The sequence below is a fragment of the Scyliorhinus torazame genome, chromosome 13 (assembly GCF_047496885.1).
Source record: "Scyliorhinus torazame isolate Kashiwa2021f chromosome 13, sScyTor2.1, whole genome shotgun sequence".
Classification (NCBI taxonomy): domain Eukaryota; kingdom Metazoa; phylum Chordata; class Chondrichthyes; order Carcharhiniformes; family Scyliorhinidae; genus Scyliorhinus; species Scyliorhinus torazame.
In genome coordinates, this window is record NC_092719.1 from 136,278,784 (window position 1) to 136,350,004 (window position 71,221).

A 71,221-nucleotide genomic window follows, 5' to 3' on the forward strand; every position below is an offset into this window, starting at 1 on the left:
ATTTTGTCTGGATCTGTTTGACTGTGATAAAGGAATTTTACCAGAGAATGATACAGTAAAGAAGGAGGCCATTGGGCCTAGCCTGCCTATGCAGACTCTATGGTGGAGCTAAGCAATTAAGCACCACTCTCCCATCTTTCCCCCTAGCCTAAATAATTTATTTTCCTTCAAATTATTCTGAAATTCCCTTTTGAATGTTATCACTGAATATACTTTCATCAACATTTCAGGCAGCACTCCCCAGATCAAAACAACTCACTGTGTAAAAAAAAGTCCTCATATTGCATCCAGGTTTTTTGCCAATCGTCTCAATTATGGGCTAGATTCTCCGGCGTCCAGCCACATGCTTCTCAGCGGTGAGAGGCAGCCTGCCAGTCGATGGCGGTGGGATTTTCTGCTCCTGCTGTAATCAATGGGAATACCCATTGAAGCCACCCCATACCGCCAGGAAACCCGTGGGCGTGAGTGCACTGCCAACAGGACCAGAGAATCCTGCTGCGAGCAAACGTCCGGCGAATTCCAGCCTATATCTCTTCTGGTCACTGACTCTTCTGCCATTGGGCAGTTTTTTCTTATTTACTCTTGTTATATTTTAAATAATGACTTATCTAAAATATATATATTACTCTTGAATCCACCAGGATAATAAAATGACCAATAGTCTTCTTGTTGAAAGATGAACTATTTAATGAGTAATAAAATAATAAACTGTGAGTCCTTTTATTCAATACTAAACTAACTACAAAGAAATAAAGTACAATACAGATAACTATATAACTATACACCATTATAACAAACTAGTTCTAACTTCTCTCACTCTAGCTATTCTATGTCTTGCTTGTTCACTGTTCTGGATCACACTCTCTAACTAACTAAAAAGAGCGGGAATCCGCCTCTTTTAGTATCTGACTGTGAAACATCAAGTGTTGAAATTACTGTACTACATTTACAAACATTGATCAAGTATATTGATATCTGAATATCACTACACTCTGGCAAAACTATTTCCGATTTTGAATACCTCTATCAAATCTCCTCTTAGTCCTTTTTCTCATCTCCTGGGTGAACAACCACAACTTCTCTGACATCTGAAGTAACTGAAGGACCTCATCCATGTAATCATCTTCGTAAATCCCTTGTATAAAATTTGTTAAGTGTCCAAAAAGTTTAGGTGGAGTTACTGGGTTACGGGGATAGAGTGGAGGTTTGGGCTTAAGTCGGCAGCTCTTTCCAAGGGCCGGTGCAGACTCGATGGCCTCCTTCTGCACTGTACATTCTATGATTCTATGATAACCTCTCCAAGGCTTTAACATCTTTTGTAAAGTGCAATGTCCATAATTGGAGACAATACACAAGCTCATACTTTGCCATTGTTTTATGATGGTTTAGCATAACATTTGTGCTTTTGTACCCTATGCCTCACAAAACCAAGGATCACATATGCTTTTTTAGAAGTTTCCTCAACATCCTGTAACTTTCAACGATTTATGCATATATACACACCCCATCCCTCTGTCCTGCAACTCATTTAAAATTGAACCATATATTTATACTGCCCCTCCTCATTCTTCCTACCAAAATGTATACATGCAAATTCTTTTTGTGACGGTTGTTGGTGTCAACTAATTAATCAAGGCTAATTCCCATGATCGTCAATGATTCCAATAAAATGGATCATGAGACAACCAGAATGGAAGAAGTTAAATTGATGGATCTCAGTCTTTCTTCCATATCTATTTCTTTAACCATGATTTTTTTTAATGCTTTCATGGGATGTGGGTTTCACTGGCAAGGCTAGCATTTGTTACCCATCTCGAAATACCCTTGGATTGGCAAGGATTATATGTGTGTTGATATGGCAACAATACACATGATGATAACTGACTGTGAGTCAAGACATTACACATATTACCTTTAAGTTAAATTTGCAAATTAATCAGAAGAGATTCTTTTTTTCTGTGCAGCAAGTTGTTATGAGCTGGAATGAGCTTTGCCAACTCTGGTTGGACATACTGCTGGAGTACAGATCACATAACCAGCACCGCCCCTTCCCCCTCCCCTCAACTGCCCAAGCAGACAACCAGATTGTCCCATCATCAATATTCTTAAAATTAAGAAGAGTTCAAATAAAATTAAAACAACAGACTTTTTAAATGCCCATATGATTTGTCTGCTGAGTTCATTATTGCGGTGTCCAATTCTTGACTCTGGGGCACTCCTGGAGGGTTGGTATGGTGGTATGTATTAGGGGTAATATGGTACCTGTGAAGCCGAGAGGCTATTGGCTGACAGGTCCCGGGTCCTGGTTGGATCTGCCGACTTCTGGCTCCGCCCTGAAGGCGGAGTATAAGAGCTCGAGTTCTCCCCGCAGCCTTATTCTGTTACTGAGCTGCTGGGGAACAAGTCTCACTTAATAAAGCTTAGATAGACTTCATCGCTTCTCGTCTCGTGTAAAGCATTGTGCGCTACAATTTATTAAGCAAGCTTAAAAGACTATGGAGCTCCGGATCGCCCCGGAGTGCCTGTGGATCAGCCCCCATGCAGCAAACTTGGCGGTCGTGTTCAAACACTGGCTAGCATGCTTCGCAGGCTACCTTCGAACGGCCCCCGGCCGGAACACGGAAGAGCAGAAAATGCAGGTCCTGCATTCGAGGGTAAGCCCAGAGATTTACTCGCTTATAGAAGACGCGGAGGATTTCCCGACGACGCTCGCGTTTTCATAGAATTTACAGTGCAGAAGGAGGCCATTCGGCCCATCGAGTCTGCACCGGCTCTTGGAAAGAGCACCCTACCCAAGGTCCACACCTCCACCCTATCCCCGCAACCCAGTAACCCCACCCAACACAAAGGCAACTTTGGACACTAAGGGCAATTTATCATGGCCAACCCACCTAACCTGCACATCTTTGGACTGTGGGAGGAAACCGGAGCACCCGGAGGAAACCCACGCACACACGGGGAGGATGTGCAGACTCCACACAGACAGTGAACCAAGCTGGAATCAAACCTGGGACCCTGGAGCTGTGAAGCAATTGTGCTATCCAGAATGCTACCGTGCTGCCCACTCATAGAATTTACAGTGCAGAAGGAGGCCATTTGGCCCATCGAGACTGCACCAGCTCTTGGAAAGAGCACCTACCCAAGGCCAACACCTCCACCCGATCCCCATAACCCAGTAACCCCACCCAACACTAAGGGCAATTTTGGACACTAAGGGCAATTTAGCATGGCCAAGCCACCTAACCTGCACATCTTTGGACTGTGGGAGGAAACCGGAGCACTCGGAGGAAACCCACGCACACACGGGGCAGATGTGTAGACTCCGCACAGACAGTGACCCAAGCCGGAATCGAACCTGGGACCCTGGAGCTGTGAAGCAATTGTGCTATCCACAATGCTACCGTGCTGCCCACTGGGCGTTGCTGAAGGGCATCTACATTCGGCCCGTAAACCAGACGGCAAATTCCCGGAGAATCGCTCGACGAATTCTACGGCGCGCTGCTGATTTTGGGGCGAAACTGCAACTGCCCGCCGGTGAACGCGATCGAGCACACAGACCTGCTAATTCGAGATGCATTCGTGGCAGGTATGAACTCTCCCCAAATTCGTCAGAGACTTTTAGAAAGAGAGTCGCTAGGACTCTCAGAAGCACGGGCCCTTGCGGCCTCCCTTGATGTGGCCTCCCAAAACGCCCGCGCCTACGGCCCGGACCGCGCGGCAGCCCCTTGGGCTCCGTGGACCCCCGTCGCGACCGACTCCCCGGCACCCCCCACCCCCCGCAAGCTTGCGCGGTTAGAGCGCCAGACCCGGGGGGGCCCGCTGCTACTTTTGCGGGCAGGCGAAACACCCCCGGCAGCGCTGCCCGGCCCGCGCAGCTACTTGTAAAAGCTGCGGCAAAAAGGGCCATTACGCGGCAGTGTGCCGGTCCAGGGGGGTCGCCGCAATCCCCGGAGAAGAACGAGGACAACACATCCCGAACCCACCCCAACCCCCCCAGCGTCCCATGTGCGACCCGCGGGCGCCGCCATTTTGGGTCCCGGACGCCACGAGGAGAGGATGGGCGCCGCCATCTTGTGACCCCCCCGGCCACGTGCGATTCATGGGGGCGGCCATTTTGTCCACCCCCGACCGCGTGTGATTCATGGGGGCGGCCATTTTGTCCACCCCCAACCGCGTGCGATTCATGGACGCCGCCATCTTGGTTGACACCAAAGGACCCCAGCATAGACGGCTCCACGAGGTCCGAAGAAAATGCTGCGACACTACTGCCATGACTGGCTTTGGTGACACTGGACCAATCGCGGCCCCGGACGCTCCAAACGACGACAACAACGGTGCTGGTCAACGGATACGAGACGCCATGCTCGAGCGACTCCGGGAGCACAGAAAGTTTCATTCACCCAGATACGGGAAGCCGCTATTTTCTGTCCATCCATCCAAGCACGCAAAAGATTTCCCTAGCTGCAGGATCCCACTCAGTGGAGATCAAAGGGTTCTGCATCGCAAACCTAACGGTGCAAGGGAGGGAGTTTAAGAACTACAGGATCTACGTCCTTCCCCAACTCTGCGCGCCCACATTACTGGGATTAGACTTCCAGTGTAACCTCCAGAGCCTAACATTCCAATTCAGCGGCCCAATACCCCCACTCATTATCTGCGGCCTCGCAACCCTCAAGGTTGAACCGCCGTCCTTGTTTGCAAATCTCACCCCAGATTGCAAACCCGTCGCCACTAGGAGCGGATGGTACAGCGCCCAGGACCAGACGTTTATCCAGTCTGAAGTCCAGTGGTTGCTGAAGGAAGGCATAATCCATGCCAACAATAGTCCCTGGAGAGCCCAGGTGGTAGTCGTGAAGACCGGGGAGAAGCAAAGGATGGTCGTAGACTATAGTCAGACCATCAACAGGTACACGCAGCTAGATGCGTACCCTCTCCCCCGCATATCCGACATGGTCAATCGGATTGCCCAGTACAAGGTCTTTTCCACCGTGGACCTCAAGTCCGCATACCACCAGCTCCCCATCCGCCCAGGTGACCGCAAGTACACCGCCTTCGAGGCAGATGGGCGGCTATACCATTTCCTAAGGGTCCCATTTGGCGTCACGAACGGGGTCTCGGTCTTCCAACGGGAGATGGACCGAATGGTTGACCAGCACGTGTTGCAGGCCACGTTCCCGTACCTCGACAACGTAACCATCTGCGGCCACGATCAGCAGGACCACGACGCCAACCTCCAAAAGTTCCTCCAGACCGCTAATGCCCTGAACCTCACATATAACGAGGAAAAATGCGTTTTTAGCACAAACCGGTTGGCCATCCTGGGATACGTAGTGCGCAATGGAGTGATAGGCCCCGACCCCGAACACACGCGCCCCCTTATGGAATTTCCCCTCCCCCACTGCTCCAAAGCCCTGAAACGTTGCCTGGGCTTCTTTTCATATTACGCCCAGTGGGTCCCCCAGTACGCAGACAAGGCCCGCCCGCTAATACAGTCCACTACCTTCCCCCTGTCGACAGAGGCCTGCCAGGCCTTCAGTCGCATCAAAGCGGATATCGCAAAGGCCACAATGTGTGCCATCGACGAGTCCCTCCCCTTCCAGGTCGAGAGCGACGCATCCGATGTAGCTCTGGCGGCCACCCTTAACCAAGCGGGCAGACCCGTGGCCTTTTTCTCCCGGACCCTCCACGCCTCAGAAATCCGCCACTCCTCGGTGGAAAAGGAAGCCCAAGCCATAGTGGAAGCTGTGCGACATTGGAGGCATTACCTGGCCGGCAGGAGATTCACTCTCCTCACCGACCAACGGTCGGTAGCCTTTATGTTCGATAATGCACAGCGGGGCAAAATTAAGAATGACAAGATCTTAAGGTGGAGAATCGAGCTCTCCACCTATAACTATGAGATCTTGTATCGTCCCGGAAAGCTGAACGAGCCATCCGATGCCCTATCCCGCGGCACATGTGCCAACGCACAAACAGACCGCCTCCAAGCCCTCCACGAGGGCTTCTGCCACCCGGGGGTCACTCGATTCTACCATTTCGTAAAGTCCCGCAACCTCCCCTACTCTGTTGAGGAGGTCCATACAGTCACCAGGAACTGCCACATCTGCGCAGAGTGCAAACCGCACTTTTTCAGGCCGGATAGAACGCACCTGATCAAGGCTTCCCGCCCCTTTGAACGCCTCAGTTTGGATTTCAAAGGGCCCCTCCCTCCACCGACCGCAACGCATACTTCCTAAACGTGGTGGACGAGTACTCCCGTTTCCCCTTCGCCATTCCCTGCCCCGACATGACAGCGGCCACGGTCATTAAAGCCCTGGGCACCATCTTTACACTGTTCGGCTTACCCGCATACATCCATAGCGACAGGGGGTCCTCCTTCATGAGTGACGAGCTGCGTCAGTTCCTGCTCAGCAAGGACACTGCCTCGAGCAGGACGACCAGCTACAACCCCCGGGGGAACGGGCAGGAAGAGAGGGAGAACGGCACGGTCTGGAAGACCCTCCTACTGGCCCTACGGTCCAGAGATCTACCATGTTCCCGGTGGCAGGAAGTCCTCCCGGATGCTCTCCACTCCATCCGGTCACTGCTGTGTACCACCACTAACCAAACGCCCCACGAGTGCCTCCTTGTCTTCCCTAGGAAGTCCTCCTCTGGAACGTCGCTGCAGACCTGGCTGGCAGCCCCAGGACCCATCTTGCTCCGGAAACATGTGCGGGCGCACAAATCGGACCCGTTGGTCGAGAGGGTTCACCTTCTCCACGCGAACCCGCAGTAGGCGTACCCCGACGGCCGACAGGACACAGTCTCCCTGCGGGACCTGCCGCCCGCCGGCAACACACACACACCCCCAACACCGATCACCCCCTCCCTGCCACTGGTGCACCCCACGACCGTCCCCTTCCCGGGGGGGATCGGTCCTCCTCCCGTGCCCGCCCAGGAGTAAAACAGGAACAAACAGCGCAATGCTCCCGGAGACGACAGCGCCCGAGCCAGCACCTGCACCACCACCGGGGCTGAGGCGATCGACGAGGAAGTCCAGACCGCCCGCTCGACTCTTGGAATCCGCGCGACACCAAGAAAGCAAGAATTTTGTTGTAAAATAATTTTTTTTTTCTTATTGTAAGTAGTTCTGACAAACTTGTACATAGCTAAATGTTGGGCTAAATATGTATAGCCACAGTCCGAAATTTGTTCCAGGGCCAGCCTTGTAAACCCCTACCACCATGCGAACCACCACCCCGCCGGGTTCCTTTTTAACAAGGGGTAAATGTGGTGGTATGTATTAGGGGTAATATGGTACCTGTGAAGCCGAGAGGCTATTGGCTGACAGGTCCCGGGTCCTGGTTGGATCTGCCGACTTCTGGCTCCGCCCGAGAGCTCGAGTTCTCCCCGCAGCCTCATTCTGTTACTGAGCTGCTGGGGAACAAGTCTCACTTAATAAAGCCTAGATAGACTTCATCGCTTCTCGTCTCGTGTAAGTCATTGTGCGCTACAGTTGGCAACCCCTTGATTTGCCTGAAAGGGGGCTGCTTCAAGGGAACTGTAAAACTTGAAAAATAAAATAATTTCAGGGTCTTGGGGAACCAGAGTTCTTTCAAAGAGAAGACACAATGTTAAAAGTCTCCCATAGAGCCTGTGACACTCAATGTTGCATCACTGCAGTGGGAGAGTGCACTGTCATACCCAGGTCAGCCTCTTGGGGGCGCAGGGAACTCCGCACCTCTGCTCATGCGCGCCATACTCCAAGTGCGTACACCCCCCACAGTGCACTGCGATAAACAACAAACATGGCGGAGGAAGAAGACGGAGTAGGTGATGAGCGAGACAACCGGCTGCTGCCGGTGCCGGGTAATGACAATCGCCCCTGGAGAAGCAGGAGCAGTAGGGGGAAAGCACTGGGGTTCGGCGAGGTTGCAGAAGGTGTAAGGCTGCAGATCCCACCGACAGAAAGCGAAAGTGCCTGAGGGAATGGGATGTGGAGGAAGAGGGGAGGGAGGAAAGGGACGGGCGAAGAAGGGGGGGGGGGGGGAGAGAGAGAGGCGAAGAAGGGGGGGGGGGGGAGAGAGAGAGGCGAAGAGGGGGGGGGGGAGAGAGAGAGAGGCGAAGAGGGGGGGGAGAGAGAGAGAGGCGAAGAGGGGGGGGGGGAGAGAGAGAGGCGAAGAGGGGGGGGGAGAGAGAGAGAGGCGAAGAGGGGGGGGGGGAGAGAGAGGCGAAGAGGAGGGGGGGGAGAGAGAGGCGAAGAGGAGGGGGGGGGAGAGAGAGGCGAAGAGGAGGGGGGGGGAGAGAGAGGCGAAGAGGGGGGGGGAGAGAGAGGCGAAGAGGAGGGGGGGGAGAGAGGCGAAGAGGAGGGGGGGGAGAGAGAGGCGAAGAGGAGGGGGGGAGAGAGGCGAAGAGGAGGGGGGGGAGAGAGAGGTGAAGAGGAGGGGGGGAGAGAGAGGCAAAGGGAGGGGAAGGAGAGAGGCAAAGGGAGGGGAAGGAGAGAGGCAAGGGGGGGGGGAAGGGGAGAGGCAAAGGGGGGAGGGAGGAATATAGAGAGGTGAAGAGGGATGGAAAGAGCTGAAGAGGGGTGGGAGAGAGGCAATGAGGGAGGGTGGAAGAGGTGACAGGGGCAGGAGGGATAGGTGCCATGAGGGGATTGAGGGAGAGAGGCTAAGAAGGGAGGGTAGGACCTAGGGAGGTGAGGGAGAGGGGTGGGGAGGGGCGAGGAGGGAGGGGTGGGTGGGGAGGGAGGGTGAGGGGTGGGGAGGGAGGGCGAGGGGTGGGGAGGGAGGAGGGGGAGGGGCTAGGAGGGAGGTAGAGGGGAGGGAGGGAGAGAGGCAAGGAGGGAGGGAGAGAGGCAGGGAGGGAGAGAGGCAGGGAGAGAGAGAGGCAAGGAGGGAGGGAGAGAGTGAGTGAGGTGGGGAGAGGGGGAGGGAGCGAGGCGAGGAGGGAGGGGGAGGGAGCGAGGTGAGGAGGGAGGGGGAGAGGGGCGAGGAGGGAGGGAGAGGGGCGAGGAGGGAGGGAGAGGGGCGAGGAGGGAGGGAGAGGGGCGAGGAGGGAGGGAGAGGGGCGAGGAGGGAGGGAGAGGGGCGAGGAGGGAGGGAGAGGGGCGAGGAGGGAGGGAGAGGGGCGAGGAGGGAGGGGGAGGGAGGGAGGGAGAGGGGCGGGGAGGGAGGGAGAGGGGCGGGGAGGGAGGGAGAGGGGCGGGGAGGGAGGGAGAGGGGCGGGGCGGGGAGGGGCGGGGAGGGAGGGAGAGGGGCGAGGAGGGAGGCGAGGGCGTGGAGGGAGGGGGAGGCGAGGGCGAGGAGGGAGGGGGATGCTAGGAGGGAGGGAGAGGGGCTAGGAGGGAGGTAGAGAGGTGAGGAGGGAGGCGAGGAGGGAGAGGGGCAAGGGAGGGAGGGTGAGAGGCGAGGAGGGAGAGAGGCAAGGAGGGAGGGAAGGGGCGAGGGAGCGAGGCGAAGATGGAGGTGGGGCGGGGAGGGAGGGAGGGGGCGGGGAGGGAGGGCGAGGGGGCGGGGAGGGGCGAAGAGGGAGGGAGAGGGGCGAGGACGGAGGGGGAGTCGAGGGCGAGAGAGGCGAGGAGGGGGAGGGAAGCACCTAGAGAGGTGAAGTGGAGGGAGGGGAGAGAGAGAGGCGAGGAGGGAGGGAGAGAGGGGCTAGGAGGGAGGTAGAGAGGGGGGAGGGAGAGAGGCAAGGAGGGAGGGAAGGGGCGAGGGAGGGAGAGAGGCAGGGAGGGAGAGAGAGGCGGGGAGGGGAGGAGGGAGGGAGAGAGGCGAGGAGGGAGAGAGTGAGGTGGGGAGAGGGGGAGGGAGCGAGGCGAGGATGGAGGAGGGAGGGAGAGGGGCGGGGAGGGAGGGAGAGGGGCGGGGGGGAGGGAGGGAGAGGGGCGGGGAGGGAGGGAGAGGGGGGTGAGGGAGGGGGAGGCGAGGAGGGAGGGGGAGGCGAGGAGGGAGGGGGAGGCGAGGAGGGAGGGGGAGGGAGGGGGAGGCGAGGAGGGAGGGGGAGGCGAGGAGGGAGAGAGGGGCGAGGAGGGAGGTAGAGAGGTGAGGAGGGAGGTAGAGAGGTGAGGAGGGAGGGAGGGAGAGGGGCGAGGGAGGGAGGGAGAGAGGCGAGGAGGGAGAGAGGCAAGGAGGGAGCGAGGCGAGGATGGAGGGGGAGAGGTGGGGCGAGGAGGGAGGGAGAGGGGCGAGGAGGGGGGCAGGGAGGGAGGGGGGTGAGGATGGAGGGAGGGGGGCGAGGGAGGGGGGGAGGGAGAGGGGCGAGGAGGGAGGGAGAGAGGCGAGGGGGGGGAGGGAGGGAGGGGGTGGCGGGGAGGGGAGGCGAGGAGGGAGGGAGGGGGATGCTCGAGGGAGGGGAGGCGAGGGAGGCGAGGAGGGAGGGAGGGGGAGGCGAGGAGGGAGGGAGGGGGAGGCGAGGAGGGAGGGAGGGGGAGGGAGGGAGGGGGAGGCGAGGAGGGAGGGAGGGGGGAGGGAGGGGGAGGCGAGGAGGGAGGGAGGGGGAGGCGAGGAGGGAGGGAGGGGGAGGCGAGGAGGGAGGGAGGGGGAGGCGAGGAGGGAGGGAGGGGGAGGCGAGGAGGGAGGGAGGGGGAGGCGAGGAGGGGGGGGGAGGCGAGGAGGGAGGGAGGGAGGGGGAGGCGAGGAGGGAGGGAGGGGGAGGCGAGGAGGGAGGGAGGGGGAGGCGAGGAGGGAGGGAGGGGGAGGGTGGGGGAGGCGAGGAGAGGGGAGGCGAGGAGGGGGGAGGGAGGGGGAGGCGAGGATGGAGGTGGGGGAGGGAGGGAGGGGGTGGCGGGGAGGCGAGGAGGGAGGGAGGGGGATGCTAGGAGGAAGGGGAGTCGAGGAGGGAGGGAGGGGGAGGCGAGGAGGGAGGGAGGGTGGGGGAGGCGAGGAGGGAGGGGGAGGCGAGGAGGGAGGGTGGGGGAGTCGAGGAGAGGGGGAGGCGAGGAGGGAGAGTGAGGCGAGGAGGGAGGGGGAGGCGAGGAGGGAGGGGGAGGCGAGGAGGGAGGGGGAGGCGAGGAGGGAGGGGGAGGCGAGGAGGGAGGGGGAGGCGAGGAGGGAGGGGGAGGCGAGGAGGGAGGGGGAGGCGAGGAGGGAGGGGGAGGCGAGGAGGGAGGGGGAGGCGAGGAGGGAGGGGGAGGCGAGGAGGGAGGGGGAGGCGAGGAGGGAGGGGGAGGCGAGGAGGGAGGGGGAGGCGAGGAGGGAGGGGGAGGCGAGGAGGGAGGGGGAGGCGAGGAGGGAGGGGGAGGCGAGGAGGGAGGGGGAGGCGAGGAGGGAGGGGGAGGCGAGGAGGGAGGGGGAGGCGAGGAGGGAGGGGGAGGCGAGGAGGGAGGGGGAGGCGAGGAGGGAGGGGGAGGCGAGGAGGGAGGGGGAGGCGAGGGGGGAGGCGAGGAGGGAGGGAGGGGGAAGGAGGCGAAGAGGGAGGGAGGGGAGGCGAGGAGGGGGGGTGGGGGAGGCGAGGAGGGGGGGTGGGGGAGGCGAGCAGGGAGGGTGGGGGAGGCGGGGAGGGGGAGGCGGGGAGGCAGCGAGGGGGAGGAGGGGCGGGGATGAGGGGAGGGAGGGAGGGAGCGAGAAAAGGATGGAGCGAGAGAGCCTGAGAGGGAGGGAGAGAGGCGAAGAGGGAGGGAGAGAGGCGAAGAGGGAGGGAGAGAGGCGAAGAGGGAGGGAGAGAGGCGAAGAGGGAGGGAGAGAGGCGAAGAGGGAGGGAGAGAGGCGGAGAGGGAGGGAGAGAGGCGAAGAGGGAGGGAGAGAGGCGGAGAGGGAGGGAGAGAGGCGGAGAGGGAGGGAGAGAGGCGGAGAGGGAGGGAGAGAGGCGGAGAGGGAGGGAGAGAGGCGGAGAGGGAGGGAGAGAGGCGGAGAGGGAGGGAGAGAGGCGGAGAGGGAGGGAGAGAGGCGGAGAGGGAGGGAGAGAGGCGGAGAGGGAGGGAGAGAGGCGGAGAGGGAGGGAGAGAGGCGGAGAGGGAGGGAGAGAGGCGGAGAGGGAGGGAGAGAGGCGGAGAGGGAGGGAGAGAGGCGGAGAGGGAGGGAGAGAGGCGGAGAGGGAGGGAGAGAGGCGGAGAGGGAGGGAGAGAGGCGGAGAGGGAGGGAGAGAGGCGGAGAGGGAGGGAGAGAGGCGGAGAGGGAGGGAGAGAGGCGGAGAGGGAGGGAGAGAGGCGGAGAGGGAGGGAGAGAGGCGGAGAGGGAGGGAGAGAGGCGGAGAGGGAGGGAGAGAGGCGGAGAGGGAGGGAGAGAGGCGGAGAGGGAGGGAGAGAGGCGGAGAGGGAGGGAGAGAGGCGGAGAGGGAGGGAGAGAGGCGGAGAGGGAGGGAGAGAGGCGGAGAGGGAGGGAGAGAGGCGGAGAGGGAGGGAGAGAGGCGGAGAGGGAGGGAGAGAGGCGGAGAGGGAGGGAGAGAGGCGGAGAGGGAGGGAGAGAGGCGGAGAGGGAGGGAGAGAGGCGGAGAGGGAGGGAGAGAGGCGGAGAGGGAGGGAGAGAGGCGGAGAGGGAGGGAGAGAGGCGGAGAGGGAGGGAGAGAGGCGGAGAGGCGGAGAGGGGGGGAGAGGGGGGGAGGGGGGGAGAGAGGCGGAGAGGGGGGGAGGGGGGGAGAGAGGCGGAGAGGGGGGGAGAGGGAGGGCGAGGAGGGAGGGAGAAGGGCGAGGAGGGAGGGAGAAGAGCGAGGAGGGAGGGAGGGGCGAGGAGGGAGAGAGGTGGGAGGGAGAGGGGCGATGTGGGAGGGAGAGAGAGGCGAAGAGAGGAGGGAAAGGGAGGGAGGGAGTGATGTGAAGAGTGGAGGGAGGGTGGCAAAGAGGGGAAGGAGATAGATGAAGAGGGGATTGAGGGAGAAAGAAAGGAAAAAAGGGAGGGAGATTGGCACAGAGGGACTGAAATGGAAGAGGGGGAAAGTCGGGGGGAGGGAGAGAAAAGAGGGAGGGAGGGAGCGAGGAGGGAGGGGGAGGCGAGGAGGGAGGGGGAGGCGAGGAGGGAGGGAGGGTGAGGCGAGGAGGGAGGTGAGGAGGGAGGGGGAGGCGAGGTGGGAGGGAGGGTGAGGCGAGGAGGGAGGGGAGGCGAGGAGGGAGGGGAGTCGAGGAGGGAGGGAGGGGGGGGCGAGGAGGGCGGGAGGGGGGGGCGAGGAGGGAGGGAGGGGGGAGGCGAGGAGGGAGGGAGGGGGAGGCGAGGAGGGAGGGAGGGGGAGGCGAGGAGGGAGGGAGGGGGAGGCGAGGAGGGAGGGAGGGGGAGGCGAGGAGGGAGGGGGAGGAGGCGGGCAGGGAGGGGGAGGCGAGGAGGGAGGGAGGGGGAGGCGAGGAGGGAGGGAGGGGGAGGCGAGGAGGGAGGGTGGGGGAGGCGGGGGGGGAGGGTGGGGGAGGCGGGGAGGGAGGGTGGGGGAGGCGGGGAGGGAGGGTGGGGGAGGCGGGGAGGGAGGGTGGGGGAGGCGAGGAGGGAGGGAGAGAGGCGAGGGGGAGGAGGGACAGGGAGGCGGGGATGAGGGTAGGGAGGGAGGGAGCGAGTCAAAGAGGGAGGGAGCGAGAAAAGGATGGAGGGAGAGAGCGTGGGAGTGAGGGAGGGGCGAGGAGAGGGGGGAGGGAGAGAGGCGAAGAGGGAGGGAGAGAGGCGAAGAGGGAGGGAGAGAGGCGAAGAGGGAGGGAGAGAGGCGAAGAGGGAGGGAGAGAGGCGAAGAGGGAGGGAGAGAGGCGAAGAGGGAGGGAGAGAGGCGAAGAGGGAGGGAGAGAGGCGAAGAGGGAGGGAGAGAGGCGAAGAGGGAGGGAGAGAGGCGAAGAGGGAGGGAGAGAGGCGAAGAGGGAGGGAGAGAGGCGAAGAGGGAGGGAGAGAGGCGAAGAGGGAGGGAGAGAGGCGAAGAGGGAGGGAGAGAGGCGAAGAGGGAGGGAGAGAGGCGAAGAGGGAGGGAGAGAGGCGAAGAGGGAGGGAGAGAGGCGAAGAGGGAGGGAGAGAGGCGAAGAGGGAGGGAGAGAGGCGAAGAGGGAGGGAGAGAGGCGAAGAGGGAGGGAGAGAGGCGAAGAGGGAGGGAGAGAGGCGAAGAGGGAGGGAGAGAGGCGAAGAGGGAGGGAGAAGCGGGGAGGGAGAAGGGCGAGGAGGGAGAGAGGTGGGAGGGAGAGGGGCGACGTGGGAGGGAGAGAGGCGAAGAGAGGAGGGAAAGGGAGGGAGGGAGTGATGTGAAGAGTGGAGGGAGGGTGGCAAAGAGGGGAAGGAGATAGATGAAGAAGGGATTGAGGGAGAAAGAAAGGCAAAAAGGGAGGGAGATTGGCACAGAGGGACTGAGATGGAAGAGGGGGAAAGTCGGAGGGAGGGAGGGGCGAGGAGGGAGAGAGGGAGGGGGAGGGGAGGCTTGGAGGGAGGGGGATGCTAGGAGGGAGGGGGATGCTAGGAGGGAGGGGGAGGCGAGGTGGGAGGGAGGGGGAGGCGAGGAGGAAGGGGAGTCGAGGAGGGAGGGAGGGGAAGAGGGAGGGAGAGGAGGGAGGGAGGGGGAGGCGAGGAGGGAGGGAGGGGGAGGCGAGGAGGGAGGGAGGGGGAGGCGAGGAGGGAGGGAGGGGGAGGCGAGGAGGGAGGGAGGGGGGGGCGAGGAGGGAGGCGAGGAGGGAGGGGGAGGCGAGGAGGGAGGGGGAGGCGAGGAGGGAGGGAGGGGGAGGCGAGGAGGGAGGGAGGGGGAGGCGAGGAGGGAGGGAGGGGGAGGCGAGGAGGGAGGGAGGGGGAGGCGAGGAGGGAGGGAGGGGGAGGCGAGGAGGGAGGGAGGGGGAGGCGAGGAGGGAGGGAGGGGGAGGCGAGGAGGGAGGGAGGGGGAGGCGAGGAGGGAGGGAGGGGGAGGCGAGGAGGGAGGGAGGGGGAGGCGAGGAGGGAGGGAGGGGGAGGCGAGGAGGGAGGGAGGGGGAGGCGAGGAGGGAGGGAGGGGGAGGCGAGGAGGGAGGGAGGGGGAGGCGAGGAGGGAGGGAGGGGGAGGCGAGGAGGGAGGGAGGGGGAGGCGAGGAGGGAGGGAGGGGGAGGCGAGGAGGGAGGGAGGGGGAGGCGAGGAGGGAGGGAGGGGGAGGCGAGGAGGGAGGGAGGGGGAGGCGAGGAGGGAGGGAGGGGGAGGCGAGGAGGGAGGGAGGGGGAGGCGAGGAGGGAGGGAGGGGGAGGCGAGGAGGGAGGGAGGGGGAGGCGAGGAGGGAGGGAGGGGGAGGCGAGGAGGGAGGGAGGGGGAGGCGAGGAGGGAGGGAGGGGGAGGCGAGGAGGGAGGGAGGGGGAGGCGAGGAGGGAGGGAGGGGGAGGCGAGGAGGGAGGGAGGGGGAGGCGAGGAGGGAGGGAGGGGGAGGCGAGGAGGGAGGGAGGGGGAGGCGAGGAGGGAGGGAGGGGGAGGCGAGGAGGGAGGGAGGGGGAGGCGAGGAGGGAGGGAGGGGGAGGCGAGGAGGGAGGGAGGGGGAGGCGAGGAGGGAGGGAGGGGGAGGCGAGGAGGGAGGGAGGGGGAGGCGAGGAGGGAGGGAGGGGGAGGCGAGGAGGGAGGGAGGGGGAGGCGAGGAGGGAGGGAGGGGGAGGCGAGGAGGGAGGGAGGGGGAGGCGAGGAGGGAGGGAGGGGGAGGCGAGGAGGGAGGGAGGGGGAGGCGAGGAGGGAGGGAGGGGGAGGCGAGGAGGGAGGGAGGGGGAGGCGAGGAGGGAGGGAGGGGGAGGCGAGGAGGGAGGGAGGGGGAGGCGAGGAGGGAGGGAGGGGGAGGCGAGGAGGGAGGGAGGGGGAGGCGAGGAGGGAGGGAGGGGGAGGCGAGGAGGGAGGGAGGGGGAGGCGAGGAGGGAGGGAGGGGGAGGCGAGGAGGGAGGGAGGGGGAGGCGAGGAGGGAGGGAGGGGGAGGCGGGAGGCAGGGAGGGAGGGGCGAGGAGGGAGAGGGGCGAGGCGAGGAGGGAGGGAGGCGAGGAGGGAGGGGAGGCGAGGAGGGAGGGGGAGGCGGGAGGGAGGGAGGGGCGAAGAGGGAGAGGGGCGAGGAGGGAGGGGAGGCGAGGAGGGAGGGGAGGCGAGGAGGGAGGGTGGGGGAGGCGAGGAGGGCGGGTGGGGGAGGCGAGGAGGGCGGGTGGGGGAGGCGAGGAGGGCGGGTGTGGGAGGCGAGGAGGGCGGGTGGGGGAGGCGAGGAGGGCGGGTGTGGGAGGCGAGGAGGGCGGGTGGGGGAGGCGAGGAGGGCGGGTGGGGGAGGCGAGGAGGGAGGATGGGGGAGGGAGGCGAGGAGGGAGGGAGTGAGAGGCGAGGAGGGAGGGAGTGAGATGAAGCATACAGGGTGTAGTGTTAATGAGGTCAGTCATAAGAGGGTCATCTAGGAGTCTGGTGACATTGGGGAAGAAGCTGTTTTTGAGTCTGTTCGTGCGTGTTCTCAGACTTCTGTATCTCCTGCCCGATGGAAGAAGTTGGAAGAGTGAGTTAAGCCGGGTGGGAGGGATCTTTGATTATGCTGCCCGCTTTCCCCAAACAGTGGGATGTGTAGATTGAGTCAATGGATGGGAGGCAGGTTCGTGTGATGGACTGGGCGGTGTTCACGACTCTGAAGTTTCTTGCGGCCTGGGCCGAGAAGTTGCCATACCAGGCTGTGATGCAGCCCGATAGGATGCTTTCTATGGTGCGTCTGTAAAATTTGGTAAGGGTTAATGTGGACATGCCAAATTTCCTTAGTGTCCTGAGGAAGTAAAGGCGCTGTTGTGCTTTCTTGGTGGCAGCGTCGACGTGGGTGGACCAGCACAGATTTTTGGAGATTTGCACCCCTAGGAATTTGAAACTGCTAACCATCTCCACCTCTGCCCCGTTGATGCTGACAGGGGTGTGTACAGTACTTTGCTTCCTGAAGTCAATTACCAGCTCTTTAGTTTTGCTGGTATTGAGGGAGAGATTGTTGTTGCTACACCACTCCACTAGGTTCTCTATCTCCCTCCTGTATTCGGACTCGTCGTTATTCGAGATCCAGCCCACTATGGTTTGTATTGTCAGCAAACTTGTAGATGGAGTCGGAACCAAGTTTTGCCACGCAGTCGTGTATGTGCAGGGAGTAGAGTAGGGGGCTAAGTACGCAGCCTTGCTGGGCGCAGGTGTTGAGGACTATTGTGGAGGAGGTGTTGTTGTTCATTCTTACTGATTGTGGTCTGTTGGTCAGAAAATCGAGGATCCAGTTGCAGAGTGGGGAGCCAAGTCCTAGGTTTTGGAGCTTTGATATGAGCTTGGCTGGGATTATAGTGTTGAAGGTGGAGCTGTAGTCAACAAAGAGGGGTCTAATGTAGGAGTCCTTGTTTTCGAGATGCTCTAGGGATGAGTGTAGGGCCAGGGAAATGGTGTCCGGTGTGGACCGGTTGCAGCGGTATGCGAATTGCAGTGGATCAAGGCGTTCTGGGAGTATGGAGGTGATGCGCTTCATGATCAACCTCTTGAAGCACTTCATTACGACTGAAGTCAGGGCCACTGGTCGGTAGTCATTGAGGCACGTTGCCTGGAGATGGGCGGAGGGATGGAGAGAGACGAAGAGGGGAGGGATGGAGAGAGGCGAAGGGGGACGGAGGCAGGGAGAGAGGCGCAAAGGCAGGGAGAGAGGCGCAGAGGCAGGGAGAGAGGCGCAGAGGCAGGGAGAGAGGCGCAGAGGCAGGGAGAGAGGCGCAGAGGCAGGGAGAGAGGCGCAGAGGCAGGGAGAGAGGCGCAGAGGCAGGGAGAGAGGCGCAGAGGCAGGGAGAGAGGCGCAGAGGCAGGGAGAGAGGCGCAGAGGCAGGGAGAGAGGCGCAGAGGCAGGGAGAGAGGCGCAGAGGCAGGGAGAGAGGCGCAGAGGCAGGGAGAGAGGCGCAGAGGCAGGGAGAGAGGCGCAGAGGCAGGGAGAGAGGCGCAGAGGCAGGGAGAGAGGCGCAGAGGCAGGGAGAGAGGCGCAGAGGCAGGGAGAGAGGCGCAGAGGCAGGGAGAGAGGCGCAGAGGCAGGGAGAGAGGCGCAGAGGCAGGGAGAGAGGCGCAGAGGCAGGGAGAGAGGCGCAGAGGCAGGGAGAGAGGCGCAGAGGCAGGGAGAGAGGCGCAGAGGCAGGGAGAGAGGCGCAGAGGCAGGGAGAGAGGCGCAGAGGCAGGGAGAGAGGCGCAGAGGCAGGGAGAGAGGCGCAGAGGCAGGGAGAGAGGCGCAGAGGCAGGGAGAGAGGCGCAGAGGCAGGGAGAGAGGCGCAGAGGCAGGGAGAGAGGCGCAGAGGCAGGGAGAGAGGCGCAGAGGCAGGGAGAGAGGCGCAGAGGCAGGGAGAGAGGCGCAGAGGCAGGGAGAGAGGCGCAGAGGCAGGGAGAGAGGCGCAGAGGCAGGGAGAGAGGCGCAGAGGCAGGGAGAGAGGCGCAGAGGCAGGGAGAGAGGCGCAGAGGCAGGGAGAGAGGCGCAGAGGCAGGGAGAGAGGCGCAGAGGCAGGGAGAGAGGCGCAGAGGCAGGGAGAGAGGCGCAGAGGCAGGGAGAGAGGCGCAGAGGCAGGGAGAGAGGCGCAGAGGCAGGGAGAGAGGCGCAGAGGCAGGGAGAGAGGCGCAGAGGCAGGGAGAGAGGCGCAGAGGCAGGGAGAGAGGCGCAGAGGCAGGGAGAGAGGCGCAGAGGCAGGGAGAGAGGCGCAGAGGCAGGGAGAGAGGCGCAGAGGCAGGGAGAGAGGCGCAGAGGCAGGGAGAGAGGCGCAGAGGCAGGGAGAGAGGCGCAGAGGCAGGGAGAGAGGCGCAGAGGCAGGGAGAGAGGCGCAGAGGCAGGGAGAGAGGCGCAGAGGCAGGGAGAGAGGCGCAGAGGCAGGGAGAGAGGCGCAGAGGCAGGGAGAGAGGCGCAGAGGCAGGGAGAGAGGCGCAGAGGCAGGGAGAGAGGCGCAGAGGCAGGGAGAGAGGCGCAGAGGCAGGGAGAGAGGCGCAGAGGCAGGGAGAGAGGCGCAGAGGCAGGGAGAGAGGCGCAGAGGCAGGGAGAGAGGCGCAGAGGCAGGGAGAGAGGCGCAGAGGCAGGGAGAGAGGCGCAGAGGCAGGGAGAGAGGCGCAGAGGCAGGGAGAGAGGCGCAGAGGCAGGGAGAGAGGCGCAGAGGCAGGGAGAGAGGCGCAGAGGCAGGGAGAGAGGCGCAGAGGCAGGGAGAGAGGCGCAGAGGCAGGGAGAGAGGCGCAGAGGCAGGGAGAGAGGCGCAGAGGCAGGGAGAGAGGCGCAGAGGCAGGGAGAGAGGCGCAGAGGCAGGGAGAGAGGCGCAGAGGCAGGGAGAGAGGCGCAGAGGCAGGGAGAGAGGCGCAGAGGCAGGGAGAGAGGCGCAGAGGCAGGGAGAGAGGCGCAGAGGCAGGGAGAGAGGCGCAGAGGCAGGGAGAGAGGCGCAGAGGCAGGGAGAGAGGCGCAGAGGCAGGGAGAGAGGCGCAGAGGCAGGGAGAGAGGCGCAGAGGCAGGGAGAGAGGCGCAGAGGCAGGGAGAGAGGCGCAGAGGCAGGGAGAGAGGCGCAGAGGCAGGGAGAGAGGCGCAGAGGCAGGGAGAGAGGCGGGTAAAGAAGGGAGGGAAGTGCTTAGTCGGAGGGAGGGAGAGAAATGAAGGGGGGAGTGAGGGAGAGAAATGAAGGGGGGAGTGAGGGAGGCGGAGAGAGGAAGGAGGACGAAAGGTCAAGAGGGAGTGAAATAGGCACAGAGGGAAGGAGGGGGACAGGCGAAGAGGGAGGGAGTGAGAGGTGAAGAGGGGAGGAGCGGCGAAGAGAGGAGGAGGGAAGGGGAGGGAGGGAAAGAGGCGAGGGGGGGGGAGTGGGTGGGTGGGAGGGGAAGAGGCGAAGAGGGGAGGGAGGGAAAGAGGTTGAGGGGAGGTAGGGAAAGAGGCAAATAGGGGAGGGAGGGACGAAAAGAAGCAACAAGGGGAGGAAGGGAGAGAGGCGAAATATTGCAATAGCGAGAACACTGCACATAGGGTCGGTTAATGCAAAAAAAGACTGTCAAATTCACTTTTGGTTTGTAATTTTCACGAATTTTATAATAAGCGATGATTAATTTTGTCTTCAAATTCATTGAGGTTTGCAAGGAATCATGTCTAATATTTCTGAATATGCTAATCAGAGGATATCATGCCAAGAAAGCAGTCCATTGATAACTGGTGCCATCACATTGCTAATTAAGATCAGCCATAGCTCAGATGGTAGTACACGTGCTGTGGCTAGAATCAGTGGAGGTTCTAAGAGCCCTGGGGATCTAGATAAACATAATTAAAAAGTCATAAACGAGCACAGCAAATAATCAGAAACAATGCTGTCCTTTATATCACTAGGGAGAAAGCACAATAAGGTAGAAGTCATGTTTCATCTGTGCAAAGCCCTGATTAGACCATATCTGTAGAATTGTGAGTAGTTCTGGGCAATATAGCTTATGAAGCATATATTGGCCTTTATGTCTGAGCAGTGTAGGTTTGTCAGAATGATACCTGGAATCCAAATATTAAATTGAGAGTTTACAAAACAAGGCTGGTACTCTGTGGAAGAAAGTTGAGCGGGGGGGGGGGGGGAATTTCAAGATAAGAAGGGGAACAGAAAGGCTTGTTTGGGTGAATTGGGGAGTCTAGCCAGCCAGCCAGATTAGGATGAAAGTAGGGAACGCTTCTTGAAGACAGAGGCAATTGTTTGGAACTCTCTTCTGCACATAGCAATTGATGATACATCAATGGTTAACTTTAAAACTAAGATTGATAAAAACATTTCAGCCAAAGTCATTAAGGAATATGGGGCAAAGATGGGTATTTGAATGACAGAACAGACTCAAGGGGCTAAATGGCTTACTTTTCTTATGTTCCCACTTCAGAAACTTGAGCACTACCGTGCTGTGTGTGTTGCACTTTCAAAGGTGTCATCTTTCAGATTGGAGGTTAACAGTAAGGCCCTTCTCTTGCTCAGGTCAACAGAGGAGATCCTGTGATCAAGAACCCCTCAAGCTTTTATTTGTTTTCTGTGACCTATTTATGCAATGCACTGATCCTTCACGTTTTTCTGTGCGGCCGTGCATGCGTGCTAATTTAAAGCGGACGTTTTCTGTTTGGTTTGCACAGAAACATTTGGGTTGCTGCATCGTCGCACAGCTTAGAGAGAAATTTGCCCATAATACTGAAGTTATTCTCTATCTTGGCCACCTTTTCTCCCTCAATCAATGTTGCTCAAGCAAAGATCATTCCTTTGTTATCCCATTACCGTTTGTTAGTACTTGTGTGAAAATTATGTTTCCACTCTTGTACTTTATTTGTGACCGTAAGGCATGTTGAAACATCCTAAAGCTGTGAAAGGCTCTTTCTTTATCATTTGATGTTCTAGTTGTTTCAGAACAAATATTGGAGCACCAGAATTGATTAAATTGCCTTGGCTAAAATGGAGGAAAATCAACTTGTTCCCAAATCTATTTGCTATAACATTGACTGAAAGCAGAATTTGGATAGATATGTAAAGTACATTCTGTCAAAAAGATAGCTAATTCTCTGTGTCTTGATTCGCACATGAAAGATGACCATTTGGTTGAGTTACTAGAGGCCTACCTGTGAATTTAGACTACAAAGTTCAGAGAGGTAAAGTCAACCCCAAATTGTTGCACATATGCCTGAGTTCTTGTTTTTGCTAGATCTGTCTATATTTGAAGAGCTAGCAAAAAATGTTTTAACAGATTAAAAATATGTACTACTTTTAACATTCTGAATGTGCCTCTACCCTCGCCCCCTCCCCTCCCTCCCAGAACAAGGATAGAATCCCCCTCGTTCTCTCATTTCATCCCACCAACCTCCATATGCAAAGCATAATCCTCCGCCATTTTCGGCAACTCCAGCATGATGCCACCACCAAACACATCTTCCCTTCACTCCCTCTGTCAGCATCCGCAGAGACCGTTCCCTCCGAGAAAATCTAGTTCACTCCTCCACCATCACCCATGCGACCTTCCCATGCAATCGCAGAAGGTGTAACACCTGCCCCTTTACTTCTTCCATGCTTAACATCCCAAGCCCAAAACACTCATTCCAGGTTTAGCAGCGTTTCACTTGCACCTCTTTCAATCTGGTCTATTGCATTGGATAAAAGCAAATTACTGCAGATGCTGGAATCTGAAACCAAAGAGAAAATGCTGGATAGTCTCAGCAGGTCTGGCAGCATCTGTAGGGGGAGAAAAGAGCTAACATTTCGAGTCCACATCGACATCTGTCACAGTTTACCCTCTGATGTTAGCTTCTTTGCTTTTTGGCCTTTCACACCTTTTGTTCTCTCTGGGCACTGCCATTAGCATTCTTTCCCCTTGGTTTCTGTGGCTATTAAGACCCCGTTTCCCTGGGTTTCTGTGGCTATGATTCACCTTTTATTCTCTCATTCCACAGTATAAATATTTCCCACTTTCTCTGTCTTTTAGCTTTGACAAAGGGTCATCTGGACTTGAAACGTTAGCTCTTTTCTCTCCCTACATATGCTGCCAGACCCGCTGAGATTTTCCAGCATTTTTTCTTTGTTTCATTTCCTATGTTCTTGTTTTACAGTCTAGATTTATCTCCTCTTCTCCTGTACAGTTGACATAGTGTGTGTGCCTGCATGTGGGTGGTTGTGAACAGCTGAAGATTTGAAAAATCTATACTCAATTCTTATTCTGTGCTGCAGATATAAGTACAGCTTCATGTCATTGCGTTTACAAGAAAGGGAGAGAAAATTGGAACTATAGCCGAGAAGTGCAGCAACAATATTTGACGTAGGAGAAAAGACTGATGTGCAATGCAGCACTTTAGAGAACTTTGAATGTTTTGATCACAACATGAAAAGCATTGGAAATGAAAGTTCAATTATGTTGGGGGGAGGGGTGATGACAGGAAATAGGATCTTGTGTATTGAACCCTTGAACCTTTCCCCGGAAATGAACTTGAAGGAACAATTCCTGAAGTGTAGTTTGCTACAATATGAAATAATATTGCCGTTTGCCAATGACTTCCTGGCAGACTGAAGATGGCTTTCAACGGATCCTCGGCTGTTTTTCAAAAGCTGCTGATAACCTGCCCGCAATCCTGACTACGCCACCTACTATAGCTACCAATGACACAACACTGAAGGCTGTAGATAACATCACCTCCATTGGAAGCATAGGGTCCAAAAATGTCTACATTTGCCATGAGATGGCTTATAGAATTGTCAGAACGAACTCAGCATTTACCTATTTCTGCAAGAGACACTGAAGGAAATGAGGTATGAAATTTACAACACAAAGTAGTGTGTATAAATCTGGTAATACTTGCCCTCGTGTGAGACATGGACTACTCACTCCAGGCATATTAAGTAATTAGACAGGTTTCACAGGTGATGCATTGGAACATCATGGGCATCAAATGCGAGGACTAAATGCCCAACACTGAGATACTTGCACTGATCAAAAATGTCTGGAATTGAAGTACTCCGCATCAGAGTGCAAATTGAGTGGCCGTGGGACGAAAGACTGCCGATTAAAATCCCTAAGGCGGTCATGAATTGACAGCTTAAACCTGGGCCTCCTATGAGGTAGGCATAATTTAGGTTCTTTTAAGGTGATCCTTAGGAAATGTGGCATGTTCACCACAGACTGAGAAAAATGCAGAAGAAAGAATAACCTGGGGAGTGACCTGAAGTCGTGACACTTTTTTCCTTAAAACAAAGAATGCAGGAAGCTAAGAATAAAAGGCAAGTTAGAAAGATCAGTTAGCCCCAACAAAATCAGCGAGTTCATCCTCACCCACACTGGAAAGCCAGCCATGCAGGTCTGCAGTCAGGTTCCACAGCCACACTAGAACATACAAAAGATGACTACACATGCAAGAAACAGCCACCTTCGACAGCGAGGGGAAACTGATAATGATGGGACGACCATGTGGTGGAGATGTACAGAGTAGGAAGATTGTTATTTTCAGCCACTTGTATTGCTGAATTGACTAGCAGATTTTTTGGCTTGCATTGTGTTTGCTTGAGTTCAAGTAATTTGTTTCTGCTCCTGGGTTATGTAGGAATACACCGCTCCAATCTGCATGCAGCAAGATTCAAGAGACAAAGAAGATAAATGGCCAGTTAACCACTGTCCTTTACATCCATCTAAACAGCTAGAAGGGATCTTGGATTAATGTTTCATTCAAAAGATGATATTTCAGACAATGCAACATTTGAATTTCTGCATTGAGATGTCAACCTGGATTTTGTGCACAAGTTGTGGAGTTTGAAGCTCAATCCTTTTAACTCCAGAACCCATGTTACTACTAAATAGAAAATTTGATCAGATTAAAGCATTGTAAGGCACCTACTGTTGTGAATTCCACTGAAGCATTATTTTGTGCACCACTTGTCGATGAAAGACAATTGCAATGAAACATAAATGGAAGTATATTTTCTGTATTTCAATATAAATTTGCGAGTTCCGTACTGAATAGTTGTGAATGTATTTGGGCCAATGCTTCTAATTAAATAAAGTTTTTATGCTTACTGTCATCTTAAAAGTGTATTCCAAAATTCAAATTGCCGGTAACTTCCTCAATTCCTACAGCTCAATCTAGGTGAGGAAATCTGGAATAAAAATAGGCCGTTCATTTTTGCAAATCATATGTGAATTGTCTCATTACTGTAGTCTCTTTAAGGTGAGCTTTGTAAAGTTCCTTCATGAAGTTTCCACCAAAGCTCCCTGGAATCTGAAACCCCGGCCAGAAATGCAGAACTCTGCCATGACACAGAAAATTAGGAGTGGTGTGGCAATCCAATGGTGATTGCCATTCCTCTGTGGTTCCAGGCCCACATTCCAATTGGTTCACAAAAATTCTTCAGGGGAAGAGACCTGCCACTCTGACCTGGCCAACATATTCATAGAATTTACAGTGCAGAAGGAGGCCATTTGGCCCATCGAGTCTGCCCCGGCTCTTGGAAAGAGCACCCTACCCAATGTCAACACCTCCACCCTATCCCCATAACCCAGTAACCCCACCCAACACTAAGGGCTTCATTCACCCTTATTGATGACTTTAATAGCCTTGACAGACAACGAGAGATCAGCAATAAATAGAGTACTTGCCTGTGTCACAAAATTATGGCCTGGATTTTGCAGTCAAGAATAATCATGAGTCTACTAGAAACCACACATGCATAACTGAATGTGGCGATCAACAAGTTGCTATCTGAATGAACCAGCTTTAGAACCTGGGCTATTCTGACATGGCACAGAGATTTGGCATTCAAATAGATCAAGGAGTCACGAAAAACTGGACTCCTTGGGAATCTGGAGGAGACTCTCCACTGGCTGGAGTCATACCTAGTACAAAGGAAGATGGTTATGATTGTTGAATGTCAATCAACTCAGTTCTAGGACATCACTGCAAGAGTTTCTCTGGGTTTATCATATGCCCAACCATCTTTGGTTGCTTTCCCAATGACCTTCCCCCAATCATCAGGTCGGAAGTAAGGAATGTTGGCTGATGACTGCACTATTCATGACTCCTACTAAAGCAGTCCATATCCAAATGCAGTAAGACCTGAACAATATCCAGGCGTGGGCTGACAAATGGCAAGTAACATCTGCACCAATCAAGTGCAAGGCAATGAGCATCTTCAACAAGAGCGTATTGAACAGTAACCCATGACATCCAATGGCATTACCACCACAGAATCCTCCACTGTCAACTTCTTGGAGGTTACCATTAACCAGAAACTGAACCAGACCATCCATATAAATACTGTGGCTATAAGAGCAGGTCAGAGGCTAGGAACCCTGTGGCAAGCAACTCCCTTCCTGACTGCCCTAAACCTGTCAACCATCTACAAGGCACAAGTTAGGAGTGTGATGGAATACTTTCAACTTGCCAAGGTGAGTGCAGTTCCAACAACACTCCAGATGCTTAATGCCATCTAGGACCAAGCCCATTTGATTGGCACCCCATCTACAAACACACCATCTGCTACAGACAGACAACAGCAGTGTGGACCATCTACAAGATGCACTGTAGGAACTCAAACCAAGGCTTTGTTGACAGCACCTTCCAAAACCATTATTACCTTGAAGGACAAAGACAGCAGACGGATGGGAACACCACCTGGAGGTTCGCCTCCAAGTCATTCACCATCATAACTTTGCTGCTCCTTCACTGTTGCTGGGTCAAAGTCCTGGCACTCCTTTCCTAATGGCACTGTGGGTGTACCTACACCACATGGACTGCAGTGGTTCAATAAGGCAGATCACCACCACCTTAAGTGTAATCAGGGATGAGCAATGAATGCTGACCTAACCAGCATCTCATGAATGATTTTTTTTATGTGAAGTTGCTGTACGTGTACAGATACCCTCTATACATGCAAGAAAAAAATGTAAGCTTTCTTTGTTCCAAACATTTTAACAGTGTGAATCAGTCTATCACATCTGACACCCACTATGCCACTGATGATAAACCTTTGCAACTGTGGAGCCACTTGCCCTTAGAGTTTAGTTATTGTTGGAGATTTTATAAAGGTACTTTAACTTGTCTTTTGTCTCTTACCTGTATCTCTTATTCCCTCTTTCACTTCATTTTATGTAATTTGAGATTGAATTCAGGCGCTTCCTGCTTCAGTCTCTGTATATGTCCCTAAAAGTTCTGATTGATTAAGGCTATAGTGGCACAGTGGTTAGCACTGCTGCCTCAACACTAGAGACCCGGGTTCAATTCGAGTCTTGGGTGTCTGTGTGGAGTTTGCATGTTCTCCCCGTGTGTGCGTAGGTTTCCTCCCCATTACTCTGTTCAGACCTTTCATGATTTTGAATAACACCATCATATTTCCTTTCCGCCTTCTCGAAGGATTAAAGCTCCAGCTTCTCATCAATTTACCCTTTCAGCTGAATTTTCTCATACCTGGATCCATTTTCTTCCTTGAGCCTCTCTAAAGCCATCACATCCTTAAAGCGTTGGGCATGCTGCTCCAGTTGTTGCTGGGCCAGTGTTTTATAAAGATTATTTTGTACCTGTTCGACAGTATTGTGAAGTTCTTTTTCTTTCTATTATTAGATGATGAAGATGACTTTGCTGAGATGGAGGTGGAAGACCATGACAGTGAAGAGACTGAAAAACCAAGCACCATCAATTTTGATCCTAGTTTGCCAACCGCGCACTCTGTATGTACAAAAATGTAAAATGTTTATATTGTCAGTGACCAGATTTGTTTCAAAAACATGTCTGCTTTCAAGCTAACATCCTGCATTATAATATTGTGCGCGGAAAACAAAATGGCCCGAAAAATCAGTCCAGACATTGAGGAATCTATGTAAATCCCTTGCATTACTGAATAAAGTGGACAAAGAAAGAATGGTTTAACATTCTCCGCGTGACCCCAAATTGCTATGACTGGCTTCATGACTGGAGATGTTTGTCATAATTCATTGCTGGCAGGAATCTAATTATGAACTTTGTCAGATTTCAAATGAGGAAAAAAAACATTGACGCTTTTCTTTGTGGTGTAATTTCTGTAGAAATACAATTCTTTCCACTTTCTCTCCGCATGGTCTGCTATAAATTGGATCAAAAAATTAGGAAGCAAACTGCAATGAGAATGACAAACCATTGCCAGCATATTAACAGTCATTGGAAACATCAGCTCTGAATTACTCCATATTTTTACAATTATAGAATGGAAATTCTATACATAGAACGTATAACAGCATAGAAGGTGACTATTCGGTCCATCACACCAGTGCGAGCTCTTGTAAAAGCTATCCAATTAATCCTATTCCATTGTGCTCTCCCAATAGTCCTGCAGATTAATTTCCTTTGAAATATTTATCCATTTCCCTTTTAAAGTTATTGAGTCTGCTTCTACCACCCTTTTCAGGCAGTGCACTAGATGATCAGAGCTCACTGGATTTGTTTTCTCCTATACCTTTTTGCCACCACTTCCTTTGCCAATTCACTAGTATCTGTGTCTTATGGTTACCTGAGGGCTGCCAGATTGCAATCGCTAAGTGTCTTACAGTCGCATTTTGTTTATGTCACAATAGACGAGCTGTTCAGAGTTAAATGTTCAAGTTCCACAGTTGCTGCTGGCAAAATAAGGTGAAATCAGAGTAAAAGAAAGTTGTGACTTCAAATGAATACAGAGATTTCTTGAACTTTGTTCTTATTGATAATTTGCTCTTTAGTAAGGAATGGCGATTGAATATGCTCAAGAGCCTTGTCATATTTTAATGCCGTTCTGTGGAAAAAACGCTGGGTAAGTATTTGAACGTTTTAACAGTGAGCTATTTCCGATATTCATATTCTGAACAGGATTCAAAAAATATGACAAATTAAATTTTGCAACATTGGACTCTTGAAATTCAGGCGAAGACTGTCCTTTTAGCCCACCGCAATATTCCCTTCTTGCATTTCTAATGATCTTAGGTTCTTGGCATGAGTGGAATCCATCTGGCTCCTTGAAACCCATTCAGTTTTCTTGTTTCATCATCCATGCAAGTAATTTGTTCCACATACTTACCATTCAGTAAAAAAGGTAGTCATGTGCTCCTATTTCCTCTTGTCCTTCAAGAACCTAGTGCTTAAATTCTGTATGACCGAAAGTTTGCTGAGATGCAATTTGTTCAAACCCAATCTAATTTTAAACACTATCATATTTTTCTGTTTCATTTTGAAAAAGAACAGACTCTGGATATTTGATCCCACCTCCAATATCTTTGTTGAAATAAAGAGAATAGAACTACTTGCAGTGGTCCCACCAGAGCCAAATGGCCTGTCTGGATTTTTATATCATATTCCTAAATATGCATCCTAACAAGTTCTTTGCATTGGAAACATAAACCTTAGGAGTTAGTAATTTTGCAAATGACTAGCACTTAAATCATAGAAAACTGGTCCAGTGCATAGTTGAAATTGCAATTAATGTGCAATTAAGTAGCCTGACTCAGTTAATAAAGGAACATTAGTGTCAAAGCAAAATATAGAGGCCCTATATTAAATCCCCAGCCTATATATAATTTATGGTCCCAGCTCAACTTGTGGTAGGGGCATTATTTATGTTTTGCCTCCATAACCTTTTCAAGTGTCATGTGAGAGTGCCTTTAAGAACTGGATGTTTAAGCAATGTACCTTTAAGAAAACAGTGATGTCATAGTGGGTGGAGCTCAGCTCAGTTCAGCCATTTTGAAGTTTCAGCTTGAAAAGTGCATGGCTAGTTTTGCTGAGAGCAGTTTTAAAAAGTGCCTGGTTGGTTTTGCTGAGAGTAGTTTAAAAGTGCCTGGCTGTTTTGCTGTGAGCTGATTTAAAAAGTAGAAAGGCAGGTTTTAGTAAGGAGTTTGGGTGTGTCTGGGTTTCCAGAGAGTTGCATGAAGAAAAGCAAGGTGCTGAAGCTGAAATCAACCAAGCTAATATATCTCTGCCATTCTACAGAAACTATATATATCCTTTAACCTGATGTGATACTGTTTAAAGGTGTTAAGTCTCTTGGAAGTTTGAAGGAACATTTTAAGGAAGTATTTGCTGTTGCAATATTTTCTTATCTTTCAAGTAAGGGGTGTTAAGAGATCCAATGTTTATTTAAGATGTTAAGTTGAGTTCATGGAATAAACAGTGTTTTGTGTTTAAAAACCCACATGTCCATAATTGTAATCCCACACCTAGGGAAAAAGCCGTGTGCTCGGAAAAGCAACAAATCCATTAAAGGGTGAGGTTGGTTGAACTCCATGATACATTTTGGGGTTCTGAAAATGCCTCGCCCATAACACATGGAACGGGTGTCATTGGCAAGGCCAGTATTTATTTTCCATCTCTAATTACCCTTGCAAAGGTTGTAATGCACCACACCTTTTCGAACCACTGTAATCCATGTGTAAGGTACACATAGTGCTGCTGGGAACTGAGTTGCAGGACTTTGACCCAGAAACAGTGAAGGATCAACAATATATTTCCAAGTCAGGATGAAGAGTGGCTTGGAGGGGAGCTTTGAGATGATGGTGTTCCCATGTGTCTGCTACCCTTGTCTTTCCAGATGGTAGAGGTCATAGATTTGTAAAGTGCAGTCTAGGAGGCTCGGTGAGTTCCTGCAGTGCATCTTGTACATGGTATACACTGCTGCCATTGTGGGTCAGTAACCGAGGACGGAAATATTTGTGGATGGGGTGCCAATCAAGCAGGCTGCTTTGTCCTGGATGCTGTCAAGCTTGAGTGTTGTTGAAGCTGCACTCCAGGAAAGTATAGAGTATTCCTTCACACTCTAACTTGTGTTTTGTAGATGATGGACAGGCTTTGGGAAGTCAGGAGGCTGAGTTAATTGTCAGTGTTCGTAGCTCTGACCTTTTATAGCCACAGTGTTTACATGGCATGAATGTTATTTGCCAGTTGTCAGCCCAAACCTGGCAATTGTCCACATCTTGCATTTGGCCGTGGACAGTTTCCGTAATTGAGGTGTCGCAAATGGTGCTGAATGTTGTGCAATCATCATTGCCACTTCAGACCTTATGATGGAAGGAAGATCACTGATGAAGCAGCTGAAGATGGATGGGCCTAGGACACTAACCTGAGGAACACCTGCATTGATGTCCTAGGACTCCGATGACTGACCTCCAACAACTGCAAATATCTTCCTTTGTGCTAGTTATGACTCCAACCAGCAGAGGATTTTCTCCCTGATTCCATTTCTGCCTGGGCTGCTTGATGCCACGCTCAGTCAAATGCTACCTTGATGTCAAGGGCAGTCGCTCTCACCTCACCTCTGGAGTTCAGCTCTTCTGTCCATGTTTGAATTAAGGCTGTAGTGAAACAGGAGCTCAGTGGCCAGGAGGAACCCAGACTGAGCGTCCGTGAGTGCGATATTGCTATTGCTGACCCCTACAATCACTTTACTGATGATGTGGCAATAATTGGCCACGTTAAATTTGCCCTGCTTTTTGTGTACAGGGCATAACTGAGCAATTTTCCACATTGCTGGGTGGATGCCATATTGTAGCTGTACTGGAATGGCTTGGCTAGGGGTGCAGCAAGTTATGGAGTGCAAGTCTTCAGTACTTCGCCAGAATCTTGTCAGGGCCCATTGCCTTTGTTGTATCCAGTGTCTTCAGCCATTTCTTGATATCACATGGAGCGAATTAGGTTGGTTGAAGATTGGCATCTGTGACACTGGTGACCTCTGGAGGAAGTAGAGAAGGATCATCCTCTCAGCACCTCTGGCTAAAGATTGCTGCAAGTTATGATTTGGTGAGTCTGACTGTGATGGGCTTTTGCCTGACTGGTCAGGTGGTCAACTCCCAATTTTGGTTCAAACCCCCCCCCCCATGTGTTAATAAGGAGGACTTTGCAGGGTTGGCTGTGCTGCTTTTGTTTCTGGTGCCAAAGGTGATGCCAGGTAGTCTGCCTGGTTTTATTCCTTTTTGATTTTTCTGCAGCTGTTTAGTACAATTGAGTGGCTTGCTAGGCCATTTTAGAGGGCATTTAAAAGTCAACCATATTGCTGTAGGTCTGGACTCGTATGTAGGATAAACCAGGTAAAGATGGCAGATTTCCTTCCCAAAAGGTACTGGTGAACTAGATGGGTTTTTACAACAATCAGTGATAGTTTGAAACTATTTTGAATCCCAGATTCATTCTTTAAAATTAACAAATTGAATTAATTGAACTTGGATTCCACCAGCTGTGGTGGGATTTGAAACATTGTCCCCAGGGCTTTTGCCTGGACACTGGTTACTGATCCAGTGACATTACCATTGCACCACCACCTACTTGATGTCATATAGATATTTACAGCTTGGAAACAGGCCTTCGGCCCAGCTTGTCCATGCTGCCCAGTTTCTATCACTAAGCCTGTCCCACTTGCCCACATTTGGCCCATATCCCTTTATACCCATCCTGCCTACGTATCTGTCGAACTGCTTTTCAAAAGACAAAATCGTACCCACCTCTGCCACTAAACTAGGCAGGGAACAAGTCTTATTGCCTTTGACTAACTTCTGTTTTAAAAAATAACTTCTGTTAAATGGAACAATATTATGCTGATTTTATGCAAACCTTACCAGCAAAAGCAACAGGCAAAAATGTAAATGTCCACAGAGCACATAAGTGGTTGTTAGCATTTTCATGAATAGCTGTATCTGTACTGTTAAATTTTGTGATGAGCACATGAGAAAAATATGTTTCAGAATGTAAATTTAGTTTTAAATGTATAATCAACTTTTCTTTGCTCCTTAGTACTTGGGGACGGAAATGGAGGAGTTTCACGGCCGGACCGTGCATGATGAAGATAGTTGTCCAACCTTCCCGGTTCTCCCTCATATTGCAGTTATTCTGATTCCTGGGCAGACCTTGCCATTGCAGCTCTTTCGTCCCCAGGAAGTATCCATGATGCGAAACCTGATTCAAAAAGACAGGACATTTGGTGTCCTTGCCTGCAGGTTAATTTCTTGCACCTTTGTTTAGCTTTAATGACTGATCACTTTGAGCTTTGATGGGACTCTGTAAATTACAGAACAGATGCTTTATGTAACTTGGAGAAAGAAAGCTGCATGAAATAAACTGTGGCAAACCACCACAGCACACTGACATCTTAAATTCTTCAACAAATTACTAAAAAAGCAGGTTATATCATGGTTCTTCAAAAATATTGCAAAAATTTTCATTGCCGATGAGCAAATTATTTTGGTTACTGTGCTTTTGTGTTTCCCAGCTGAATCATTTCCACCTGCGTTGCTGTTCTTTTTTTCATTTTTTAAGATCTGAAGGCAGAAAATTATAAAAACCAAAGACAAATGCCATTTAAGAAAATAATTATGACTGATACTCAAAAAGAGTATCAATCTGAAATGGTCCAAAGTGCTTTGGGTGTAACTAATTACTTTGAAATGAAATAGGTTTTATAGGTAAACACAGCAAGTTACTAAAATAACAACAAGATAAACAATGAAATGAGCTATGAGATGTGTTTTGCAGCAAGTCCGGATGAAATGATCAGTCGAGCACCTCGTTACTTTAACATATGTTTATTTCTCGGCCAGGGCTAAGACCACTATCTCTTGAGAGTTACACCAGCAAGCCAAAGCCAATACATCTAACAGCAGTTCTTATACAGTTTCTGGCTCATTTCTGAGGGCAGCTCCCTCGCATTCAATCTGTGCCTTTTAGCTAATTTATGATTATTTTCAAGCCTAGCACAACCCTTCCCAAGGCCGTCTGCAATTTGTCTGGTACTAAAACAACAATTACAGCTTGTTATCAGAAGCCTTTGACAGCCTATCTTGACATTTCTCAGCTTGCTATCAGAAGCCTGTGAAGGCCTGTCTTGACATTTCTTCACACAAAGCTTTACCTAACATTTTGTTTTTCCCATAAAGTTCCAATCCATCTTGAGCCAAACTCTCAAAAACTCTGTGTCAAAGGATCTTGTAACCACAAGAACAGGTAGGTAGAGTTTGCTGTCATATACGAAGATTAGCAAGACTCCCATCAATACTGCATTGAAGTATTAATGCTCTGAAATAGGTTTGGAATTGGCACCTTGTATTACACCGAAAAGTGTGACTAACTTGGCAAAATTAATGTGCACAATCATTCAAGCTAATAATCGGAAACAGCACATCATAGATCATTAGTTTTCTGTCAGAGAAAACCAAGTTGTTGAATGCAATTGCCAATGTACAGGTAAAATTCCAGACTCCCATGTAATTGGAACAGAATTTGATTTTTGTTCATCAGCATTCTGCCTAACTTTTCCAAGTGATATAAACTGACAGTTCTGAGAGGTGTTAGGTCGCACATACGCTGCGAGTTTGATTCGGGTCAAACTTTCCACAAAATATTGCAGGGAAAGTGTGAAATTAACATATTTCTCATTTCATGTTCTCAATGTTTTATTTATGTGAATGTATTGTCTAAATATTTGCATATATAGCATGAAATTTACCTTTATTATAATGTATCCATGCAGTGCTTTATCATGTGAAGTTTTCACCAAACAATTTTTTAGTTTATCCACATAATGATGATATTAATTTGTACCTGGGCGCCCCCGGAGTGATGTGTTATAGTTAGTGAATGGATATTGTAAGCGTATGTGACACAAAGCGCTGCATTTTACACCTTAAAACTGGTGGGTTACGGCTGAACTTGAGGTTATAATTTAAGAAACCTCATAGTTAAGTGACTTTACAGCACTGCTTGTAGCCCTGGAGGAGGTTGTGGATTGGACATACCTGATCTTGCAACCTGCCCCAGAATTCACTTTCCCAAAGGGAAGCCAATCCTTTCAAGCAGATTGACTTATGGGTGTGAAATCTGTCAGGAACAAAAAGTGCATTCTGTGAAGTGTGAAATTCAAACCCCACAGCAAACTGGGAAACCCAGACTTTCAGATTTTCTGTCTGAAACTCTGATGTTCCATCTCCACCTATGTAACTTTTCCATTTTAATATCCAGGGCAAAGTTTTCTCTACCAAGATAAGTAAGGACACACTATTTCAACAAGTGATCCTTTAGCTTTTATTTTTAAAACATTTTCTCCACTCAACTGGACCAAACTCGGGATTTGAACCTTCAATTTCAGACACCCAATGTCAGTTCATTTCATTTAGGACCTAAAAGCGACATGCATTCCATCAGTTCAGGCTGAACTTTTAACCAAGGTGAAAGACCACTCTGGCAGCGTTTCTACTGCATTACTTTACATGAATATAGTTGAGCAACAAATGCTCGATTGAAATGCATTATATGTGAAACTCTTAAAACAGAGCAATTGATACATTTATCCTACTATCTATTGTAGGGCTAAATTCAACTTTTTTTCTTCTATGATGTTTTCTTAATGTTTTCACTGCAATAAAGTATCCATTCTACTATCTTTGTGCTCATTTTTTTTCTTTCTTAGTGATCCTTCAGACAGAGCTCCAGAGTTTGGAACAACAGCTGAGATTTATGAATATAGGGAAGAGCAAGAATATGGCATTGAGACTGTAAAAGTAAAAGCTGTTGGACGTCAGAGATTTAAAGTTCTTGAAACGAGAACACAAACTGATGGGTAAGGTGGCAATCTTTGAGGCAGCCTTGGCACTCTTTTGATCTTTGCCTCCAGTGTGAGTTTAAAACTGGTACAAATAGTATTTGAATAATACTTTAGGTGCTAAGGGCAGGGCATTAATATTGTTAAATTTATGGTTTTGATTGTTAGTGCTTCTCTAAATGTTTGTCAATTGTTAATTATCGACTGATTTTCAGAGCTGAAATCCAAATTGAAAATAAAAGATGTCCATAGAAACTTACCACTGCAAAAAATTACCATGTGTATTTATTCCTAACAAAATAATAGCTTAAAAGCTTCCCTGATGGCACACCAGGTAAGGGCAATAATATTCAGGCCTGATATGCTGATTTTAGCTCATCACAAATGGTGTAAAGGTAGAAGTGCTGGCATTATTGGGAAATAGAAAATTCAGCGTGAACCCCACTAACAATCGATGCCAAGCAATGATTGCTAGCAGTGTTCATACGGAATCTTGAGAGAAAGCAGGACTGTCCTTGATTGCGATGCTACTCACTAGCTGGTTCACATGAAAATTGGCTATTTGAATGAGTTTCCTGAGTGCAGCAATACCCAACTAACTGGTTTGTGATTTCTTTGGTAAGGAGGGCTAATGTGGCAGAGAAAATTGGCATCAAAGGAGGAAGAAAATAAGAGTATTTTGTGGTCCACATTAAATATATGGTGTATAACAATATCCTCTCTATGTTCCGTGAAAGTTGTTAATAGTTAGACTTGCGCTTGCAAACAGGTAAATCCATTTTTCTATCTGGGCAATAGAGAACAGAACATTACCCTGAGCGGTAAGGATCAAATTCCAGAGCTGAGGGCCTTCACATCTGTAGACACAGCCACTAATGATGGAGTGATTAAAATCAGAGATGTTCAAGAAGCCAGAATTGGGAGAGTGTAGATATCTTGGCGAGTTGTAGGGCTGGAGGAGATTACAAAGTGTGAAGCCACGGACAAATTTAAAAACCAGGATGCGAATCGAAGCATTGCTTAGTCGGGAACAAGTGTAGCTCGTCAAGCACATGGGTGATGGCTGAATGTAATGTGGAACAAGTTAGGATATGAGCAGTAGAGTTTAGAATGACTTCAGGTTATTGAGGTTGGAAGATGGAAGGCCAACCAAGACTGAATTGGAATAGTTAAGTCTACAAGTAACAAAGGCACAGATGAGGTGTTCAGCAGCAGATGGGGAGCTGGGGCAGGAGCAGTCACAAGATGTTTTTAAAATAGGGGGTCTTGGTGATGCTGCAGCTATGTGATAAGAAATATCTTTGAGGTCAGATATGATGCCAGAATTGAGAGCCGTCTGGTTCAGATTCCGACATTATCAGGGAAAGGAATGTAATTTGTAACTATGGAATGTTCACGACAGGGACTGAAGGCAATGGATTTGGTCTTCTATATTTAGTCAGAGAAAATATGTGGCTGGTGGCCAGCAGGGGGAGTCAGGAGAGGTGATTGTGAGGTTATGCTGGAATTTGTCAGTGTTTTCTGAAGGTTACCAAGAGGTAACCAAAGAAATGCAAGAGTAGTAAGGTTATATTCTTGCAGGAACTCGAGAGAGCGGTGTGGAAGCAGGAATAAAAGCCATTGCAAATGATTGTCAACGACTGGATAGGTAAAATTGAAATGTGGCAAGTCTAGTATATAAAATGACCGAATGCGCGGCACGGGTGGCACAGTGGTTAGCACTGCTGCCTCAGCTCCAGGGTCCCAGGTTCAATTCCGGCCTTGGATTGCTGTCTGTGTGGAGTTTGCATTTTCTCCCCATGTCTGCGTGGGTTTCTTCTTGGTGTTCCGGTTTCCTCCCACAGTCCAAAAATGTGCAGGTTAGGTGGATTGGCCACTCTAAATTACCCCTTCGTGTCCAAAAGGTTAGATCGGGTTATGGGAATAGGGTAGGCTTAAGTAGGGTGCTCTTTTCAAGGGCCGGTGCAGACACGTTGGGCCCAATGGCTGCCTACTGCACTGTAAATTTTATGATAACTTCCTTTTCCTTTCCCTCCCTTATCCATTCTGCATTAGGTAGATATCACAACAGAGGCAATTTATTGTATTAACAAGGACTACTTTAATTTATTCCTAGAATCCGGGTGGCAAAGGTTCAAATTCTACCTGAATGGGTCCTTCCTTCAAGCATATCAGGAGTGCAGCTTAATTCACTTAACAAACTTCACATGTTTGTCTCACATAAGCCCCCTGCAAGCCGGTTGAAACAAAATCAGAGATGGTGGCAAAAATACCAGAAGGTTGGTTCAGTATTATGTTTAAAGGTATCACTGTAAAAGTAGTAGTTTCCACTAGCAAATGAAAAGCAGGTCTTGAACTGCTCTCGGATGACTTTATTTCTGTTCATGGCTGAGTTCATACAAATATTGACTCAGTATCGGAATTGTAAAGTTTCTGTTTCTAGGCCGTTACGTCTGCAGAAAATGGAACTTCCATGGTTCCATTGCTCTCAAATGGTGCTCTTTGCATATGCATTGTATTTGCATTGCATAAACAGACAATTCAACCCAAAAGGGGTCGAATGTAATTAAAAAACAGAAAATGCTGGAAATACTCAGCAGGTCAGGCAGCATCTGTGGTGAAAGAAACAGTTAAAGCTCCAGGACGCAGGTATTGAGCCATTAAATGGGTCCTGAATGTGACCTTCTGGAAACCCCTAGGATTTTGTTGGACTTTCATGCCTGCCACTGCCTCTTTGGCCATGGTTCGCTCAACCCCTCCTCCGCCACAGTTGGCAAAAAGCTGACCGCCTCACAATATGACCCGAGTGGTTTCACAGGTCGGCGCAACATCGAGGGCCGAAGGGCCTGTACTGCGCTGTTATGTTCTATAACTGGGGCCTTAATTATGAAAGTCAGCTGCCAACCTCCGTCAAATGGACAGCCGAACCACTTTTCACAACCTACTGTTTGAAACCTCTCTGGGGGCAGGGCAGTGATGGGGACACATTCCATTGTGGAGAGCGGGACCGGCTCGACATGTTTACCACCGGTGACCTAATTTAGCCATCCACAGGCTCACAATCCAATTAAGGATGGCAGGTGGAATTGTAATGCGGCTGGCCAAACCAAAGTTCTGGCAACTCTGAAGGCCCAGCAGGTGAAGTGGGTGTTGCTGAGGCAGACATGAGACCTGGAGGACAGGAGTGTAAAGAAAGGTTAGCGAGAGGATTCGAGTACAGGAGCAGGGATGTCTTGCGGTAGTTCTACAGGGCCTTGGTGAGACTACATCTGGAATATTGCATGCAGTTTGGTCTACTCATCTGAGGAAGGATGTTCTTGCTCGAGAGCAGGCATTTTCAAAATCAGGGTCGCGTCCCGCGGGTGGGTCATGGGCAGGTGTCGGGAGGGTCATGGAGCTGTCCATCACGGTGCTCCCGATTGCGCAAATTTGCACGCAGCAGCTAGCTTTTAACAATGCCGGCTGCGAGCGGCCTTCAAAATGATGATCGCGACCATATAAAAAAATGCGGGCACACTGTGCGTGCCTGCTCATTGGTTCCGTAAACTCCAATAAGGAAACCTGATCAGCTAGCATTTAAAGGCAAGATTTCACCCAAAATGTGATGGTACATTTTTTCTAATTCTGTTATATATTTCTTTTCTATTTCTGATCCCAAAACCTACTGAGCTACCAGCACCGAAGTAACCAAATCCAGTGTTACACTGAATTACATTGAATATACCACCACATTCGGCCAACCAACCCATGTCCACATTTTTGCTTAATTCGGAACACAATTGAGCAAATGCAAATTGATACAGATCGAATACTTTATCCCTCATGTCTTTCAAAATATGAAGCAGCTACTGGTCTGGCCAGGTGGACAGAAAAGCAGCAATTGGAATACAACCCAGGGAAGTGTGAGGTGATACACTTGGGGAGGTCAAACAAGGCAAAGAATTACATAATAAATGTGAGGATCCTGCGAAGTGAAGAGGAATGGAGGGACCTTGGAGTGAATGTCCACAAATCCATGAAGGTAGCAGGACAGGTTGCTAAGATGGTTAAGAAAGCATCTGGAAACTTTCCATTTATTATCCAAGGTAGGTTTGCGCAATCTGAGAAGCAGGAGAAGATTTTTTTTTAAATGCAATGTAATCTTGCTGCCTGAAGGGAGGCAGAGAGCAGATCATGCCCCCCCCCCCCCAATGTTGACGTCACGTGCTTTGGGTGCGATTGTGATTCCTCCATTTTGTCAGCAGCAAACAAGGTAAGAGAAAATGGTGGATCCTGAAGGTCGGCCGGCGTGGGTCCCGAAGGTTGGCCGGTTGGTAAAAATGGGTCCTGGAAAAAAAGTTTGAAAAACACTGCTCTAGAGGGAGTGCAGCGAAGGTTTACCGGAATGGTTCCTGGGATGGCTTACTGATCAATGAGGAGTGATTGAATCGGTTAGGATTGTATACGCTAGAGTTCAGAAGAATAAGGGGAAATCTCTTAGAAACCTAGAAAATTCTAACAGGACTAGACAGGGTAAATGCAGGAAGGATGTTCCCGATGGTGGATGTATCCAGAACCAGGGGTCACGGTCAGAGGATATGGGTAAACCATTTGGGACAGATATGGAGAAAACTCTTCATCCAGAAAGTGGTTGGCCTATCAAATTTGTTTACTGCAGGAAGTAGTTGAGGCCAAAACATTGTATATTTTCAAGAAGCAGTTAGATACAGAACTTAGGCTGAAGGGAATCAAAGGATATGGGGAAAACGGGATCAGGCTATTGAGTTGGATGATCAGCCATGATCATAATGAATGGCGGAGCTGGCTCGAAGGGCTGAATGGTCACTTCCTCCTATTTTCTATCTTAATACTTGCCGATCAAGAGCAGTTGGCCCTGCGAGATGGAGAGGAAACCCCTAGGGTTTTGTTGGACTTTCATGCATGCCCCTGCCTCTTTGGCCATGATTCACCCAACCCCTCCTCCCCCACAGTTGGCAAAAAGCTGACTGCCTCACAATATGACCCATAACTCGGGCCTTAATTGTGAAAGTCAGCTGCCAACCTCTGTCAAATGGACAGCCGGAGCCACCTTTCACTGCCTAACATTCGAAAGTTACTGGGGAAAGGACAGTATTGGGGACACATTCATTTGTGGTTCTCTATTTTCTTTGTGGCCACCTTGCCTTTGTTTAACCAACCAGGGGTTGGTAAAACTATGCCCCGCATTTCAAATCAATGACGTTTTGTCAGCTCTCGATGTTTGTGATCCACATTAACTTCCTCCCACTCCTTTTCTACCCCCGTCAGCATATCCTCCGTTTCTCCTTCATATGTTAATCTAGAACCGCCTCAAATGGAACAATGCTGATCATATCTCTCAACTCCTTTTACTGAGTTCCACATCCAAATCATGCTCTGGGTCAACAAAATTAGGTTGCATTCCTTATTAGATTTAATTGACTGTCCTATTTATAGTCCCTAGTTCCAGTCCCTCAAGTCCTACAGATTTCCATCAGTCTTTTCTTTCTTTCCTGCGAGCTCTACCTCTCAGTTTTGGTATTCTTATGAATCTTTTTTGCACCATTCCCAGCACCTCTAAATTATTTCTATAATATGGCAACCTGAATTGTTCATAATGCTCACAGATGTCCAATGTTCAACCTAAATCTAATATACTCTGCTTTTCACTTCTATCCCCATTCCCTCTCGTGATGTACCTCTGCTTTGCTTTTTTTAATTCACCTTAGTTGCTACTTGTGATTTATGTATCTGTACACCCAGGCCCCTCTGCTCCATTGTTCGGTTACTTTTCCAGAGTATGGCCTCCTTATTCTTCTTATCAAAATGTACCATATCACACTTGTCGACATCGAAGTTCATGCCAATTACAAATTTATTGATGTCCTCTGTATCAGTGACACCCATCAGATTGGTGTAACCTTTATACTTTCAGCTCCCACATCCCAAGTCATTTATGTAAATGATGACCCGAACGGTTTCAGCACCTATCTCTTTTGAACTGCATTTTACCTTATAACAGTCTTTGAGTTGACGTTTAATCGCCTACTGTATCCTGTTTTGTTGCCAGCTTGCTAGCCACTCTGCTGCTTCTTCCCTGATTACACATGCTCTTGAATTTTAAAAATGCAGATAACCAGTAGCATGTTGAAGGTTTTTATTTTAATTTTGCTATTTTTCCCATCCAGCTGCTTTACAACGTTATTTTGATTAAATCAAATGTGTGTGTACAAACAAATGTTTTATTCATATTCTTCATCTGTGGGTTGTACAGTGCTGTAGCTTTCATTCAGTTTATCCAAACATGCTAAACTAAGCCAGGATTTTTAAGTAAAAATATGTTTAAATAGGAATGGATTTTTAAAATAATATGACTGTACAAGAATAGCCTTTTCTGAGTCAGTGATTAATATATATTTACTGTCACCTGTTGGGATGGGGGTGATCGGAGGCGGTTGCATCTGCAGTGTATTGCTGAATTTCTGGTCTGAACTGTTTAATGGAGATGCCACTTGTTGCTTTGCTGGAAGAGTCTCCTGGGCTTTTTTAAAAAAGGACTGTCCACCTTGCTGAACTGGAAGTCTTCAAGAACAATAGTGCACATTGTTGACCTCTGAAAATGATTGCATTGTTAAAGAGTCAATCAATTGTACATTCCAAAAGTTAAAAGCTGGTGCAATTTTGCACTGTTAAGCACCTACTATAGTTTGGTTCAACACTAATTTGCTAAGAGAACCCACTTCAAATTATATGGTCTAAGGATATTGAGCCCTGTTAAGATCTAATGACAGATTTAAAAACCGTTGCTCATGTCTTTTTCATGCTCTGCTCTTTCACTTTTCAAAAACAGGCACAATGTGAATTAGATGCAGTTTTTAAACATTGCTGCTGATTATTTGTTTAATAGTGGTGAAGTATTAACTAGCTTCCACAGTTGCTTATAAACGAGCCAGGGTGGACCAGTAACTTGTCTTTGGTTAGGGCCTTCCCTTGACCTAGGATCTTCACATTGACTGTGAGATCTGCTATTGGCAGATCCAGGGTGGCTGGGATCAGCAACTCAGTATCATGCAATACAATCCAGACGAGCTACAAAGCTCTACGTTGCCTTAGCAATCTTATCAACTATGAAAAGTTTGTTTTGTGGATTAATTTTATATATGCTTTCACAAGTTTTAATTTTCATTGTTTGCTCTCTTTAGAGAAAGTTCCACTGTGCAAATCTAACTTGGTGGCCTCCATGGGTATACTCTTTGTATGATGCAGTGAGTATGAATCTAAGTTTCCTTCATGGACTTTTGTAATCAAAATGACAGAGGAATGCTGTTCCATTTTAGTTACCGATTGTCAGCGTGGAGAATCTCTAGATCAGATGTATACAGTATAAAGTTCCCATCAAGGCCACCTCCTGTGCTGTAAGTTTCTTTGTTTCTTTTAAGTTTCTATCTATCTTAACATTCTGTGGCAGCTTTGTGTTTTTACTCACGCCAGCCATCTGCGTGTGATTACTGTGAGGTTGTTGCTACTTTGAATCAAGTTTAAAATGTTCTAAAATAATTTCACACGCTGCAGCCAACCAAATGAGGAGACCCATCCTATTATTCTGAGCAGGGTCCAAAGATGTCTTGGAGGTGAAGGATCTGTGTGCTTATGGCAATGATGTTATCTGCAAATTAATATTTGGGGCAGGTTGACGCGACCAAAATAGGAGCAGAGAAATGTCCCATCTTTGAGCACCTGACTGATCTGAAAGACTGAGTCTGGTCCTCACATTTAGCTGAGACCAAAAAAGAACCTTTGCACTTTATCCCCAATATATGGTTGCATCATGAACATTGTTTCCACTGTCATAGACACATGACCTGGCTGCCTTCTTGAGCCCTGATTCTACTGCCAGCTGATGCTTCCGAATAGGCCATACAACTGAACCCTGTTATGTTATTTTCATTGTCTGTAGAAAGAGAAAGAAAGGCTAAAAGAAGCATAAATAGTCAAAGAGCAAGATAGCAAGGCACAGTAATGAAAGCAGATAGAAGAGGTGGAAAACAGAAAGAAATTAATTTGGAGAGATAGAAGAGGTGGAAAACAAAGAAATTAATTTGGAGAGATGTGAAGTCAGCCTGAAATGAAGACAAAGAGAACAATTTAGCATTTAGAGATAATTTTTTGCAACATGAGCGGACCGCATTGAAGTTATGGCGTGTACACCGTTACTCAGCTATTCACTGTACAAGAGGATCTGGGCCATTGTTGTAAAATTTTAAGCACCTTTGGGCTCACAGAATTCATTTTTTTTGTGATTTAATATTATTTGCTGTAATATTCTGGTGCCATTTAGCTGGGAGTTAAGATAAGAATGGGAGTTTTAGAGAATTAAATTGCTGGTAAATTTACTAGTTTGAAAATTTCTGGTGGAAATTTGAAAATTCTCCAGATTTAACAGAGGTAAAAACATAATGGGACTAGCCAGGGGAGTAAATTAGGGCAGTAAGTCAACTGGTTTGGACCATCTTCTTTAAGCAGTGAAAGCTGAAGCTATAAAAACAATGTCTCTCATAGTGCATTTTGCTCTGAGTGCCGAGAGCTAAGGTAAGAGTGAGAGTTTTAGGAAGTGGGAGAGGGGAGATTTAAAAAGAGCAGGAGCGGAGATGTAAAAAGTGTGGGAGCTGAGAGTCAACGGAGGTTTAAAAAAGCGGGAGCTGAGAGTCAGCAGAGATTTAAAAAGAGTGGGAGCTGAGAGTCAGTGCGGAAATTTAAAATGAGCGGAAACTGAGAATCAGCAGAGATTTAAAAAGAGTGGGAGCTGAGCGTCAACGGAGGTTTAAAAAAGCGGGAGCCGAGAGTCAGCGGTGATTTAAAAAGTGGGGGCTGAGAGTCAGAGCGGACGTTTAAAAAAGAGTGGGAGCTGAGAGTCAGCGGAGATTTTAGAAGGGGAGGAGCTGAGAGTCAACGCGGATATTTAAAAAGAGTGGGAGCTGAGCGGCAGAGCAGAGATTTTAAAAAGAGCAAGGGCTGAGTGTCAGAATGGAGATCTAAAAAGTGCGGGAGCTGAGAGTCAGAGCAGAGATTTAAAAATGCCTGACTAATCTTACTGAATTTTTTGAAGAAGTTACAAAGGGAGTGGACAGGGGAATATCTATGGATATATATATATATATATATATATGGACTTCCAGAAGGAATTTGATAAAGTCCCACATAAAAGACTTAACCATGGTGGAAGCCTTCAAAGTTGAGGGCAAATTATTGATATGGTTAGGAAATTGGTTAAGTGGAAGGTGACAGAGAGTGGGGATAATGGGCAATTACTCTGCAGGAGGTGACTAGTGGTGTACCACAGGGATCTGTGTTGGGGCTTCAATTATTTACATTATTCATTAATGACATGGATGATGGCATACAAAGTCATATATCCAAATTTGCTGCTGATAAGAAGTTGGGTGGCATTGGTAGACAGCCTAGATGATGGCATAAAATTGCAAGAAGATATTGACAGACTGGATGTATGGGCAAAATTGTGGCAGATGTTAATTCAATGTAAGCAAGTGTGAGTTTATCAATTTTGGACCGAAAAAGGATAGAGCAGGGTATTTTCTAAATGGAAAGAGGTTAGGTACAGTGGATGCCCAAAGAGACTTGGCGGTTCAGGTGCATAGATCCTTAAAAGTGACAGGAACAAGTGCAGAAAATAATCAAAAAGCTGACTGGAATGATAGCCTTTATATGTAGAGGACTGGAGTATGAAGACACACAAGTTATGGTGCAGCTATACAAAACCCTGGTTAGACTCCACTTGGAATGCTGTAAGCAGATCTGAGCACCACACCTTAGGAAGGATATTGTGGCGTTCGAGGGAGTTCAACACAGGTTTACAAAAATGATGCCTGAACTACAGGACTTCAGTTACGTGGCGAGCTTACACAGATTAGGCCTGTTTTGTTAGAATTGAGATGGTTATGGGGTGGTCTGATCAAAGTAATCAAGATGTTAACAGGGAAAGACAGGGTAGATAACAGGAGGCATAGTCTAAAAGTTAGGGCTAGACCGTTCAGGAGCAATGTTGGGAAGAATGTCTTCATTCAAAGGACGGTAGCGGTTTGGAATTCTCCCTCTCAAAAAGCAGTTGAAGCTGGACCAGTTATTTTTAAACCTGAAGTAGATAGGTTTTTGTTAAGCAAAGATATTAAGGGATATGGGCCAAAGGCAGGTATATGGAGTTAGATCACAGATCAGCCACAATCTCACTGGATGGTGGGATGGCTCGAGGGGCTGAATGGCCTACTCTTATTCCTGTGTTCCACAGGCCTGTTGGGGAACAACATCTTAGCATGGGGTCAACTCTTTCAAGATGAGATAGGAGAAGAACAGGGAAATTGTTTTTTGCCAGAAACCTTGTTCCTTGCAGCAAGAAGGACATCGAACAATTGTTGTAAAATGCCTCCGAGAAAATGAATAAAACTGTCGGAAGGGGATAATTCAGATAGTGTTCATTAAAATATCAGTTGTGTAAAGCATTTTCTGAAGTGTGACCAATGATCTTTTGGTGCATGCAGTTTTTTTTTTACCTCTGTCCACATATAGGAAATATTAATGGAAAGAATGAAAGTGCAACTCCGTGAGTGGGATGAAAATCTCAAGGATGATTCACTTCCCTCAAACCCTGTAGGTAAGAATTAATTAAATGTCACTTTGCTTTGAATAAAAAGCCCAGTGTTAGTTTTATCCTCCAGCTTCAAAAGCTGGTCTTCTGTAATGCAAATCTGAGTGCAGTTTATTGTTAAAAGTAACTTAGTTCAAAGTATTTAACATCATGTTGAGAGGGTTAATATTGTGGTTAACAATTTCAGTTTAAACAGTAGAACAAACTGAAATGAACATACTGCTGTAGTTACTTCCATTAGGACCTTCTAATAATTATCCAGTCTAGATTATTTAAATTTGAATGTATTGAGAAGATAAAAGGACTTTGGGGATGGAGGAGAGAGAATTTGCTGTCATTTCATCAACAGAAATGATTAATTACTGTGTTTAGATTTTTCTTACAGAGTTGCTGCCTGTTTACCCATTGATGATGGATTAAGAATCGATCTTCTAAAAATCGGTAGTGCCATTCAGCGGCTGCGTTGTGAATTGGATCTGATGGACAAAGTAAGTGCAAGAAGTTTGAATTTTACTGTAATGAACCATAATTATGCATTTAAATCAGTCTACCTAGTAACTTGTGCTGTATTACACCAGCTACAGAAACCTAATAAACAATTCTAACTGTATCGTTTAAAAACTTCAAAAACGCTTCAGCCCTTCAACTGATCTCACTGTTGTAACCAATGTCCATTCAGAAAAGGCTGAGTTTGGTGATGCCACAGCTGCAGAGGATACACTCTCCACACGTAGTTAAATGCCAGTGACATCACTTGGAGCAATGTCCCAGGCAGCTGCCTGCATCAAAAAATAGCAGGAAATAAACTAAACCGGAAAAGAATTATATCTTCAACTCGAAGCTGCAAACAGTACTATATCCTCTTTTTTTCATGCTTTTTAAAAAATAAACATAGACAGCTTGCTGCTCTACTCCATATCAAGAGGGACACAGTGACAAAGTGGTAATGTTACTGGACTAGTAATTCAGCGGCCTCAGCTCATGCTCTGGGGACCGGATTCAAATCCCACCATAGCAGCTGCAATTTAAATTCAATTAATAAAATCTGAAATTAAATCAAATCTAGTCTTGGTAATGGGAAATACCAAAGGAAGGATATTTGCCATCCTTAACTGTGTGACCTACCTTGACTATTGTCCTCCAAAATGACGTAGCAAACCACTCAGTTCAAGGGCAATTGGTGATGGGAAACAAATGCCCACATCCCATAAAATAAATATTTTTAAAAATCTAATCCCTGTTGTATTTTTCCTGGGACTATGTGATGGGACAATGTACAGGGCTGTTTCAAAGAACAATACAGCACAGACCCTTTGGCCCTGCAAGCCTCTACCGGTCATGTTACCACCCTTGACCAAAACCCTCAGCACTTCCTAGTGCCGTATTTCCTCTGTATCTGATCAGTGCTGGAAACGGATAGTGAGTGAGAGGTGGTGGAGGGAAGGGAGCGGGGCGTGAGAGTTGGGAAAGGATCAGTGAACAAGATGCAACAAGGGCTCATACCAGTGGCACATTAGACAGGCAGTGGAGGAAGAGGCGAAGGGCTGCGCGCCGCAAAGAGGGCTTAGCACAGTGGCGCACTGGATGCTACAGATACAAACCAGTACTGGCACGACCTGATGGGAGCATACCAATCAGTCGGTTGTCAAATGGTGGTGGACACAGTGCAGACCACGTGCAACAGATTTCTTGTCACCTAGCCAGTGGGCATCAGGGGTTGGTGTTAAAAAATCAGATTACCAAAATAATGTAATCAGGAACTGTTTTGGATCATATGGAAAATAGTCAGTTAGATCTGCTGGTGCTCCTTTCTAGAGTCTCAAAAGAGTTGCAGTTTTCAGAAGGGAGAAATGTTTTTATCACTGCGGTATGTCGCACAAGTACCAGGTATTGCCATATACTGTAGTAAATATGTATATTGAGTGCAGTCCTTCTGTAATGTTTTTGTCAAATATGCTAACGGAACTAAAATCTCCATTGTTTATCTGTAACTATTTTTTCATTTACAGTGTACGTCTCTTTGTTGTAAAAGATGTTACCACACAGAAATAACCACCAAAAATGATATTTTCAGGTAAGTTTCCCTTTTGATGCAGTTATGGCAGGATTTTAATTTCATTACAAGGACTGAGATCCTAGTGTGTTAACAATGTGAAAAACACCCAGAGCAGCTGGATTGAAGTTACGATTATGCAGAAGGAGGAATGTTGAAAAATATTGAAGTCTGGATGTTAGATCTGTTTCATTATTTTACTCATGGTCTCAGTGCAATTTTTGATACTAATGCAATTACTAAAACTTGCATCATTACATTCCAAAGGGTCAAAGATGACCCCATTTCCAAATACCTGTAATCCATCCACAAATTAAATTTGTAATTCATCCCGTTTCGCTTCACATCATTACTAGACCAAATAATTCCCCAATATTGCCAACACTAGCCATCTCATATTAATGCTGCAAAATGTCATGGCCAGCCCTAGTACAAAAGTCAGAATCATATCCAGTTTTCACCAATGATGGGAAAAATCATGGAATTCAAATCCCGAAACCAGTTTTAAAAAAGAAAATCTTTTAAACATATTCAGTCAACGTAAATTAATGTTGAAGTTATTCCCTACCAGGCACAATTGCCTCCCTTATTCTCTGACTCATTGATGGTTAGGATGTGGTTATTACTTCGACCTAATGAGGATGGCCATTTTGTTCCAGATCACGTGAAAATAGTAACAGGAGTATGCCATTCAGTCTCTTGAGTCTGTTTCCCCATTCAGTTTTTAATCATGGTCAACATTCCCCCAATGTTATCTATGTGCCTTTGCTCCTTTTCCCCTTGATACTCTTCCTTGCCTGACAAAAATTAACGATCTCAGTCTTAAATGTCAAATTTTGTTTTAAAATATTTTTATTGCAAAAAAAAGTTTTCATTATTACAAAATAATTCCACATTAACCAACAAGTATGTACAGGTACAGTACAAGAATATCCCCGAACAACCCCCCTAACCCCCTCTTTCTTGTGGAGAGTGTTCCAAACTTCCATTAGAGTTTTATTCTTTCCTCATTTCACTCCTAAATAACATTATATATATTCCTTTTGTTCTGGATTGCTCCTGAAGGAGAAATTATCCTTTCAATCTGCTGTATCAAATCCTCTTTGGTTAAACTCCTTGATGAAATCACCCCTCAATCTTCTTAACTCAAAACCGGGTTTATGCAACCTGTCCTCATAATTTAATTACTTAAACCCTAATATTCTGGTGAATTTGTGCTGCACCCCCTTCCAAGGCTAATACATCCTTTCTGAGGTGCGATGTTCAAAACTGAATGCACTATTCCAGCTAGAATTTAACCAAGACTGCATATAACTGAAACATTACTCCATCGCTTTTAATTCCAACATGCCTGAGATGAAGGCCAAATACTGTTAGATGTTTTCATTATGTTCTGTACCTGTTCATTAGCTTTTAGTGATTTGTCAATCACCATTAACAATCCAATTTTTCTCACCCAAAATGGGTGTCCTCCCACAGAACTCCCATCTGCCATTGTTTTGACCACTCAACTTGGGCTGTCCATTCTTTTGTAACTTTCTGGCCTCATTTGCACACTTATTGTCACTCCTAATTTAGTTTTGTCTGAATTTTTTCATGTATCCATGTTACTGATATATATGGTGAAAAGCTGAACCAATTATTGTAGAAGGTGAATTACATCTGAGGTTGTATGCTTTTATTGGTTTGCATCGTTATTCGCTGCTTGACTAGTTCTTATCCACTTTTTTTTTTAAAGTTTATCCTTGTATGGACCCATGGCTGCGTATGTGAATCCTCATGGTTATGTACATGAAACTCTCACCGTATATAAAGCTAACAACCTGAACTTAATTGGTCGACCATCAACTCAACATAGCTGGTTCCCTGGGTAATCTCTTAGTTAACTATGTCCTTTACAATGTCAATGCCATTTATTGCCTGCTGGATTGAAGTTGGTGAAATGCAGTGTCCCTGTTCTTCTCTGTCTAATTTATTTTGATGATTATACTAAGTATCGCGACAGCACACCACAATTTGATAGTATTGACAATATTCCATTATGTAGCACTGGAAAATATATTTGACTTTTTCTGCAGAGCTCTAATCAAAAGAATTGCACTTATTTAAATACTGGTGTTTATTCGTATTGAGCTGGCAGTGAGTTTCTGCAGGGCTTGGAAGTTGCAACAAATACAGCATTGAAGAAAGTAAACTTTTGGGTTATTAAAGTGGAATAAGATCCTGAACCACTTGTATTTACTGTGACTCAGTATGTGACATGCTTAGAAAATGGAGGATTCAGTATCTGAATAAGGACACATTCAATTCTTAACGACCTCTACAAGAGGTTGTTCAGCACCGACATACTTGCCGACAGTCATGCCGCTGGCCGCGGTGCTTCTGCCAGGCGGGGGGGGGGGGCGCAACACCATTACCGCAGCCGGTAGGGCAGGCAACCTGGTGCCATAGGTCGTACAGTGACAACCCCCTCTTCTCCCCCCCCCACCGGCTTGGGTGCCCTCTGGCCTCAGCCGTATGGCCTGCTCCAGCACAACCAGTGCCATCTTTTCAGCCGGGATCGGTGTGTGCCTGGGGGTGTATCTGCAACTTGTCAGCCCTGCAAGTGCCCATTACGGAGCTGGCAATTCCCGCACCGTTTTTCATGCGTTTTGCTGGTGATCCACGCAGCGCTGGTGCTAGCCCCTCACCATTAGCGGAATCAGTGAAGGTGAGGCGCTGATTTTTCTGACATGGAACTCCACGGATTATCCATTGGCATTAGCATTTCGACTCAGAAACGGAGAGTCCAGCCCATGAACTGTAACTGGGAACCTCACAAATGTTTATTTTGATTTGTATCTGCAAATGATTCACTTTCAGATTTCTCATCTCATTTTGGTGCAAACTATTTTGCAGGTTTGCATGGACAATAGCCCAGTGCCGTACCTGTGGAAGTCATATGGGCTGGAAGTTTACAGCAATTAAGAAAGAAATGTTGCCCCAGAGGTTTTGGGGATTAACACGATCAGCTTTGCAACCCAGGATTCCAGAACTGGATGATGAAAATCAGCAGGAAGGATGCTGGCGACCATGTCTCTAATACACATGCACGTGCGCGAGCACACATATATATATACAATAGTATATATATCAATATTTGGATGTGTATGTAAATATGAATGAAAGTGAATAGCACTGTAGTTACTTGTGCCAAAGGTGAAATCTCTTCTGCTAATCACGATTATTCAATAAAATAACAAGCTGTGAGTGGCAGGCACAACATGGCTCTGGATCTGATTTCAAAATCATTTAGATTTAAATTGAAATAAATGACATAGCACTATTTGAAATATGCTTGCACAATTTCATTAAGTACAAAATTACAATATTATTGTAGGCCAACTACCAGATTAGATGTGATGATTTAATAAATGCAGACTTTGGGGGGAATTAGCACAATGCACATTATTGCACTGTGGGGTAAATTGTACTTTTTATTAAGGAAGGTGAAATTCTCAAATGTACCATGGAAGATTAACTTTACCTGTTAGGGTAGGGCTGTTCACCATCATTACTTTGTCCTTCAGGTTTGTGTATCATGTATGTCTTTTTTTAATGGGATGATATTTCAAACTTCTAGTTGCAGCAGTTGATTTTGTTTTGAAGTTGTGGGTTATTCATTGAAATAGTGTTTCAAGGATACTCAAGCAAAACTTTACCATTGTATGAATAACCATCTCCCAGTCTCTTGCTTCGCATCAATTGACTTCTTGACTAAGAGCAGCAATTTAACTGCATTCCCAAGAATGGATGCTGTAAGTAGATGTTGCATTGCCTTACTCCCCACCCACTGCTCTTGCAAATGTACAAAGGGGAAGCTGAGCATTAAATTCTGATCATTTCATTTTACAAATTTGCAGTCCTGGTCAGGGGCCACCTTTTGTGCTGACCGTGTATGTCTCAAATTTGGGTGCAAGGTCCCCTGATTCTCCATCCATCTATATTAGTGAGGTTTGAGGCGTGTTTACTTACTAATTCAAGATATGTACTCCCGATGGGTGAGTTTTTGTGTTGGTAGTAATTGCTGAAATCACCCCCATCAATTCAGTATCTATCCTTGATAGTGACAGCAATCCAATTAGGAGGACATAGTATTTTAATTTTGCATAGGTAGTAATGAATAAGCCGATTGAGAATTGCCTTCCGGTGTTCTTTTAAGATACTCACTGACTTCCAGAATTTTATATTTAAAATATTAATGGTTTATAGCAAGAAAACATTAAGCAGTCCAATTATGCCTTTTGATAATTTTGCATAAATCTGGGAGCTGACCTGTAACAAGATTATTGTAGCAACTTGATGAATGCTTCATTTGTAATTTTGTTCAATAAATCTGCAGTTATTGGTCTGCTGAGGCTGTTGCAAAAATTGTCATCTGCTGAAAGCATTTCAAGGTAGTAAGTGGAATATATTAGAGCAGAATTTGGTAAAATGCTGTAGTGCTGTGATCAACTTGTTAATAAGGCACTACAGTGCTGTTCTGTGTCTTCTTACGTTCTGGCAAATTACTTAGTTTCTAAGTAAGTAGTGTTCCAATGCATAGGATTTATTTTTCTTGGAAACAGTCTGTAAATAATAGAATTTACTGCTTGTTTAGTAATTGAGAATCATTGCGTTGAAAGCATTGTGTTAATTGCGGGTGTTCTGAGAAGCGGTCCTCTTTTCAGTAATGCTGGCTTATTCTTACCTTTTTTCTGTTGAAACAAAGAAATTATATTCTTTACAAAGCAATTAAAAATGAATGGCAATACAACTGAAACCATTGAAGAGATTTTGGAGACCTTACGTTTAACAGTATTTTGCAGTGTTCTTTATGATGCTAACCTTCCATAATTTTGTTTAACAAACAAATTAAAGTATTAATGTTTTATAATGTGGGAAGATCTGTAGTACAATTTTGCTTTTTGTTAAATTGAATTGACAAAATTATTTTTTAAATGTAGACCAAAAGTTGATCTAAATTTAACTATATTCTTGGAAAACAAGTTGAATTTAAAATCATTTTCAAAGCAATGCTGATAATTATGGCACCACCTAAAATCTAACCATTCCATAATGAGATCCAAAGTATCTAAAATGCAAAGTGCAAGTCTCATTTATGGCATGAGTGAAAAGCGCAAGTGCAGCATTTAATATACAGAACCTGAGCAGCTTAAAATATGGTGGTTTGAAATTAAATTTTGCATTTCTGTGTATTGATGTTTAAAAGAATGGATATGAATGCAGCTATTCTTTGAGATCCTGCCCCAAATCTCTTACAATGCACAATTTTACCATTTGATAGAACTAACAGAATTATCAAACATGTCTGGCAGCATCGGTGGAGACATGTTACACTTTGGATGCTTTTTTCAGATTTTGAATAGTCCATGTTAACTTGTTTGTTTATGATGCTGAGGGTCTCCTGCACAGATGCTGGACCCTCGTCTGTTATCGTGACCACTCGAGGCGTTGATGTCACTGATAGAGTGTCTGAGGCACCACTACCCATACCAGGAGCATCTTCAAATGAGCCCCAGATGTAGAAGGCAGCTGTTTCCCTTAATGAGGCAAACTTTGTACTGCCCAGCTGACCTGAGAAACATGAAGACCTGGAGCGACACTCCTGACCTGAACAGATTTGTCAATCACCCATTCATGGGGTACACGTAGAATCTGACAGCTCCACCTTCAATTTCAGTCCTTCAGCTCTCGCTGCAGCTATTGCAAGTTCCGTGTTGCTACTAAATCCAGAGACACATGAAGGTGGATTACCCGCCGGTGGGGTGCTCTATTTTACCAGCAGCCTGGGGGTTTCCCAAAGGTGTGGGATGCCCCACAATGGGAAACCCCATTGACCAGCCAGCGAAATGGAGCATTCCGCCGGTGTGCTGAATCAAATCTGTCGGGACGGAGAATTCAGCCCATTATTTGCGTCGCAGCATTGGCCTGGTCACCCACCATCCTCCAAACTGTCAGTAGCTTTGAATGTTAAGGTGTTTGGTCCTGTCTGCTGTGCTCATCATCTATTATGTGCAAATTTAAGCATGTACACATACTCACTGACCTGAGAGTATCTGGATTAGTGGAGGGTGTTGAGGATAGTTGAGACAGTGCACAGTCTGAGGATCTGTCTTCTCAGTTGTCTGCTGGTCTGCCTGACCTGAACGAGAGAACACACAGATTGAAGCATTAAGGGTTTCTCATTGTGTCATTTCAACCATCCTGACTGGAGCTCCATGTATTTGTGTGTGCTCGATGCACATTTGTACTCCACTCATTCACTCCCTTTTTTGCATTGACACTCCTTCGCCATCAGTGATAGAGCGACTGCCCTATTTCCGTGCCGTTTCAATGGGGATCATGATGGACCGTTACAGCACACTTCTATCTGTCTAAGCCCACCGCATTAGAGGGGCCATCTCCTGCAAGTAGAAAATTAAACTTTTGCTCATTTCTGGGGAAACTGGCGAGCATCTATGAAATATCCTAACGTCCATGACTGAAACACACCAAATTCTCCATACGGCTGCTCTTGGGGGACCATGTGGGGGAATGGGAGGAGGGCAATGATGACAGTTGGGCACCTCTTGCTGAGAGACAGTCATGTTTCTAAAGGATATGCTACTACCTAGTCCCTTCGGCACCAACTGATACATCATTCCCTTGCCATCAAATGCACATACTCATGCTGCCACTTGCAAGTCCCATAGGTAAAAGAGGTATGGAGTACTCACATTGGCGGACTGATTAAGGTGATTAACACACTTGCAGCCCTGGATACAGGTTTTTGGATGACTTCATCGGCCTTGCTTGATTGGGTGAGCTAGTCTCTTCCCTTTCCTGGGAAAGAGGACATCCTATCTTGACTTTGCAAGCTGTAGGGAACCTAGAGCGAGTGGTCACTGAACTGTGGGGCTACTGTGATTGATCTTAAGCCGTAGATATAGAATTTACAGTGCAGAAGGAGGCCATTCAGCCTATCGAGTGCAACGGCTTTTTGAAAGAGCACCCTACCCAAGCCCACACCTTCACCCTATCCCCATAACCCAGTAATCCCACCCAACACTAAGAGCAATTTAGCATAGCCAATCCACCTAACCTGCACATCTTTGGACTGTGGGAGGAAACACACAGGGAGAACATGCAGACTCCGCACAGACAGTGACCCAAGCTGGGAATCAAACCTGGGACCCTGGAGCTGTGAACCAATTGTGCTAACCACTATGCTACCGTGCTGCCCTTATCTGGAGAAATTAATGTAATAATGTTTTTCTTCTGGGCATTGATGTAACCTTAATTGATTCAGTTTGACAAAGATTGTGAAAGAGTTTAAGCTCTTCGTAGGCTTCTGGTCCTCACTGTAACTGCGACCAAGACCCCAGACCAGTTCCAACAAAATACCAACTCCCAGTCTATTTATTATCTAGGAATGTAAGTAATCATCTTGGCCCTATTGTCCAGCTTCTCATCATTGGGCCTATTGCAGTGATAAGTCAGCTGACAAGAATCTCTCATCTTGTGCCCTCAGCAGCCACTAAATAGAGTTCACTAAGCTGCACCCTTGCATATAATACCCTAAATCAAACTGGGAATGAACACCTTTAACAATGTCATGACTTCTAGCTACAGTACAGATCCATAGCCATTTCGAAGTAACGGTTTGGATTTTTAATATGATTAAACCTAATCCTATCTAAAAATGACTTTAGGGGTCTTGCAGTCACCTCTTTGAGGGTGAGGAAATCACTTTTTAATCCTTACAAAGCAGCAACCACAGCATTATTTTTGATCATGCTAAATTTTTAAGCTACTTCCTAATTTTCAAATCTACCAAACACTAACTCGAATTGCTGTCAATGAGAAAACACTAGGAATTAGCTTCTAACACGTGTCATTTATAACTAATGTAATAAATTCGAGGTAATCTTTATCTCAACCATTCACCATTCTTTTATGGCCAAAATTTATGACCAGTGAGACTTTGTCTGCAGGGTAGCATTCACTTGAATGGGGTTGTCAGTACTGCCATTTAACACCTCTATGCTTACTGCCTTAGATCAATGTTTAATGGTGTTATTCTAATATGCCTATTTGTGTCTATTTATTCCCTTAAACTGGGATTTCTCAAACTGGATTCCATGGAGCCCAGGGGGGAGGGGGGGTCCCATTGGATACATCCAGGGGCTTCGCGGTAGGCCAGACTAATGTATAAAACTTGAAAAATGCTATCAAGCTGCTTGTCCAATTAGAGGCTGGTTTCTACATGGGTTGGCTACGCGCAATTAATGCAGTGAGCATTAATTCTGTTTGGAGGACCTGGGAGAGTAAGTCCTCAAAGATCCAGCCCAGGGTGAGAGTGAGGGAGAGAATGGACAGCGAAGCAAGGTAAGGCAGCTGCCATGGGGTGGGAGCGGAATCTGTAATGGAGCAAGGAAGACAGCGGGAATTGGGGTAGATTGGGAAGTGGCCGTGAAGCAAGAGGCAGCGAATTTGGTGCGAGGGAGGAAGCAGACTTGAGTGAGGGAGGGGAGTGTGCATGTTTGAGACGAAAAGAATATTATTGAAAATATGGAAAGATGTGTCATTTGAAACATGGAAGTCTGGCAATATCTGGTCTGAGAGAAACATGAGAGGATACAGGGAAAGATCCCACAAAGGGTCAACAGCAGCTGCCAGGGAAGGATTGTAAAATGCAGATATCCTTGGTCAAGCAGGCTTAGCAAACAAGACAAACAGGATTTTGAATGAAGCCAAAGACAATGGCTTACACCTTCATTGAAAGTAACTATCTTAGTAAGGATCTGGAAAAGAATGGATGAGGTTCAGTTGAATTTGGTGATAATTCTAAGTGTGAAAATTTGCTAATACCAGGTAAATTAAAGAAAACTGGAGACTATCAGTACGAGAAACTTAATTCAAAGCCAAAATCAAAGTCAAAATTGAGCTGAGGACACAATTGGAAAATAAAACTATAGAAATGACAGGAATTAAAAGTAACACCTCTATTGAAACCAAAGCATTTTGAACACCACAAAGGACACAATGTAATCCGATCTATGAGATGAAGTCATGTCAAAATGTATACTTAGTTGGATTAAAAGGTTTAGATCAAAGAAACTTTTTACAATCAAAGAAAATAAGAGTTACTTTACAATAACATCATAAAAACTTAATTGTTAGAAAGCGAATATTAACCGAGAGACCAGAGCAGGAACTATCCAGAACGAGAACCAGAACTCGGAGAGAGAGAGGGGAGAAGCAGAGACAGATTACAGTCAGATCGGTCATGGGAAAGAGACAGGGCCGAGCAGCCAAGCTAAAATAGCTAGTACATCTAAGGAAGACTAGAATTTAAAGAATAGTCAGAGTCAGCTCAGAGATAGCTCTCGCAGCTCTGTACATGGGAAAGATAGGACACAACAACTGAGCTCATCAGCGAATACATCTAAAGAAGACCAGACTTTAAAGAAGATTGATTGTCAAGTTGGGTCTGAAGGTCCCTTCAACCAACCAGAAGGATCCAGAAGCAAGATCTTTTTACTTTTCTGTAAAAACAATGATTGCATCTTTTAGAAAAAGAAAAAAAATATATATAATAATAAAATTACTTAAAAGTTTTAACCTGAAACAGTGGTTATTAGTCTACTTTACTTACTTAGCAATGCAGGACCCAGGATCGATGCTACTAAGTGGTAAGTAGATGAAATCTTCGGTGAAGGTATGGGTTATACCGGGGGATAACTTGAAAATATAGTTTGACCTGAATAGCACCCACTGAAGCTTGCATCGGAGTCGGGGAGTGAGAATCCCTGATCACCATTTAGAATGTTGGCCCTTTTGGTATAGGGGGATTTCTAAGAATAGTGGTGAGTTTTCAAAAACAATGTGTGCATGATGTGTGAATCCTGCTCCAGCAGTACTGCAAACATTAAATTTGAGCAAAAGAAGCAGCAACATGGCTCCTATTAAAATGACAAAATGGTAAGTGGCTGGATTATCTGTTCCTGAGACTAAGTGTTGATGCCGGGGCAGGATTTATGGACTTCCACCATAACAAAACTGCTGCCGCACCTGGACTGATGCAGCGACTGTGGAGGGGCTACCACTGTCTCCATGTGGAACACAATGGATTCCAATGAGAAACAGTGCCGGATTCACGATTGACACTCAGGAGGCTGACAAGCTGCAGCCGCATTTGCACACCTCACTTCATACATACTCATCTCAACCGACAAGGTTGCACTGGAGCATGCCCATCCCGCTGATGGGTTCGCTGGGGCCAGAGAGCACCTAGGGGGGTGCCCTGGGTGGGGGGGGGGGGGGGGGGAGACCCATATGACCCTAGGTTCACAGTGGGCAGTCAGTGGTGCCGCAGCTACATGCCTCGCAGGCCACGGCAATGGGGTTCCATGCCTGTCCACCTCGACCCAATAGCCCACCTCCTGGCCACCCCCCCCCCCCCCCGCCCCTGGCCCTGGCAGAAGCCCCCCAGCCAGCGGCACAGCTGTTGCAAACTCTGGCACTGTTGGACACTTTCCATACCCACTCTCCCCTCAGCAGCCATGGCGCCTGTTTCACGATTTCTAAAAGCACAAGTGAACCTCGCCATTGGGAATTCGCCCCAGTGGAGGCGGAAAACCGCAGAGGTCCTAGTGAATACCGGGTCAGGATCACTAATGATATGCCAACGGCATTAACTGTACAGGCGTTCTGGAACACATTGATGCTGCTGTCACGGCACCAGAGAAATGCGATTTGACATGAAACCATCGCCCACCACGATTATGCCGTCAAAAACAGATTCTCCTCCCAATCGCGTTTCCTGATCCCAGCGTCAGCTTAAGCTCGAGATTTAAATACTTTGTTGAATGAGAAAACGTTTTAATTATAATAAATGTATACATAAAATAGAAAAAATATATAAAACTGTTTTTGTATGTATCTTTTGTACAAAGTCAATCATTTGTGTTGTGGTTTATCTCTTCACCGTAATAAGAATGGTTGGGGGTTCCAACAATACTCTTAGGAGTAGATGAGGATTCTGTGGCCGGAAATGTTTGGGAAATCATGCTTTAAAAATTACATTAATTACTTTCACATTGATGTAATATTTGCTCACAGTCTTTTATGTTACTTCACCTGATGCTCTTCCCAATAGTGCTTCGGAAAATTGTGTTCCATTTCTCCTGCAAGTGTAGAGTAGCGAATAACAGTCATGCCATCCTTTCAATCCAAAATAAAATAACTCCTTGCAGGTCAGAATTTAATCAGCTATCAACCCAAGTTTCTGATTGGGAAATAAAAAGTGCTTTCAAATGTTAGTGGCACTGAAAGGAACAATCTGGCCCATGGACTCTCATTTTTTTAAAATGGTTCCTTTACGTAGCAGACAAGAGTTCCTCAAGTCCCTTCAATTTTTACTGTTTTAATTTATATCTCATGTGATCCTCTTATCTCATTTACAAGGTCATAAGCTCATGCAAGGCTCTAAAGTTCTCGAGCATTTTCTAGTTCTTGTTTCAATCCCTTGTTCTCTGTAAAATACCGTGTCCTATATTGCCTGCTGATTCCCGAACCCTTGGCTGTGGTGATGGATACCAATTGAGGTTGATTCAAAATGATCAATTCCTTCATTATTTATTCATTGTAGATGTGTAATCTCACGCTGCGCTTGTGAAATCATTGATTCTATTTTTGCCTAAGTGTGCAAAAGTGAATCGAGCATCCTACCACATGTGTTGTTACACATAATGTTACATTTTCCTCATTCGCCAAATTTCTATGTGGGCCATCAGTCACATACAACTCCATCTGTTTAGTTTGTTACAGTGGCATCACTAGTGGCTCTATCAATCAGCTTTTAAAGAGCTTGTCAGACAGGAACCATGGTTACTTGAATGACTGGATGGTAAATCTGACAAACCTCCCGTAACAATTTCTTACCTAAACATAATAGATGCATTATATCATACAGGAAGAAGTGTTGCGAGTCAGATTCGGGCACTAGTCACTAATGTTAAGACTATTTAAATCTGATACCAAACATGTTTGCTGCATTAACCTGTTAATGTGCTCGACCAAACCCATTCTAACACAATATAAACAGATTATGCAGGGGAATAAATGCAGTTGCCATGGTTTTCATGTGAGTGGAACCATAATTTTAATTGATGTGGTAATCTTGACTCTACAAATTGTGAAGAAAAGCTCCAAACTTTTATAGGCCTCTAGTCATTCACATTGTCCTTGCTGGCACATTTGACTGAATTATTTTGCAGCACTGGTGGGCCAGAAAGCAAGTATGCCATTCATGCTCCCCCCGCCACACAGACCCCCTGTGCGTCTCGGCCCAGGCTTTGCCGCAATCAAGAAGCTAATAAGCTGCTATCTTTAAGCTATGATGTCCAAAAAAATAGATCAGGATTGATTAGCAATCACAACTGAAATCACTATTCTCTTTCCTTCTTCGAAGGTCATGTGCCTTTGGAACTCTCTTCTCCAGAGAGCGCTGGAGGCAGGGTCAATGGTATATTTTTAAGGCAGAGATGGATAGATACTTCACTAACAAAGGAAGTCACAGGTTAACACAGGTAGGCGGAATGTGGTGTTGAAGCCACAATCAGATGAGCCATGATCTTCTTGAATGAGGGAGCAGGCTCGAGGAGCTGAATGGCCTACTCTTGCTCCTAATTCATATGTTATCATTTCTTACAAATGAATTGATAGTGGTGAAACGTGTTTTAACTAATTAAGGGATTGACAAACATTTTTCAATATCTGGATGATGCGACCATCAATTCATTCGAGACGAAGAGTTGAAGTGAACAGTGGCTTTAATCAACTAGAACAGTGCCTGCCTGAGACTGCTCTGCACTGAGCGCGGCCTACAGGGCAGCTGCTCTATATACCACCCCTCAAGGGGGCGGAGCCAGGGGCAGAGCCCACAAGGGCACCAACATGATACAAGCAGTGTAATACAGTACAATGGTCCATAGGTGGAGCCCACAAGGGCACAACAAAGTACAATGCAATACAGTGGTGAATGGTTACCACAATACTTTCACCACATTCACCACCTATTAAAAAATTGAAGTCCGGCGGGGGTGAAGGGCTCACAGGTTGAGTCTGTCTGGTGCCCGGATTGTGCACTGCGATAGCCTGAGCTCTGGTTTCGCAGCGGGCACGGGTGTCGAACTTGTCGGTGCGGGCATGGGTGTTGAACTCGTCAATGCGGGCATGGGTGTGGACTCCGGGAGCGTGTCTTCTGGAGCTTCATCCCTGTAGGTCGGCGATGGGGGGAGGGGGTATAGGAGGGGGTGTGGAGGCCATGTAGGGGCGGAGGCGCTGTTCGGTGTAGGTTGGGGAGGGTTAGGTGATGGTCGTAGGGGATCCTGCGGGTGCCAGGTCCCGGAGCGAGACCGTATCTTGTCGGCCGTCGGGGTGCGCCATGTATGCATACTGGGGGTTGGCGGAAAGGAGCTGGACCCTCTCGACCAGGGGGTCGGACTTATGGCTCCTCACGTGTTTCCGGAGGAGAATGGGCCCCAATGTCTTCAGCCAGGCTGGAAGTGGGACCCCGGAGGTGGATTTCCTTGGGGAAAACAAACAAGCGGTCATGAGGGGTCTCGTTCGTGGCTGCGCAAAGAAGTGAACTAATGGAGTGGAGCGCGTCGGGGAGGACCTCCTGCCAATGGGAAACTGGGAGATTCCTAGACCGCAGGGCCAGGAGGACAGCCTTCCATACCGTCGCGTTCTCCCTCTCCACCTGTCCGTATCTCCGGGGGGTTGTAACTGGTAGTCCTGCTCGAGGCGATGCCCTTACTGAGCAGGTACTGACGCAATTCGTCGCTCATAAACGAGGAGCCCCGGTCACTGTGGACGTAAGTGGGGAAACCGAACAAGGTGAAGATACTATGTAGGGCCTTAATGTCGGTGGCCGCGGTCATGTCGGGGCAAGGGAATGCAAAGTGGAAGCGGGATTACTCGTCAACGACGTTGAGGAAATACGCGTTGCGGTTGGTAGAGGGGAGGGGTCCTTTGAAGTCGATACTGAGGCGCTCAAAGGGCCGGGATGCCTTCACCAGGTGGGCCTTATCCAGACGATAGAAGTGCGGCTTACACTCTGCGCAGATTTGGCAGTCCCTGGTCATGGCTCTGACCTCCTCGGTGGAGTAGGGCAGGTTGCGGACCTTGATGTCGTGGGTCAGCCGGCTGACCCCCGGGTGGCAGAGGTCATTGTGGATGGCCCGGAGTCGGTCATCTTGTGCGCTAGTGTATGTGCCGCGGGACAGGGCATCTGGGAGCTCGTTGTGCTTCCCAGGACGATACACTATATCGTAATTATAGGTGGAGAGTTCGATCCTCCACCTCAAGATTTTATCGTTCTTGATCTTGCCCCGCTGTGTATTGCCGAACATGAAGGCTACCGACCGTTGCTCGGTGACGGGGGTAAACCTCCTACCAGCGAGGTAGTGCCTCCAGTGCCGTACAGCTTCCATGATGGCTTGAGCTTCTTTTTCGACTGAGGAGTGTCTAATCTCGGAGGCGTTGAGGGTACGGGAGAAAAATGCAATGGGAGCTTTGATCAGTGGGCGGGCTTTGTCCGCATAGTTGGGGACCCACTGGGCATAATATGAAAAGAACCCGAGGCATCTTTTCAGGGCCTTGGGGCAGTGGGGAAGAGGGAGTTGCAGGAGGAGGCACATACAGTCGGGGTCGGGCCCTAGAACCCCGTTTTCCACGACATAGCCGAGGATGGCCAGTCGGGTTGTGCGGAAAACGCATTTCTCCTTGTTATAAGTGAGGTTGAGGGCTTGGGCGGTTTAGAGAAACTTCTGAAGGTTAGCGTCGTGGTCCTGCTGGTCGTGGCCGCAGATGGTGATGTTGTCCAAGTACGGAAATGTGGTCTGCAGCCCGTACTGGTCCACCATTCGGTCCATCGTTCTTTGGAAGACCAAGACCCCATTGGTGACGCCGAAGGGGACCTGGAGGAAGTGGAAGAGGTGGCTGTCTGCCTCAAAAGCCATGTAGTGGCGGTCCTCCGGATGGATTGAGAGCTGGTGGTATGCGGACTTCAGATCTACCGTGGAAAACACGCGGTAGTGTGCGATCTGATTTACCATGTCCGCTATCCGGGAAGTGGGTACGCATCGAGGTGCGTGTACCGGTTTATGGTTTGGCTGTAGTCTACAACCATCCAGTTCTTTTCCCCGGTCCTGACAACCACCACCTGAGCTCTCCAGGGGATATTACTGGCCTTTATGATCCCTTCCCGCAAGAGTCGCTGGACCTCGGACCTGATAAAAGTCCTGTCCTGGATACTGTACCGCCTGCTCCTGGTGGTGACGGGTTTACAGACGGTGGTGAGATTTGCGGAGAGCGGGGGAGGGTCGACCTTCAGGGTCGTGAGGCTACATACGGTGAGAGGGGGGTAGGGGCCCACCGAACTTCAGGGTCAGGCTCCTGAGGTTGCACTGGAAGTCCAGTCCCAATAGGAGAGGAGCGTAGATATCGGAGAGGACATACAGTTTAAAATTGGCGTACTCGGCGCCCTGTATCGCAAGGTTCGCGACAGTGCACTCCCGGATCTGCACTGAGTGCGATCCGGAAGCGAGGGAGATTGTTTGGGATGCGGGGGCGATTCGGAGAGAACAGCGCCTTACCGTGTCTGGGTGGATGAAGCTCGCCATGCTCCCGGAGTCAAACAGGCAAGGCATTTTGTGCCCATTGACCCGGACGGTCATCATGGAGTTCCGGAGGTGCTTTGGGCATGACTAGTCGAGGGTGGCTGTGCCGAGTTGCGGGTAGCCGGTGTGGTCGGTGGTAGCGGGGTGGTCCCAAGATGGCGGCCCCCATCGGTCGCACGTGTCAGGCAGCATTGAAGACGGCAGCCAAGATGGCGGCCCCCGTTGGTCGCACGTGTCGGGCGGTGATGAAGATGGCAGCCAAGATGGCGGCCCCCGTGAGTCGCACGTGTAGTGTAGAGTCGGAGATGGCTGCCCCCACGGACAACACGAGGCGGATGACACGTCCGAAGGGGGCGGTGTCGGCAGGCACGCAGCCACACTGCGGGGTCTGCGGGCCTGTGAGTCTGAGAGTTGGGCCTGTGATTTGGAGGACTTGGACCTGGCCAGGCAAACTTTGGCAAAGTGCCCCTTCTTGCCGCAGTCGCTACAGTTCACGTTCCAAGCCGGGCAACGCTGCCTGGGGTGCTGGTGCTGGCCGCAGAAATAGCAGGGTAACCCCCCGGGTTGAGCGGGCAGCCGCGCGGCACAGGCCTGGGGTACTGTCTGGTCGGATGTCCACGAGGGGATTGCGTGGTCGGGGGAGAAAGCGTTGAGGCTCTGGAACGCTACTTCTAGGGAGTTGGCTAGTTGTACCGTGTCCTCCAGGTCGAGAGCGCCCTTCTCGAGCAGTCGCTGTCTGACGTAGTTGGACCAGACTCCAGCCATATAAGCGTCCCAGATGGCAAGTGTTGTGAGGCCGTGACAGCCTTGTAGTTGCAGCTTCGCGCAAGTACTTTCAGGTCACGTAGGTACTCCTCCAGCGATTCCCCGGGACGTTGGCGACGAGTGGTGAGGAGATGCCGCGCGTACACTTCGATCACGGGCCTCACGTATTGCCGCTTTAGGATCGTGACCGTGTTTGCGTAAGTGGTCGCTTCCGCGATCTGCACGGAGATTCGATGGCTCACCCGGGCGTGGAGGAGGCTCAGCTTCTGTTCGTCGGTGACGGAGGATGAGGAGGAGGCGGCGAGGTAGGCCTCGAAACATCGGAGCCAGTGCAAAAAAATCCCTTTGGCTTCAGCTACCTGTGGGTCGAGTTCCAGTTGGTCAGGTTTGAGGGCTGCTTCCATCGCGATGTTGTAATTGATCAAATTGATGCGACCATCAATTCACTCGAGACGAAGAGTTGAAGTGAACAGTGGCTTTGATCAACTAGAACAGTGCCTGCCTGCGACTGCTCTGCACTGAGAGTCGCCTACAGGGCAGTTGCTCTATATGCCTCCCCTCAAGGGGGCGGAGCCAGGGCCGGAGCCCACAAGGGCACCAACATGATACAAGCAGTGCAATACAGTACAAGGGTCCATAGGTGGAGCCCACAAGGGCACAACATAGTACAATGCAATACAGTGGTGAATGGTTACCAGAATACGTTCACCAAACTGGATAACCTTCAAATAAATCAATGCAAGAGGAGGCGATTCGGCCCACCCAGTCTGCCCTGGCCCTCCGAAAGAGTACCCTACCAACCCCCTCCCATCCCAGTAACCCCACCTTTGGGCACGAAGGGGCAATTTAGCATAGCCAATCCCCCTAACCTATACATCTTTGGACTGTGGGAGGAAACCCACACAAGCACGGGGAGAAAGTGCAAACTCCACACAGTCACCCAAGGCCGGAATTGAACCTGGGTCCCTGGTGCTGTGAGGCAGCAGTGCTAACCAGATAGAGGAGAGAAAAACAGTGTAGGAAAAGAGCTTGTAGCACGGGGAACCACCCCACTAATACCGCCCATAACGGACTCTGATTTATTTTGGTTAGATCGTGCCCATAGTCTTTCAAGTGAAATGATTAAGTCCAGTTCTCTGCCCAAGGTGAATTCTGAGGCAAGGTCCTTCATTGTGAGGGATGGGTTCCCTCTGTCTTCGTATCTCAGACTGCCCTGCTAAGATGCCCTTGTTTATTAATAAGGTATTAGTTCTCTTCCAAGCTCGTTGCAGCCATGTGATGACAGTATTGATGCATTCCATTGTCCACACAGTGTATTGATGCCAATAAAATTCTCACACAATGAGGGAATGTTTTAATTCCCATCAATATTCGAGATATGATTATCCTCCTGAATGACTTTATATCAAATTCTATCTTCATGGGGCCAACAAGTCTAACAGGCATTGTTATTTTTAAATCTCTGCCATTGAAATGGTAATGGATTGGGCAGCACTGTAGCGCTGTGGTTAGCACAGCTGCCTCACAGCACCCAGGTTCGATCCCGGCTCTGGGTCACTGTCCGTGTGATGTTTGCACATTCGCGCCGTGTTTGCGTGGGTTTCGCCCTCACAGCCCAAAGATGTGCAAGGTAGGTGGATTGGCCACACTAAAATTGCCTCTTAATTGGAAAAAATGAATTGGGTACTCTAAATTTAAAAAAGAAAATGGTGATGGATAATTAATCAGTGCCTGGGGAGGCTATTTGCATTTTAAGTAACTTCCCAGAGATATGTTCCAACATGTCTGCCTCTTCTTTGAATTTAACCATAGATTGAATTTGTACCCCTGGAGGATGATCGAGGGCATGGGGTTAAAATGTTCCTTGACCAACTTGACTCACTGGTTAAAGGTCTTTGAGTCAGGTGCCTCCAGGGATGTGAGGTTCCTTATTAAATTATAGGTTTAGGACCCACAATTTATCACCTTCTGCTTGTCTTCCCCTGTGATCTTGTTCGCAATGAAGAAATAGCGGAGTCATTCGGTGTACTGGCTCCAGTCTTCAGTCCTTTGGTCAAATGCGTCTCGTTTACCAATAATAGGCATTTTCACTTACATTTTTGGTGTCACGTTTTCATGGTTTTTGACTCTTGTTGGTTTTTTGTTTTCCCGATATGTTTCTTCTTTCCCCCCTCGAATCATGAAGTACTGCCGACTGTGATCGAACCTTTTACCTCGTCGCCAATGTGATGGCTCATGACAACACTTAAGAGGCTTCCAGCAGCCGGGTGCGGCGATGACCAGCTGAGTCGCACGTTTCGGCAGCTCCCTGTGAAACGGACTTTTGGGCTCTTGATAGGAGCCCCAACGGCAATTTTGACGGCTAAAAACACTGTGCGGTAAACCAGAAGGGAATCCCCCCTGGATACGGATGGAAAAAGGAGGAGAGAGTGGCCAGATTGCAGTGGATCCTTTAGAACAGCGGCAAGGAAGGCAAGCAAAAACCAAGATGGCGTCGGAAGGTGGCAGTTTAACATGGGGCCCTGAACAACAAGAGTTCTTGAAATGCTGTGTGGAAGAGATCAAAAAGGAAATGAAGAAAGAGCTGTTGGCCCCGATACTACAGGCGATCGAAGGGCTAAAGGAGGAACAAAAGACCCAGGAGCGGGAGCTTCGGGTCGTGAAGGCAAAGGCAGCCGAGAATGAGGACGATATACAGGGCCTGGTGGTGAAGATGGAGACGCAGGAGGCACATCAGAAACGATGTGTGGAAAGGTTGGAGGCACTGGAAAACAACGCAAGGAGGAACAACCTGAGGATTCTTGGTCTTCCTGAAGGTGTGGAGGGAGCGGACGTCGGGGCATATGTGAGCACGATGCTGCACTCGTTAATGGGAGCGGAGGCCCCGGCGGGTCCGTTGGAGGTGGAGGGATCATACCGAGTGATGGCGCGAGGACCGAGAGCAGGAGAAATTCCCAGAGCCATAGTGGTGAGATTCCTCCGTTTTAAGGATAGAGAAATGGTCCTTAGATGGGCGAAGAAAACTCGGAGCAGTAAATGGGAGAACGCGGTGATCCGCGTTTATCAAGACTGGAGTGCGGAGGTGGCGAGAAGGAGGGCGAGCTTTAATCAGGCCAAGGCGGTGCTTCATAAAAAGAAGATAAAATTTGGAATGCTGCAACCGGCAAGACTGTGGGTCACATATTGAGGGAGGCACCCACTACTTTGAGACGGCGGATGAAGCGTGGACTTTTATTGTGGAAGAAAAACTGGAATGAGCGGGTTATTAAAAAGAACGTTCGAACAAAGTGGTGGGGCGAATGTGGGGGGCAAAGAGGGGTTTTATGTACTAATCCTGCGATGTGGTAACTTTTCTCTCTCCCACAGGTGGTGATGGGGGAGGAGGGGAGGTGGAGGAGATGGGGCGTTGGCCATTGGGGACGGGGCCAAGGGAGAAGCGCGGGCTTGGTTCCCGCGCTATGATAATCATGGCGGGAATAGAGAAGCAGGAAGGAGGGGGCGTCGCACGGTGCGAGCCGAGGTCACGGGGGGAAGCCGAGGTCAGCCAGAGTTTGCTGACTTCTGGGAGCAACATGGGGGGAGTAATTACGCTAGCGGGGGATCTAGCGGGGGGGGTGGGAGGGGGGAATTACTGGGTTGCTGCTGCTGGGGAGAGGGGGGAGCTGGTATGGGAGAGGATGGGCGGGGGGGCACCGCCTGGGGGAGATACAGCTGCGTGGGAACCGGGTGAGGAGCTGGAAAAAGGTGATGGCTAATCGACAAGGGGGGGGGGGGGGGGGGGGGGGGGGGTAGGAAGCCCCCCAACTCGGCTGATCACGTGGAACGTGAGAGGGCTGAACGGGCCGATAAAGGATGCACGGGTACTCGCACACCTTAAGAAACTTAAGGCAGATGTGGTTATGTTACAGGAAACGCACCTGAAACTGATAGACCAGGTTAGGCTACGCAAAGGATGGGTGGGGCAGGTGTTCCATTCGGGGCTAGATGCGAAAAACAGGGGGGTGGCTTTATTAGTGGGGAAGCGGGTAATGTTCGAGGCAAAGACTATAGTGGCGGATAACGGGGGCAGATACGTGATGGTGAGTGGCAAACTACAGGGGGAGACGGTGGTTTTGGTAAACGTATATGCCCCGAACTGGGATGATGCCAGTTTTATGAGGCGGATGCTAGGACGCATTCCGGACCTAGAGATGGGAAAGCTGATAATGGGGGGAGATTTTAATACGGTGTTGGAACCAGGGCTGGATAGGTCGAAGTCCAGGACTGGAAGGAGGCCGGCAGCAGCCAAGGTACTTAAAGATTTTATGGAGCAGATGGGAGGTGTAGACCCGTGGAGATTTAGCAGACCTAGGAGTAAGGAGTTCTCGTTTTTCTCCTATGTCCATAAAGTCTACTCGCGAATAGACTTTTTTGTGCTGGGTAGGGCATTGATCCCGAAGGTGAGGGGAACGGAGTATACGGCTATAGCCATTTCGGATCACGCTCCACACTGGGTGGACTTGGAGATAGGGGAGGAAACAGGAGGGCGCCCACCCTGGAGAATGGACATGGGACTAATGGCAGATGAGGGGGTGTGTCTAAGGGTGAGGGGGTGCATTGAAAAGTACTTGGAACTCAATGATAATGGGGAGGTCCAGGTGGGAGTGGTCTGGGAGGCGTTGAAGGCGGTGGTTAGAGGGGAGCTGATATCAATAAGGGCACATAAAGGGAAGCAGGAGAGTAAGGAACGGGAGCAGTTGCTGCAAGAACTTTTGAGGGTGGACAGACAATATGCGGAAGCACCGGAGGAGGGACTGTACAGGGAAAGGCAAAGGCTACATGTAGAATTTGACTTGCTGACTACAGGCACTGCAGAGGCACAATGGAGGAAGGCACAGGGTGTACAGTACGAATATGGGGAGAAGGCGAGCAGGTTGCTGGCACACCAATTGAGGAAAAGGGGAGCAGCGAGGGAAATAGGGGGAGTGAGGGATGAGGAAGGAGAGATGGAGCGGGGAGCGGAGAGAGTGAATGGAGTGTTCAAGACATTTTATAAAAAATTATATGAAGCTCAACCCCCGGATGGGAGGGAGAGAATGATGGGCTTCTTGGATCGGCTGGAATTTCCCAAGGTGGAAGAGCAGGAAAGGGTGGGACTGGGAGCACAGATCGAGGTAGAAGAAGTGGTGAAAGGAATTAGGAGCATGCAGGCGGGAAAGGCCCCGGGACCGGATGGATTCCCAGTCGAATTCTATAGAAAATATGTGGACTTGCTCGCCCCGGTACTGACGAGGACCTTTAATGAGGCAAAGGAAAGGGGACAACTGCCCCCGACTATGTCTGAAGCAACGATATCGCTTCTCTTAAAGAAGGAAAAGGACCCGCTACAATGCGGGTCCTATAGACCTATTTCCCTCCTAAATGTAGATGCCAAGGTCCTGGCCAAGGTAATGGCAATGAGAATAGAGGAATGTGTCCCGGGGGTGGTCCACGAGGACCAAACTGGGTTTGTGAAGGGGAGACAGCTGAACACGAATATACGGAGGTTGTTAGGGGTAATGATGATGGCCCCACCAGAGGGAGAAACGGAGATAGTAGTGGCGATGGATGCCGAGAAAGCATTTGATAGAGTGGAGTGGGATTATTTGTGGGAGGTGTTGAGGAGATTTGGTTTTGGAGAGGGGTATGTTAGATGGGTGCAGCTGTTGTATAGGGCCCCAGTGGCGAGCGTGGTCACGAATGGACGGGGATCTGCATATTTTCGGCTCCATAGAGGGACAAGGCAGGGATGCCCTCTGTCCCCATTATTGTTTGCACTGGCGATTGAGCCCCTGGCGATAGCGTTGAGGGGTTCCAAGAAGTGGAGGGGAGTACTTAGGGGAGGAGAAGAGCACCGGGTATCTTTGTATGCGGACGATTTGCTACTATACGTGGCGGACCCGGCGGAGGGGATGCCAGAAATAATGCGGATACTTGGGGAGTTTGGGGATTTTTCAGGGTATAAATTGAACATGGGGAAGAGTGAGTTGTTTGTGGTGCATCCAGGGGAGCAGAGTAGAGAAATAGAGGACCTACCGTTGAGGAAGGTAACAAGGGACTTTCGTTACCTGGGGATCCAGATAGCTAAGAATTGGGGCACATTGCATAGGTTAAATTTAACGCGGTTGGTGGAACAGATGGAGGAGGATTTCAAGAGATGGGATATGGTATCCCTGTCAATGGCAGGGAGGGTGCAGGCGGTTAAGATGGTGGTCCTCCCGAGATTCCTCTTTGTGTTTCAGTGCCTCCCGGTGGTGATCACGAAGGCTTTTTTTAAAAGGATTGAAAAGAGCATCATGGGTTTTGTGTGGGCCGGGAAGACCCCGAGAGTGAGGAAGGGATTCTTACAGCGTAGCAGGGATAGGGGGGGGCTGGCACTACCGAGCCTAAGTGAGTATTATTGGGCCGCTAATATTTCAATGGTGAGTAAGTGGATGGGAGAGGAGGAGGGAGCGGCGTGGAAGAGATTAGAGAGGGCGTCCTGTAGGGGGACTAGCCTACAGGCTATGGTGACAACCCCATTGCCGTTCTCACCGAGGAACTACACCACAAGCCCGGTGGTGGTGGCTACACTGAAGATTTGGGGACAGTGGAGACGGCATAGGGGAAAGACTGGAGCCTTGGGGGGGTCCCCGATAAGAAACAACCATAGGTTTGCCCCGGGGGGAATGGATGGGGGATATGGAATGTGGCAAAGAGCAGGAATAACGCAACTGAAAGATCTGTTTGTGGATGGGAAGTTCGCGAGTCTGGGAGCGCTGACCGAGAAATATGGGTTGCCCCAAGGGAATGCATTCAGGTATATGCAACTGAGGGCTTTTGCGAGGCAACAGGTGAGGGAATTCCCGCAGCTCCCGACACAAGAGGTGCAGGACAGAGTGATCTCAAAGACATGGGTGGGGGATGGTAAGGTGTCAGATATATATAGGGAAATGAGGGACGAAGGGGAGACTATGGTAGATGAACTAAAAGGGAAATGGGAAGAAGAGCTAGGGGAGGAGATCGAGGAGGGGCTGTGGGCAGATGCCCTAAGCAGGGTAAACTCGTCGTCCTCGTGTGCCAGGCTAAGCCTGATTCAGTTTAAGGTATTACACAGGGTACATATGACTGGAGCACGGCTCAGTAAATTTTTTGGGGTGGAGGATAGGTGTGCGAGGTGCTCGAGAAGCCCAGCGAATCA

At 48.9% G+C, this 71,221-nt stretch overlaps 1 protein-coding gene across 1 annotated transcript; it reads left to right on the forward strand.

Annotated features, from left to right (window-relative positions):
• Positions 1-7,740: 7,740 nt before the first annotated feature.
• On the forward strand, positions 7,741-52,349 carry crbn (cereblon). The gene is made up of 11 exons (XM_072472181.1): positions 7,741-7,848; positions 26,879-26,985; positions 32,039-32,241; positions 34,707-34,856; positions 36,955-37,117; positions 42,038-42,100; positions 45,417-45,501; positions 45,868-45,983; positions 47,505-47,569; positions 49,287-49,418; positions 50,447-52,349. Exons 1-11 carry the CDS (start codon positions 7,788-7,790, stop codon positions 50,628-50,630), a joined length of 1,329 nt encoding a protein of 442 aa, XP_072328282.1. The 5' UTR covers positions 7,741-7,787; the 3' UTR covers positions 50,631-52,349.
• Positions 52,350-71,221: the final 18,872 nt, after the last annotated feature.

What these genes read in the sequence shown, in the direction of transcription:
- crbn (XM_072472181.1), top strand. Translation starts at nt 7,788, where the DNA reads ATGGCGGAGGAAGAAGACGGAGTAGGTGATGAGCGAGACAACCGGCTG. An exon ending in CCGGCTGCTGCCGGTGCCGG is followed by an intron (nt 7,849 to 26,878) that starts GTAATGACAATC and finishes TTCTATTATTAG; the next exon opens with ATGATGAAGATGACTTTGCT. An exon ending in CAACATAGCTGGTTCCCTGG is followed by an intron (nt 49,419 to 50,446) that starts GTAATCTCTTAG and finishes ACTATTTTGCAG; the next exon opens with GTTTGCATGGACAATAGCCC.